Source organism: Staurois parvus, unplaced genomic scaffold (genome assembly GCF_062004578.1).
Source record: "Staurois parvus isolate SC_StPar_1 unplaced genomic scaffold, SC_StPar_1.0 ptg000554l, whole genome shotgun sequence".
Classification (NCBI taxonomy): domain Eukaryota; kingdom Metazoa; phylum Chordata; class Amphibia; order Anura; family Ranidae; genus Staurois; species Staurois parvus.
The window spans coordinates 2,852,209-2,924,297 of NW_028318350.1; the positions used below are offsets into that span (position 1 = coordinate 2,852,209).

Consider the following 72,089-nt stretch of genomic DNA (forward strand, 5'->3'; position numbering starts at 1 on the left):
CTTCAGTTACATTGTATAATACATTGTAGGGTCCACTCGCATTGAGAGCCATCCTTCAGTTACATTGTATAATACATTGTAGGGTCCACTCGCATTGAGAGCCATCCTTCAGTTACATTGTATAATACATCGTAGGGTCCATTTGCATTGAGAGCCATCCTTCAGTTACATTGTATAATACATCGTAGGGTCCATTTGCATTGAGAGCCATCCTTCAGTTACATTGTATAATACATCGTAGGGTCCACTCGCATTGAGAGCCATCCTTCAGTTACATTGTATAATACATCGTAGGGTCCATTCTCATTGAGAGCCAAGGAAAGAGAAAGGACATCCACATAAGACAGTAACTTTACAACATACAACATACATCTTTATATTCCAGTACGGATGCTTCGTGTTTTCCTATGTGAAAGTGTAAAACTGTCCCTGGAAGTACACATCACATATCATTGGTATGTATCAAAGGGAAGTACTAATCTACTGGATACATCTGATTATTTGTCACCTAGCATAACTAAAAACTAATAACTAAAAACTAATAACTAAAAAGTCTCTATGTGAAGAGTTGCTGCAAATATGGATGAGAGCAAAAGGAAGATCACGTATAAAAAATACTATTGGTTTACAGCAAAACTTTCCCTGTAGAAACAGAAGGAGGTAAGTGAACATACATACCATATTTAAAGGGGAACTCCAGGCCATGGTATTTAGAGAATTCTATTTTTGGAAAAAAATGTGAATGGATCACATAATACAAAGGGGTTGAATTACTAAAGGCAAATAGGCTCTTCACTTTACAAGGGAAGTTGCTCTTTGTAAGGGAATTTTCCCTAGATCTTAGTGAATGGGATGAAGCTCTGCTGATTTCTATTATCCAATCATCTCCTAGATCGTAAGCTCGAAAGAGTAGGGCCCTCGATCCCCTCATGTATTGTATTGTTATTGTTCTGTCACATGTTCTGTCCCCCTTTGCAATGTACAGCGCTGAGCCAACTATTGGCGCTTTATAAATACTGTATAATAATAATCATGTGCAAGCAAAATAGCTGGTTTTTGTTTCTTGCATGTGATTGGGTATTCTTTGAAAAGTGAAGCTTCACAGCATTCGCTAAGCTTTGGGGAAAATTCCCTTCCAGAGTGCAAATCCCCTTGCTAAGTGAAAAGCCTTTAGTAAACCGTGTATTTTATTAACCATTCACATTTTTCTACACCAAAATTCCCCAAAAACATACATTCCATATTTAAAGGGGAACTCCAGGCCATGGTATTTAGAGAATTCTACATTTGGAAAAAAATGTGAACGGATCACAGAATACAAAGGGGTTGAATTACTAAAGGCAAATAGGCTCTTCGCTTTACAAGGGAAGTTGCTCTTTGTAAGGGAATTTTCCCTAGATCTTAGTGAATGAGATGAAGCTCGGCTGATTTCTATTATCCAATCATGTGCAAGCAAAAGAGCTGTTTTTTTTTTCTTGCATGCAATTGGGTATTCTTTGAAAAGTGAAGCTTCACAGCATTCGCTAAGCTTTGGGGAAAATTCCCTTGCAGAGTGCAAATTCCCTTGCTAAGTGAAAAGCCTTTAGTAAACCGTGTATTTTATTAACCATTCATATTTTTCTACACCAAAATTCCCCAAAAACATACATTCCGTATTTAAAGGGGAACTCCAGGCCAGGGTATTTAGAGAATTCTATTTTTGGACACAAATGTGAATGGATCACAGAATACAAAGGGGTTGAATTACTAAAGGCAAATAGGCTCTTCACTTTACAAGGGAAGTTGCTCTTTGCAAGGGAATTTTCCCTAGATCTTAGTGAATGAGATGAAGCTCTGCTGATTTCTATTATCCAATCATGTGCAAGCAAAATAGCTGTTTTTTTTTCTTGCATGTGATTGGGTATTCTTTGAAAAGTGAAGCTTCACAGCATTCGCTAAGCTTTTGGGAAGATTCCCTTGTGGAGTGCAAATCCCCTTGCTAAGTGAAAAGCCTTTAGTAAACCGTGTATTTTATTAACCATTCACATCTTTCTACACCAAAATTCCCAGAAAAAATCTCCTCCTGGAGTTTTGCTTTACATTTGGTGTCTCTTTACTTTGCTCCTTTTGCTGTAAACCAATAGAATTTCTATATTTGATCTTCCTTTTAATCTCATACGTGTTTACAGCATCTCTTCACGTAAAAACTTCCTTATGATTGTAAGCTCCTAGGATTAGGCCCTCCTATCCCTCTTGTATTGATCTGTATTGTTGCTGTATTGTCTCCCGTTATATTGTTCAGCGCTGAGCAAACTGTTGGCGCCATAAATCCTGTCTAATAATAATAATATATAAATCCTGTATAATAATAATAAATCCTGTATAATAATATATAAATCCTGTATAATAATAATAAATCCTGTATAATAATAATAATATATAAATCCTGTATAATAATAATAAATCCTGTATAATAATAATAATAATATATAAATCCTGTATAATAATAATAAATCCTGTATAATAATATATAAATCCTGTATAATAATAATAAATCCTGTATAATAATAATAATATATAAATCCTGTATAATAATAATAAATCCTGTATAATAATAATAATAATAATATATAAATCCTGTATAATAATAATAAATCCTGTATAATAATAATAATATATAAATCCTGTATAATAATAATAAATCCTCTATAATAATAATAATAATATATAAATCCTGTATAATAATAATAAATCCTGTATAATAATAATAATATATAAATCCTGTATAATAATAATAAATCCTGTATAATAATAATAATAAATCCTGTATAATAATAATAATAATAATAATAAATCCTGTATAATAATAATAATAATAATAATAAATCCTGTATTATAATAATAATAAATCCGGTATAATAATAATAATAATAATAATAAATCCTGTATAATAATAATAATAATAATAATAATAATAAATCCTGTATTATAATAATAATAAATCCTGTATAATAATAATAATAATAATAATAATAAAAAATCCTGTATAATAATAATAATAATAATAAATCCTGTATAATAATAATAATATATAAATCCTGTATAATAATAATAATAATAATAATAATAATAATGAAAACAGTTTTTAGTTATACTTACCTCCTTCTGTTTCTTCAGGTAAGTGAAGTTTTGCTATAGACAAAATCACTTTTATCTGATCCTCCTTTTACTCTCATGTATGTTTGCAGTGAATTTTCATATAAATCAACTCCAAGGCGTTCTGTGAATAGACAAGGGGAGAGGAGGGGTGGGATAAATGACAGTAAGCCTTCTGAGTATCGTTGGCAGTATAGCTCTGGCTGTACTTTCTGGCATCAATGAAAGAACATTTTTTTACATTACACAACAGCAATCTGTAGCAGCAATGTGGGTTAAATATCATTAGAGGAAATTTTCTTTTTTCCTCACAAAAAAAGCCCCCTCTGCTTGGAGTTCCACTTTAAACTATCATACCTAGTCATTTACTTGTGTCTGCAGCCAGCTTATAGAACTGTTTCTGAACTTTTTGGTTTTGGATTGTATTGTAACTGCAAACTGAGATCCTGTGTAATAATAACAAAATAATAACAATAAAATAATAATAATATGAAAAATAATAATACTTTTATTATACCTCTTTTATAATATACCATCATCGAACCTTCCTTCCTCTGGATCAACTGTGGGTGTAGGATTATAATTTTTTTTTTTCTATGGTTGAACTGGGTGGACTTTTGTCTTTTTTCAGCCAGACTAACTATGTAACGATGTAACCTGTTGGTGGTACTTCAAGGAGAACACATTTTTCTTATTTGATCCGCACCTGATTGGATAATACAGTGAATTTTCCCTCTTTTTTTGAAGTGATCGTTCTCAACTCCTTTAGCAAATCAGCCACCATGGGGTTTATTTACTAAAGCTGGAGAGTGCAAAATGAGGCTCACTTCTGCATAGAAACCAATCAGCTTCCAGGTTTCATTGCCAAAGCCTAATTGAACAAGCGAGATTAGAAGCTGATTGGTTTCTATGCAGAAGTGAGCCTAATTTTGCACTCTCCAGCTTTAGTAAATAAACCCCATGGTGGCTGATTTGCTAAAGGAGTTGAGAACGATCACTTCAAAAAAAGAGGGAAAATTCACTTTATTATCCAATCATGTGCAGATGAAATAAATAAAATCAATAAGCAGAAGTTGGCTTTGCACGTGATTGGATGATTAAAGTGAACCTTCACCCTTTTTTAGAGTGAACGTTCTCAACTCCTTTAGTAAGTCAACCATCTCTGTGGACTCCTCGAAGTACCGCTGACAGGTCCGATAATGATATGGTAGGATAATGAACATTTTAAACTCCTTTTTTTTTTTTCTTTTAGATCAACTTACTAGTCCTGGCCAAGGGCGGACTGACAACTCATGGGGCCCCCGGGCAATAGGGGATCATGGGGCCCCTGTGTCCTTGCCCAAACTCAAAAAAGCCTATGAAAAAGGTACCAGGGGCATCTCATGGGGCCCCCTACTGACCCCGGGCCCTTGGGCAGTGCCCGAGTTTCCAAATGGTCAGTCCGCCCCTGGGTAGGATAATGAACATTTTAAACTCCTTTTATTTTTTTTTACTTTTAGATCAGCTTACTAGTCCTGGCTGAAAATCTCTGCTATGAACGTGATTGTCTGTCTGATCATACGATTCTGCTCAGTCCCCCTTTACCTTAGTTAGTCAGCCCCTTCTGTGGACTCCTCAAAGTACCGCTGACAGGTCCGATAATGATATGGTAGGATAATGAACATTTTAAACTCATTTTTTTTTTCTTTTAGATCAGCTTACTAGTCCTGGCCAAGGGCGGTCTGACAACTCATGGGGCCCCCGGGCCATAGGGGATCATGGGGCCCCTGTGTCCTTCCCAAACTTAAAAAATGGTGAGTCCATTCCTGACAGGTGGACTGACAACTCATGGGGCCCCCGGGCAATAGGGGATCATGGGGCATCTCATGGGGCCCCCTACTGACCCTGGGCCCTCGGGCAGTGCCGAGTTTCCAAATGGTCAGTCCGCCCCTGGTCCTGGCTGACAATCTCTACTATGAACGTGATTGTCTGTCTGATTATATGATTCTGCTCAGTCCCTCTTTACCTTAGTAAGTCGGTCACTTCTGTGGACTCCTGGAAGTAGCGCTGAGAGGTCCGATAATGATATGGTAGGATAATGAACATTTTAAACTCCTTTTTTTTTTTTTAGATCAACTTACTAGTCCTGGCTGACAATCTCTACTATGAACGTGATTGTCTGTCTGATTACCGATTCTGCTGAGTCCCCCTTTACCTTAGTAAGTCGGCCACTTCTGTGGACTCCTCGAAGTACCGCTGACAGGTCCGATAATGATATGGTGGGATAATGAACATTTAAACCCCTTTTATTTTTTTTTACTTTTAGATCAGCTTACTAGTCCTGGCTGACAATCTCTGCTATGAACGTGATTGTCTGATCATACGGTTCTGCTCAGTCCCCCTTTACATTAGTAAGTCGGTCACTTCTGTGGACTCCTCGAAGTACCGCTGACAGGTCTGATAATGATATGGTGGGATAATGAACATTTTAAACTCCTTTTTTTTTTTTCTTTTAGATCAGCTTACTAGTCCTGGCTGACAATCTCTGCAATGAACGTGATTGTCTGTCCGATCGTACGATTCTGCTCAGTCCCTCTTTACCTTGCAGCATGCTGGACTTTAGCAGCAATGAGCTGAAGTTAACATAGGCAGCTGAACCGCAGCATACTGTATAAAGTACACTCCCGTGAGAACTCTCGTACCATGAAAACAGGGCTTTCAGCTTTAAAACACACTTATGCCCTACAGAAACAAATACGGCTGCATTTCTAAGAAGAGCAGACTACAACGTATGTATGTCTGGACCTATGCAGTAGCGTCTAGCACGTCATAAAAGGATGAAAAGCAGACAGATAGAGCAGCCAGTAGTAAAAGGAGTCACTTATTGGTGTTGAATCACTTATATAGTAAAAGTGTTAGTTTGCTGAGTGAAGTTGCTCAGCAGAGTGAGTCGCACGTCTGTGACACACGGGAGCCGTGTCATTAGCAGGTTTCATAAGATCAGATCAATAGCAGCAGCAATAGTATTGGTATTGTTTTAATATCATATCTATAACCCGTCTGTCTTACATCCTAACACTTAATACAGATCTATTCATTTAGGGAAATGGAACAGAGCAAATGACATTTATACTTTAATGCACAAAGCTGCAGATGCTTTATAAAAAAAAAAAAATGGAAATAAAAAAAAAAAAAGAAGAAAGATACACAGAGAGGAATAAGAGAAAGAAAAAAGATAGAAGATAAAAGAGAGGAGGCGGTGAATACATGAGAGCATGAGAGAGCACAAGGAGGGAGCCTGTCACAATGTTCCTCCCCTTCTCGCAGTCCTTACTCATACTAGACTAAAGAACTCCCACCCTCTCATTCACTCACTCACTTGAGGCCAAGCCGTCCTCTCTGTCTGTCTCTTTTTTCACTCTTTTCTCTCTCTCTGTGAGACAGAAGTCAGATCTTCCCTCACTGACAGCCTCAACTATTCACAGCACTTACTGAGGCTAGAGAGAGAAACTGCAAACCAAAACTACACTGACAAACTTTTTTTTCCTCTTCTCCTTTTCTGATTTTTTTTTTTTCTTTTGCTTAACAAAATTATATTTTTTTTCCCCAGAGGAAAGAAAAGTATATATTTACTCCAAGGATACACTTTTTTTTTTTTATTTTTAAGAAGAGGAGAAAAAAAAAAAAAAAAAAAAAAGCAAGGCTCTATAAACTGGTGTCAGGATGTCTGTGCATTTGCTGAAGGGATTTTTGCTGGTACTTTGCTGGATTATAGTGAGAAGTACGCCGACGCCGGGATCTGAGGGGCACACTTCAATCACTGACTGTCCGTCGTGCTCCCTGGCTAGATTCCACAAGGATGCGCCCAGTAGTCAAAGTGACATGGTGGAGGCAGTTAAGAAGCACATTCTGAATATGCTGCATTTAAGGGACAGACCCAACATCACTCAGCCAGTGCCCAAAGCGGCTCTTTTAAATGCCATCAAGAAAGTTCACGTGGGGAAAATAGGAGATGATGGGCAAGTGCAAATAGATGATAGAATCGCGCGGAGAGCAGAAGTCAACGAAATATTGGAACAAACCTCCGAAATCATCACGTTTGCCGAAGCAGGTGAGTGGCGCTCTTAAAAGTTTGTTCCACTTTTTCAGCTGTCGTGGAAGTATAGGTAGAGGCTCCAAGGCAGGTAAAAATTCAAATCGGTGTGTTTTTTTTTTCTTTTTAGGTGATTTAACCTTGTTTGCATGTGCATAAAATATCACTGAACAATGTGTGTGAAGGGGGGGGGGGGGAGGGTACAGGCATTCTCCAAAAAACTCAATGAGAACCTCCGGCTCAGAGTGCTAAATATTACGAAAAGCCCCCCAGGGAATGTCTTTTTTTTTTTTTTTGTTTTTTTTCTTTTCTTTTTTTTCTCCCAGCAAAGCAATCAGCTTGACGTGAAACAGTAACGACCTTCTTTGTAGAAATTGGGCTTCAGCATCGGCTCTAGGGGTTAATGATAATCAAAGGCATGAAAAGTAGTGTGAACAGAAGCAACAAGCAGCCAGTCCTAGGCAGAGAGCGAAAACTGAACCCATCTGGTGCCAAAAAAAATGTGCAGCTGCCATCCCAGGTAGCAACAGCAGTTAGAAAAGCTGTGCACTTGCAGTGCTCCCAGCTGTGAAATGAGACAAGTTCAGCGGCTATCTGTACTCTCATTCCATGGCAGGATATCCCACCGCACTCTTAAAGGGACCCATCCTTTGTGCAAGAAGGGCTCAGCAGAAGGAAAAAAGGTGTGATATCCACTGCGAAAGAACTTTTTTTTTTTTTTTTTCGTACTCCTCCCAAGACAGGCTATTAAAAGGTCTCCAAAAAAAAAAAAAAAAAAAAAATTCCAGCGCTGAAATGCGGTCTAGATTGAGTATGTTTTGACATGAGACTCCTCTCCCATTCATAAGGATGGAAAAAAAAAAAAGTTCAATATGTTCCCCAAAGCTGCTGAAAACACGGCAGAAGCTGTAAGACTGTCAGAACCTCAGGGCTGGCTTTTCACTAAACGGTTTGGTAAAAGCATTTTTTTTTTTTTCTTCTCTCTATCTTGTCCGTCCGCCAGTTACAAAAGAATGCCATTGTTTAGCGCGGCGTATGGAAGGCGAAGTATGTGCGGGAACTATAAGCAATATTGTTTAAAGTGCTGCGGCAATATAAACAATTAAGACAGCACTCAGAGTTTCCAGTCTTAAAAAACCTGTTGACTCAGATGTTCTGTCTGCAGGAAAGCCTTGCAGAGTGTGTGTGTGTGCGTGTGCGTGTGTGTGTGCGTGTGTGCATGCTTTCAGAGCACGCATTCCTGCCAGCTTTTTGCTGCTTTTGAGCACACAGTGAAGCATTGCATTATACCCCCCCCCCCCCCCCGCCTCTGGCTGTGTTATCAATTCAGAGAGCTGGAAGCCAATCAATGTATAAGCAAACCTAACTAACTGCCATTTATTAGATCTAAGACTCCGTTCTTTACCGCTCAAGGAAGGGAAAGGGTCAATGTAGATGTATGTTCAGTTAGTATGTATTATTTTTTTCCCATCTGCTTTGTTATTATGACTTGTATTGGCACAAGACGCACGCTCCCTACACAAGATTATATATAGGTATTATCCTCCTGGTGTTACTACGGCGAAGCCAATACGCAGATGATTACGCCAATTGTTTTTTTTTTCAGAAAACGTTGAATGGCGTCTACATTGTATTTAAAAAAAAATGGAGGAATAGATGAAGCGGTTGCTAAGTAGTAACTGAGGTTAATGCAAAAAAATGGTAACCCGCTATTTAGATGCCCAAGGAGGGCAATTGTTTAAAGACAGCCAGAGGGAGTTTTTATAGGTTAACAGACTGACTGGAGTTTTCACACCCAGGGGCGGACTGACCATTTGGAAACTCGGGCACTGCCCGAGGGTCCTGGGTTAGTAGGGGGCCCCGTGAGATGCCCCTGGTACCTTTTTCATAGGCTTTTTTGAGCTTTGGCAAGGACACAGGGGTCCCGTGATCCCCTATTGAGGGCCCCGGGTCAGTAGGGGGCCCCATGAGACGCCCCTGGTACCTTTTTCATAGGCTTTTTTGAGCTTGGGCAAGGACACAGGGGTCCCGTGATCCCCTATTGAGGGCCCCGGGTCAGTAGGGGGCCCCATGAGATGCCCCTGGTACCTTTTTCATAGGCTTTTTTGAGCTTGGGCAAGGACACAGGGGTCCCGTGATCCCCTATTGAGGGCCCCGGGTCAGTAGGGGGCCCCATGAGATGCCCCGGGTACCTTTTTCATAGGCTTTTTTGAGCTTGGGCAAGGACACAGGGGTCCCGTGATCCCCTATTGAGGGCCCCGGGTCAGTAGGGGGCCCCATGAGATGCCCCTGGTACCTTTTTCATAGGCTTTTTTGAGCTTGGGCAAGGACACAGGGGTCCCGTGATCCCCTATTGAGGGCCCTGGGTCAGTAGGGGGCCCAATGAGATGCCCCTGGTACCTTTTTCATAGGCTTTTTTGAGCTTGGGCAAGGACACAGGGGTCCCGTGATCCCCTATTGAGGGTCCCGAGTCAGTAGAGGGCCCCATGAGATGCCCCTGGTACCTTTTTCATAGGCTTTTTTGAGTTTGGGCAAGGACACAGGGGCCCCATGATCCCCTATTACCCAGGGGCCCCATGATTTGTCAGTCCACCCCTGGTCACACCAGTTCAAATCCGGCTAGAGTGCAGCTGGTTTATGATGTCAGCTTTTCAAGAAGTTCCTCTGTTTTCATTGGGCTCGTATGCAACCCCACAACTACCCTGAAAATGAGACGATCTAATTTGGTGAGCTTAGAGCAGCCAAAAAAGCATTCTTAGCAGTGGTTGGTTGCGTGAGCTGTAGATGTTTCGGGGACGTGATAACAAAAGAAGGAGAAGATGGAGAGCCTAGAAAGTCACTTCAGGACAGGTGGGCTCACGAAGATACAATTTCAGGTTTCATCAGTTGAGGGAGTAGCGCCATGAGCTGCTTTGACATATATTTACTGCTTCATTGATCGTTAATGAACTAGCAAAGTGTTTGGGATCTTACTGTACCAGCCGTGGAGATCAGATATATTTTCGGCAGTAAAAAAAAAAAACGAGGTCTGGAACACATAGAGAAGTCACATCCCCCGCAGTCTGAAGCTGTAACTGGTCCAGACGTTGGCATCAAACACTTTACTAAAATTGGAGCTTGCTAAATTTTGTGCAGCTCTGCATAGAAACCAATCAGCTTCCAGGTTTTATTGTTAAAGCTTAATTGAAATTATCTTTGGATATATCATAGCTCACCATTACACTTCCCCTACACACTCTACTGACTCACAATGCCTCCCCTCTTTGGTCTCATCTGCCTTCAGAATTTCTGTTAAGAGGTTCTAACTGACATTTCGTGAATCTTTCTGATCAGATTTCTATGCAAAATATTGTATTGCTTATATTGGCCAATCTGTCAGTACTGTTACAAAGGTTACTTTGTTGCCAGGATGCATCCTTGGAGTGTTTCATCGGCTGAGTTTATGTAAATTGAAAAACCCAAATAAAGCTTTGTTTAAAAAGCTCAATTGAACAATCTGAAGTAAGAAGCTGATTGGCTCCCATACAGAGCTGCACCAGATTCTGAGTGCCCCAGGTTTAGTAAATCTCCGACCTTAATGTCATAAGACGAACAACGCATGTCTGTGAAAGGTCATCAATAATGTATAAAAAAAAAAAAGTAGGCAGCTAGGAGGTTTCTTAAAAAGTTGCGTATTGGCCACTTGGATCAGGATAAATCTGCCAGCGCTTCTCCTTAGCACACGTTAGTCAGTCAACTTCTTCCATCTGACATCATGCGAGGATGTATTTATTATTCTGGCTGACTGACAACACAGTTATTCAGCTATTGATTTGCATGTAATATTAGCCATTTAACAGATGTCCTGTTATGTTAAAGATGGTAGTGATGGTCTATCATTCCATTTATTAATACATTCCACCACCCTAGCTAATTTCTTACACAGTTATAAAATATAGGTGATCTTTTTATTTTTTTTTTAAAGATATAACCTGACTCCTAGATTGACTTTGTTCTTAACTTTCTATTCTTTAATATGTATTGATGATAATAAAAAATGGTCAAATATGGACCAATGCACTCTGCAAAAAAAAAAAAAGATGGTAGTGATGGTTTATCATTCCATTTATTAATAAATTCCACCACCCTAGCTAATTTCATACACAGTTATAAAATATAGGTGATTTTTTTTTTAAAGATATAACCTGACTCCTAGATTTACTTTGTTCTTAACTTTCTATTCTTTAATATGTATTGATGATAATAAAAAATGGTCAAATATGGACCAATGCACTCTGCAAAAAAAAAAAAAGATGGTAGTGATGGTCTATCATTCCATTTATTAATACATTCCACCACCCTAGCTAATTTCTTACACAGTTATAAAATATAGGTGATCTTTTTATTTTTTTTTTAAAGATATAACCTGACTCCTAGATTGACTTTGTTCTTAACTTTCTATTCTTTAATATGTATTGATGATAATAAAAAATGGTCAAATATGGACCAATGCACTCTGCAAAAAAAAAAAAAGATGGTAGTGATGGTTTATCATTCCATTTATTAATAAATTCCACCACCCTAGCTAATTTCATACACAGTTATAAAATATAGGTGATTTTTTTTTTAAAGATATAACCTGACTCCTAGATTTACTTTGTTCTTAACTTTCTATTCTTTAATATGTATTGATGATAATAAAAAATGGTCAAATATGGACCAATGCACTCTGCAAAAAAAAAAAAAGATGGTAGTGATGGTCTATCATTCCATTTATTAATAAATTCCACCACCCTAGCTAATTTCTTACACAGGTTATATCTTTAAAAAAAAAAAAAAGATCACCTATATTTTATAACTGTGTATGAAATTAGCTAGGGTGGTGGAATTTATTAATAAATGGAATGATAGACCATCACTACCATCTTTTTTTTTTTTTGCAGAGTGCATTGGTCCATATTTGACCATTTTTTATTATCATCAATACATATTAAAGAATAGAAAGTTAAGAACAAAGTAAATCTAGGAGTCAGGTTATATCTTTAAAAAAAAAAAAAAATCACCTATATTTTATAACTGATTCCTAGATTTACTTTGTTCTTAACTTTCTATTCTTTAATATGTATTGATGATAATAAAAAATGGTCAAATATGGACCAATGCAACGTGATGCTCTGTAGAACAGTAGCTTCATTTAAATGGCCACTAGAGGGCACCAGTTACTGCGATCTGAAATGTGCCTGTTGCTTTCTTTGACATTAGTACATAAATGCAAAGTCCCAGCGGTCATTTCTCATTGGTTATTTGCTGTCCTATCCGTTGGCACAGGCTGCGTGCACGCTATATAAAGGCAGCATCTCTGCTTTTCTAAGTATAAGAGGTAGAATAGGCACCACAGAGCCAAATAAAAATATATATTACTGCCCACAAGAAATTACAAACAATGCAGCGTTTCTCTGCTTGCGATTAGAAAAATGTTTAACCCTGATTTAATATGTCTACGAGCTTAGTCATGATTTAGGGGCACTGTTTTATACACAGACAAAAGCTGTTAAGGTAGTTTTCTGCCTGTGATTCTCTCATTGACTGTGATTGCAGTTAACAGCAGACATGGGACATTTTTTTTTTTTCTTGTGTATAAAAAGGCCCTTATTCTCATTCATCTTGGCGGATCTGAGCCTTTCTGCAATCATTTACATCATATTGACAAAGGGCAAACAAGGGCAATATTTCATTAGGAGTTGACTCCGAGAGAGTAGCCTTTATCAGACCTTTTACAACTATTTGACTTAGGCGAGTGACAGAAGACTGAAAAGTCAAAAGGGGACCTTTCCCTTCTGATGGGAACATCCTGAAAAACTTTTATTCATTTTGAAAAATCATTTAACCCTTTGAGGACCGTAAGGTTTTCGAACACCAAAAGAATCAATTTTTTTGTTTTTAAAGTTGGTACACTTCAGTTGCTGTAACTAAGCCATTTCATGAAATAATTGGCAAAAAAGCTAGATCCATTTGTTGATAAGAACTAATATTTTGACTCAAACCAAAAAAAAAAAAGTATTTTAAGTTCTTAATCAGATGATACAGGCAATTACAAACATGGGACAAATTACAAACATGGGGCAAATACGTCCCTTGGTCCTCAAAGGGTTAACTGATCTGGAATGAAAACGTTGTGACCAAAGAATGAAACCCCTTTTTTCTGATTATAGCAGCTCAATTACCAAGTGACTCGACAACCTAATCTGCCCTAAAATCTTCCTGGTAGAAAATATACTGTTGTGTCTCCTTACTCAAGGAATCAGTCGTTTTTCACATAGGCGTTCAAAATCTTTAGAATGTCTTGAAAGGGTTACACTGTACTTGTGTTTGAGTTTTAGAGTATATCACAATTGTTCCATTTGTATTTTTAACAAGTTGGAAACAACTAAATTATCTCCATTTGCTATACTTTATCATCCCCACATTAAACTGCGTCTCTAGGTCAGGGGTGGACTGACAACTTAAGGGGCCCCCGGGCAATAGGGGATCATGGGGCCCCTGTGTCCTTGCACCAAACAAAAAGAAAAAAGCCACCTAATATGACACGTATATCTGTGTCAAAATAATATCTCCGTCTCACTTATAATATAACTGTGGATTTATAAACCCAAGATACATAGTAGAAAAAAATGGCAGTATGACAAGAGCAACACTGCCTGCAAAAAGTGCTTAATTGAAAATCCAAGCAGAGTAATATAACTGCATTCAATAGCTACAAAAATATTTTATTTGATCCCATGGATCATAAAGAGGTTGGACATGGACACGGTGAACAAATCATGATAAAAATTGCCCATACTCAAACCACACCCAAAAAAGCCTATGAAAGGTACCAGGGGCATCTCATGGGACCCCCTACTGACCCCAGGCCCTCAGGCAATGGTCAGTCCGCCCCTGCTTTAGGTTTTTCAGTTTTGGATAAGGTGGGGGAAGGGCTAGACCCCCTGTAAAGTTTTTATTGCTGTCTATGTACCCACTGAAAAGAATTACCCCTTTTTTTTATACTGATGACCATCGGCACAATGAAAGAATGAGAGGGGAAATCCAAGATTATTCCAACAATAAGAGGCAAGGGAATATCTTCCATTGGGGACACCTGTTCTGCTCACTTTGGGTGATTCCTTCTAACTTCCTGTTCCAAAATTTGGACAGACAGACATGCTGTCTGTGTCCAAAAACGGACACAGACAGCAAAAAAAAAAAAAAAATCAGATCTTTCAACCTTTCTTCACTCTATCCAGAAAAAAGTTTTGATAATACACTTTAAGGCCTCCTTCAGATCTCTCGTAGAGGAATTGAGCATTCCTACTAGTGATTTACAATCATTCAATCATGCAATCATGCAATCATTCGGCAGCACAGTGGCTAAATGGTTAGCACTTCCGCCTGGCAGTACTAGCGTCATTGGTTTGAATCCCAACCACGGCACCACCTGCTTGGAGTTTGCATGTTCTCCCTGTGCCTGCGTGGGTGTACTCCAGGTACTCCGGTTTCCTCCTACACTCCAAAGACATGCTAGTAGGTTAATTGGATCCTGTCTAAATTGTCCCTAATATGTGTATGTATGAATGTGAGTTAGGGACCTTAGATTGTACACCCCTTGAGGGTTAGGGACTGATGTGAATGTACAATATATATGTAAAGCGCTGCGTATATTGACGGTGCTATATAAGTAACTCAAATAAATGAAATAAATAAATCGTATCGGCATGTTGCACATAAGACAGCCCGTTCACTTCAATGGCCTGCCCTATGTGTGTCTGTCACCCAAAAGTAGCTCTTGCTCTTTTTTGGGTGACTAGTCTTTTGCATTTTTTTTTAAACCTGTCAGACGACAATCGTGGCAAAATTGCACCGCATTTGAGGCACCCAAACACGCGCAATACATTTTAACGTCATTGGAAATGATGGGCAGAATGAAAGTTCTCCCGATTACAAATCGCCGAGCATAAATGGAGCCCAAGGTAACGCTCATATTGCAAAAGGCCATACGGCCAGTAACACCCGGCATCGCAATTCATCTTCTAAGCAACGTGACCAGATTGGTTGCTAACGATTTCTGCGCTGCGTACGTCTTCATTGCGCCTTTTAATTGCGTTATTAAATAAACTGGATTATACCACATAATTGTTTGATGCTGTTGAGCAGAATAACCACAACACAAAGAACTTTTTAATGTTAGGAATCATTTTATACTTAATACATTTAAACTTTGCATGCTTGTAAAACGCTGCCAAGGAAGAAAATCTATTTAGGCAGCAAATCAAGCTGCAGTGTTAGTTTATTTCTGGATAATTTAACTGTTGGTATTTATCAGTCAGGCGCTGGTATGCCATGCCAAGAGGTCTTTTCACAGAGGTTAGGGGATACGCTGAAAGTTATATAAATATTGTGTAAGTAACATTACTCTCAAAGAGTCACTCATAAAATGCCAGCATTCCAACAAGGATCTCTTATAGAGCTGGTGTTAGCAAAGACTCATTTGGTGTATCTATTATTTTACATACATCACATTGGAATGGCATGTTTCTTTTTTTTTTTTTATAAATATTTATTGGTTTTCAAACAGATATAATTAACAAACATTTTCTTCATTAAATAATCATTATATTCCTCATAATTTATTTAATTCCCACAACCCTAATTCCCTCCTAAGCCCCTCCCCGCCCACACCCATCCTCGTATCCCCCCTCCATCCCACTCTGCCTTTTCTTTTCTAATCCAAGAGAGAGAAAAAAAAAATATATATATATATAGCACTATCCTTTTCTTCCTAAAACTCATTTCTAAAATACATTATTCATTTCAAGAGGTATAAATCAACTATATTTCACTTTCTGTCTAAATTCTTCCCATTTTCCCCACTTTTTATGGTACATCTCCATCCCGTCTATGTGTGTGTAATAAAGTCTTTCCATCTCACATAACTGATTCGTTCTGATCAACCAATCTTCTTCCGTCGGCACCTCCCTTTTTCTCCAAAACTTAGGAATCAAACTTTTGGCTGCACTCAGAAAGTACCAAATCCCTGAATCCTTATATGATCTCACTGTAAACTCAGAGATATGAAGAAGACATAACTCTGGATCCAATCTAATATCGATCTTAGTAATTTTCCTCATTAAATGGATGATTTTCCCCCAAAACACCTGTATCTTTGAACATTCCCACCAAATGTGATATAGTGTACCCACTTCTCCACAACCTCTCCAACATAGTGGAGAGTTCTCCCCATTCATCTTGTGCTCCACAGTCGGTGCAATGTGCCATCTAACTAAACACTTATAATTTAATTCCACTTCTCTCATACTAATATTTTCGTGAATTAATCTAAACATTTTCCTCTGCTGTTCCTCATCGATCTCCCTGCCCATATCTTTTGAATGAATTTTGATGAATGGCATGTTTCTATCCAGCTCATGTGGCTTCAAGAGGTTTTAACTGGCTATGTGAGTATTTGACTTCTTGGACAAAGAGGGGTTCTTATCTCTTCAAATCCAACACGTATACTTACAAATATGCATTATATAGAACTAGCCTTTTGCATTTTTTTTTAAACCTGTCAGGCGACAATCGTGGCAAAATTGCACAGCATTTGAGGTGCCATTATGTCACCCAAACATGCGCAATGCATATAGTATTTGGAACAATTACTGGGAAAACTGCCCAACAACCAGTGATAAGGCAAAATCTATATCCACAGCAAACAAATTCTACTTTTTCCTACATTAGGTCAATGTAAAGAAATACAGTATAATGCTTAGCGGGTAACTATGACTTACTTTGCCCCCCCAACTTGGAAAATGCATCAGTAATTGGCAAAGCCATATTATTCCTACACATTGCAAAGCACTTCATTTTGCTGTAGCGGTTTTCAGTGCTCTCTGGGTTACAGCATCACCATTGATTATTGATGCTTTTACATTTGGTTACTTTTTTATGTAATTTTATTTCACATGTCCTTCAAATCTCTTGCACTATGGTGTCCTTTTATGACACAGAGAATAGCTGAGATTCAGAGGATCGCAGCTATTCTCTGGTCATTCACAGTTTATGAGAACATGTTCAGCCCTTCACTGGAGATCTGTGTTCTCCCTCCAGATTCTCCAGCCCAGAGCTGGAGAATCGGAGGGACCGCAAACTAAGCAGCGATAGGTTACCTCTGCTTAGTAAACTGATCTTTTACTGTAATCTCGTGAGATTATAGTAAAATCAGCCGTTTTCCAGCGTTTGTAGACCGTTCTCCCTTCGTTTGTGGACCGTTCTCCCTTCGTTTGTAGACCGTTCTCCCTTCGTTTGTGGACCGTTCTCCCTTCGTTTGTAGACCGTTCTCCCTTCGTTTGTAGACCGTTCTCCCTTCGTTTGTAGACCGTTCTCCTTTCGTTTGTAGACTGTTCTCCCTTCGTTTGTAGACCGTTGTCCCTTCGTTTGTAGACCATTGTCCCTTCGTTTGTAGACCGTTCTCCCTTCGTTTGTAGACCGTTCTCCCTTCGTTTGTAGACTGTTCTCCCTTCGTTTGCAGACCGTTCTCCCTTCGTTTGTAGACCGCTGTCCCTTCGTTTGTAGACCGTTCTCCAGCTTTTGTAGACCGTTCTCCCTTTGTTTGTAGACCATTCTCCCTTCATTTGTAGACCATTCTCCCTTTGTTTGTAGACCGTTGTCCCTTTGTTTGTAGACCGTTGTCCCTTCGTTTGTAGACCACTCTCCCTTCGTTTGTAGACCGTTCTCCCTTCGTTTGTAGACTGTTCTCCCTTCGTTTGTAGACCGTTCTCCCTTCGTTTGGAGAACTGATCTACATATGCTTCGTAAACGGCATTCACAGGAGAACTGTGTTTTCCGAGAATGCCGGAGAACTGAGCAGCGATCTATTACTGCTGGTTCATAAACGGACACCAAAATCAGCTGCTTAGCTCTACTCCCTTTTTGCCATGTATCTGCTCCAGGTTCTTCTAAGTCAGCTTAGTTGTCTTCCATTTATGTCTAGCTGTTCCCAGCACAACAGAGACAGATATTGTCAGACCAAACTTGCACACATAATTATTCATGGCTGACAGATCAATCCACTGACTCACTCACAGTAGGCTAAGAAGTGCATAGAGATGACAAAAAAAAAAGAACACTATAGAAAAATAATGTGTTTCTACAGCAATTAGAAATCTGTAAATAATTGTTTTGAAAATGAACGCTGCAGCTCTGTTTTGCACGACCTATAAAACATGTCCACCACGATGGATTTAAACATCCCCTGCGTCGGTAAAACTAGACTTGAAACTTGTACTTCTTTTACACTGGATTGTATATGGTAGCCGGATTTCACAATCCAGGTGTGCTGTCTGGAAGTCTGAATTCCCTGTTTATTGGTCTATAATGATACACAAAGTAAAAGTAAGCCAAGTCAGGCTTGATCCCAGCCTAAAGCAGACACTATACAACACATTGCGATCAAAAAGTGCCAAAAATAAATGATATTCAAAACAGGGTCCTTACAATATAAAACCAAAACATCCTGTGGGTGAGATATGGACAGGGGCGGACTGACCATTTGGAAACTTGAGCACTGCCCGAGGGCCTGGTGTCAGTAGGGGGGCCCCATGAGATGCCCCTGGTACCTTTTTCATAGGCTTTTTTGAGTTTGGTCAAGGACACAGGGGCCCCATGATCCCCTATTGCCCGGGGGCCCCATGAGTTGTCAGTCTGCCCCTGGATATGGAGCATCATGGCTTATGGACCTAGATAGTGCCTTGAATACAGTGTAAACCTTGGGGAGCTCTACAGGAGGGCCGTCTCCCACCAGATATTATATGATATGAAAGCGAGTTTGTTTCGGATTATTGGTAAGGGTTTGCATTCCTTACTGCAATTAGAAGTGTCACAGCGTTGGTTTGTTTTGGAGCACTGAAGAGTGATTCACATACACAGTGTCCTTCACTGTTTGGATTCACGATTTTTCACTTTTTGCACTAATTACCTATTTTATTTGGTTATCCACTTGAGTGTTGTCACGAATTCTGATGTGTTTAAAAGATAATACACTATGTGATATGTCTTCTTTTTTTTGAGGGTATATCATCGTGGAAAGCATTGGAAGTATTTGAAGGACTATATCATTTTTGGACACTATTATCACTTAAGAAGAAGATATATTATATATTCATTTAATGTGTGGACTGATAGGATTTTGGTTTTATATTGTAAGGACACTGTTTTGAATATTATTTATTTTTGGCACTTTTTTTATCACAATTGTACATCTTCAAGGGTGAAGGTGTTTATGGTGCTGCGGGGGTAAATTTCTAGTTTAAGGAAGTGGTATTTTATATATATATATATATATATATATATATATATATATATATACTGTATAATAATATATATACCAGGGGTGGACTGACCATTTGGAAACTGGGGCACTGCCCGAGGGCCCGGGGTCAGTAGGGGGCCCCATGAGATGCCCCTGGTACCTTTTTCATAGGCTTTTTTTAGTTTGGGCAAGGACACAGGGGCCCCATGATCCCCTATTGCCCGGGGGGGCCCAATGAGATGCCCCTGGTACCTTTTTCATAGGCTTTTTTTAGTTTGGGCAAGGACACAGGGGCCCCATGATCCCCTATTGACCGGGGGGGCCCAATGAGATGCCCCTGGTACCTTTTTCATAGGCTTTTTTGAGTTTGGGGAAGGACACAGGGGCCCCATGATCCCCTATTGCCCGGGGGGCCCAATGAGATGCCCCTGGTACCTTTTTCATAGGCTTTTTTGAGTTTAGGAAAGGACACAGGGGCCCCATGATCCCCTATTGCCCGGGGGGGCCCAATGAGATGCCCCTGGTACCTTTTTCATAGGCTTTTGTGAGTTTGGGCAAGGACACAGGGGCCCCATGATCCCCTATTGCCTGGGGGGGCCCAATGAGATGCCCCTGGTACCTTTTTCATAGGCTTTTTTGAGTTTGGGCAAGGACACAGGAGCCCCATGATCCCCTATTGCCCGGGGGGCCCAATGAGATGCCCCTGGTACCTTTTTCATAGGCTTTTTTGAGTTTGGGAAAGGACACAGGGGCCCTATGATCCCCTATTGCCCGGGGGCCCCATGAGTTGTCAGTCCGCCCCTGATATATACTATACAACACATCACAGACTCACAACAACACATTACAGTCTCAAAATGCATCCATTGTTATGCATTTACCTAAAATATTTTGCTGTTGCACAAATCTACTTAAAGTGACCCTGTCACTATAATAAACTCCTCCAAACAAGGAATAGCTGTACAATTCGGTCTCCTGGGTCCCCTATAGCTGGTACTGCCTCCTTGCTACTACTGTGTTCTGTAAGGATGTGGAGGTCGGCAGGAGGAACAATATCAACACTGATCTGGAACAAGTATGCAGATAAGGACTTCTGACTTTTGTCCTGTGTTCTTGATCTGCACACGTGTTCCAGGTGGGAGGCATTTGAGTACATTTACCTTTCTGTGGTTTTATATTGACTATTATAGAGGAATAAAAGTACAAGTTTAGTTTGGAATGCTAGAAAGGTAAGTACCTTTGGGTTTTTGCAGCATATTTGGATTTAGTGCAGTGGGATAGACAAGAGGGTATTTTATTTATTTCAGGTACTTATATAGCGCCATCAATTTACGCAGCACTTTACATATATATTGTACATTCATATCAGTCCCTAACCCTCAAGGGGGGTACAATCTAAGGTCCCTAACTCACATTCATACATACACATACTAGGGCCAATTTAGACAGGATCCAATTAACCTACCAGCATGTCTTTGGAGTGTGGGAGGAAACCAGAGTACCCTGGGGAAACCCATGCAGGCACAGGGGGAACATGCAAACTTCAGGCAGGTGGTGCCGTGGTTGGGTGTTATTTCACTATTAGTCTACTTTAAGGATAGTGTACCCAGACATTTGTGTACTGCTTCTTACATCTGTTTATTTAGCATTTCTGACAGAAATCAAACACGGTATTTGAATTTTTAATTTGATTTTTTTGGATCAATCTGGATTTTTTTTCTTAATATTGCATTTCAGCATTATTGCATTTCTTTCCTTTTTTTCTCTTTAACAATTTGAATGCGTCTGAAAGGTATTCCAAACTGACTTCAGACTGAACTCACACTGATCTCAAACGTATGCAGTTTTTTTTGCCTTGGACTTGTTTCTGATTATGTAGCATATGTACTCCAGCTCTTAAAGTGAACCATAACCCTTCCCTGCCACTTTCAGCCTTTTCGTTCATAGAGGCCTCCTATCTCAAAATCAGAACTTTTTTTTAACTTTTTAAAATGATCTTTTTCAGGGAATTTTCCTGGAACTTGTTCGGTTCTCGCCTAGGTGAGAATGACTTGTCACCCATAGTTTCCTAGAATAGCCACTTTATGCATCCCAGGAGATAGCGAGGCATGCTACTGAGCATGTGCATGACACTTCATCAGGTTGCTGGCTGTATCTTCCTGGTACTTGCAGCCTGCCCCCTGATGATGCATATGCACCTTGTTGCATCATCAGGGGGCAGGCTGCAAGTACCAGTACATAAACCTGGAAGAGACAGCTGGCCTCCTAATGATGTCACAAATCAAGATGGCAGTATAAGATCTGGTGTGCAGTAGAGGTGCATCAGACCCCTATAGAACACTGTTGGATCGCTGGCCATGCGAATAGGTTTTTTGTGGATTACCAAGTGAAAAAGATAAGGTGGTGGGAGGGAAATGGGGGTGGAGTTTAGTGAGGTTCTTCTTTAAGCTTAGTACACATGAACAGGGGCGGACTGAAAACTCATGGGGCCCCCAGGCAATAGGGGATCATGGGGCCCCTGTGTCCTTGCCCAAACTCAAAAAAGCCTATGAAAAAGATACCAGGGGCATCTCATGGGGCCCCCTACTGACCCCGGACCCTCGGGCAGTGCCCAAGTTTCCAAATGGTCAGTCCGCCCCTGGGTGTGACAACTCCAGTCAGTCTGTTAACCTATAAAAACTCCCTCTGGTTGCCTTTAAACAGTTGCCCTCCTTGGGCATCTAAATAGCGGGTTACCATTTTTTTGCATTAACCTCAGTTACTACTTAGCAACCGCTTCATCTATTCCTCCATTTTTTTTAATACAATGTAGACGGCATTCAACGTTTTCTGAAAAAAAAAAAAAAAATTGGCGTAATCATCTGCGTATTGGCTTCGCCGTTGTAACACCAGGAGGATAATACCTATATATAATCACCAGGGGCATCTCATGGGGCCCCCTACTGACCCCGGGCCCTCAGGCAGTGCCCGAGTTTCCAAATGGTCAGTCCGCCCCTGCACATGAAGACCAGCATTTAAACCTTCTTTAGGGAATGCCACTGACAAAAATTAGGACTTAGTGGAAAGACACTTTCTCGGTCAACATTAACAAATTTTAATCCTGATGCTTCTAAGCTTTAGTAAATAGATGGGAAGGTATATATATATATTCTTAACATTTCTTCAGTTACTTCCTGGTTTCTGGCCTAGGCCACAACGATGCCATACACTCAAGGAACGTTTATGTTTTTTTTCATCTGGAGAAGGGGAGGAGGGGCTTTCTGTGCTAAACACACCCTCCTACCTGCATGCCTGAACTAAGGACAGATGGATTCCAGGAAGTAAAGAAGTAAATGTCACATGAATCATCTGCCTGTACTCAAGATTGCCACAGCTAGTGTGTGTGTGTGGGGGGGTGCTTTTTAAATTGATTGCTCAACAAAATAAAGCATGGAGACATGGATGAATGGGTGACTTTTCTGTGAATATTAACAATGGAACGAATAGTATGTTCAGCTTGTCGTTCTCGGATACAGTTTAGTTCTGCTTTCAGCTATATTCTAGATATATTTACAGCTACATATAGGCTGCAGCCTGCAATCAATCAGAAGTAGCGAGAATTATGTTTTGTTTAGTGACCAGGGGTGGACTAACCATTTGGAAACTCGGGCACTGCCCGAGGGTCCTGGGTCAGTAGGGGGCCCCATGAGATGCCCCTGGTACCCTTTTCATAGGCTTTTTTGAGTTTGGGCAAGGACACAGGGGCCCCATGATCCCCTATTGGCCGGGGGCCCCATGAGTTGTCAGTCCGCCCCTGTTAGTGACCATCTGTACTGATCTGTGCTGTACATTATAAATGTTGTACATTGAGCGTTCAGACTTGTGTGTACAACGGTGGCACCTACTCATAGCATTGATATATAAATATTCAGGGGGTCAGTAGATGTTTACTTTGTGATCAGTTGTCCTAGGCAAAGAGCCACTAAACTACCTGAGAATTATGTCTGCTGTGTTGGCTGCTGTAACCTGCACTACTGCCTGCACTGTCTGGGGTAAAAGCAACGCCTTCCCACAGCACAGCTGTGAATGCAACAGAAGAATTCCCCGCAGCTATGTTGCCACACACTGTACCTACTGTAGCACTGCAGCTACTTACCTCCTTCTAATATGCACAGCAAAGCCACTAGGGACCTTTAAAGTCTATGTCAAGGCAAATGTTCTTTTTGTTCTGGATAGATTAGAGAAGAGTTAGAACCCCTGCCAGGTTTTTACTGTTATCCAGGACTTCATTTGGGAGATTTTCCTTCACTTTCTGTTCTGCTGATGAAGACAGGAAGTAAGGGAAAATCTGTAACAGGGACACAGACAGAAATACAAATATGTAAGGGCCAGGGGCGGACTGACAACTCATGGGGCCCCCGGGCAATAGGGGATCATGGGGCCCCTGTGTCCTTGCCCAAACTCAAAAAAGCCTATGAAAAAGGTACCAGGGGCATCTCATGGGGCCCCCTACTGACCCCGGGCCCTCGGGCAGTGCCCGAGTTTTCAAATGGTCAGTCTGCCCCTGGTAAGGGGTTCTAGGTTTCCCCTGTTCTACTAAAAAATGTCTTTTCATTTCTGTCTGTGTCTCTCTGGGTAAATGTTGTCAGTAGAACAAAAAGTGGGGGACTATCTTTGATGGAGCCCCACATAGTAATAAAAATCCAATTGTTTTTTTTAAAGCGGCTGTAAAGGCTTTTTTTTTCTAAAATAATAAACAAGTTATACTCACCTGCTCTGTGCAGTGGTATTCACAGAGAGGCTCAATCCCCATCATCTGGGGTCCCCCATTGGTGCTCTGGGCTCCTCCTCTTTTTTGTGAGCCACCATAGCAAGCCACTTGCTAAGATGGCGCACGTATGGGCTCCTGAGCTGAGCTGTGTGTGTCTATAAACACACATCGTGGCTTGGCCCCCCCACCCCCCCCCCACTCCCTCCTCACAGGATATGATGGAGAGCAGCAGGAGCCTTCTGCCTTTGAGTCCTGTGAGGAGAGAAAGCAGTGCCGCTGCAGATGGGACAGAGCTGGATCCAGATAGGACTCGTGTAAGTACAAGGGGGGGGGGGGGGGGGTGAGGGGTCAATACCACCACTGAGACATTTTTTTAGGGGAGACCTTTACAAACACTTTAACTTCTCTGCTATATTCAAAAATATAAGCAAATCTTTTGGCTTGACATATTCTTTACTTATCAAGGGAGTTGATTTACTAAAACTGGAGAGTGCAAAATCTGGTGCAGCTGTGCATGGCAGCCAATCAGCTTCTAACTTCAGCTTGTCCAATTAAGTTTTGACAATAAAACCTGGAAGCTGATTGGTTTCTATGCTCTACAGCAGGGGTCCTCAAACTTTTTAAACAGGGGGCCAGTTCACTGTCCCTCAGACCGTTGGAGGGCCGGACTATAGTTTAAAAAAAAAAAAAAACTATGAACAAATGCGGACATAGTACATGAGATGATCAGAGACTGCGGACATAGTACAGGAGATGACCAGAGACTGCAGACACAGTACAGGAGGTGACCAGAGACTGCAGACATAGTACAGGAGGTGACCAGAGACTGCGGACGCAGTACAGGGGATGACCAGAGACTGCGGACATAGTACAGGAGATGACCAGAGACTGCGGACACAGTACAGGAGATGACCAGAGACTGCGGACATAGTACAGGAGATGACCAGAGACTGCGGACACAGCACAGGAGATGACCAGAGACTGCGGACATAGTACAGGAGATGACCAGAGACTGCGGACATAGTACAGGAGATGACCAGAGACTGCGGACACAGCACAGGAGATGACCAGAGACTGCGGACACAGTACAGGAGATGACCAGAGACTGCGGACACAGTACAGGAGATGACCAGAGACTGCGGACAGTACAGGGGATGACCAGAGACTGCGGACACAGTACAGGGATGACCAGAGACTGCGGACACAGTACAGGGATGACCAGAGACTGCAGACAGTACAGGGGATGACCAGAGACTGCGGACACAGTACAGGGATGACCAGAGACTGCGGACACAGTACAGGGATGACCAGAGACTGCGGACACAGTACAGGAGATGACCAGAGACTGCGGCCACAGTACAGGAGATGACCAGAGACTGCAGACATAGTACAGGGATGACCAGAGACTGCACACACTGTACAGGAGATGACCAGAGACTGCGGACACAGTACAGGAGATGACCAGAGACTGCGGACACAGTACAGGAGATGACCAGAGACTGGGGACACAGTACAGGAGATGACCAGAGACTGCGGACACAGTACAGGAGGTGACCAGAGACTGCAGACATAGTACAGGAGATGACCAGAGACTGCGGACACAGTACAGGAGATGACCAGAGACTGCGGACATACAACGGCGGCGGGAATACTGGGCCGGCCGCTCCATAAGACGACAAATCATAAGCGAAATCTTCTGCACTCAAGAACCCAGGCGGGTGGCGAATAGATGGAACCAGACCTGGAAAGATCGACCACCAATGCATGTAGAGTTGTGCAGCTCCAAACAAGGCTGGGGAAGCCCGACCAATACTGCAAATCGAAACAAAAATGAGAAGTGCACAGACCTTGCGCATTACCTCAGTAACCAAAGTTTATTAATTGTAAAATAATACTCACAAACAGCGAATAAAATCAGGCATATAGGTCATCAAAGGAACCTGAAAAGTAGAAAGCCAGCGCGGATCCTATCGTGGGGGTAGATACTCAGTACAGCTGACGTGTTTCGAAGGGCATCCCTTCTTCATCAGAGCTCATAAGACGCACAGACATTTCTCCCCAAGTGTGTCTTATGGAGCGAAATAGTGCCCCATCACTGGTATCAGTGGGGGGAGGAATAGTGCCCCATCATTGGTGTCAGTGGGGGGAGGAATAGTGCCCCATCATTGGTGTCAGTGGGAGGAATAGCGCCCCATCATTGGTGTCAGTGGGAGGAATAGTGCCCCATCATTAGTGTCAGTGGGAGGAATAGTGCCCCATCATTAGTGTCAGTGGGGGGAGGAATAGTGCCCCATTATTGGTGTCAGTGGGAAGAAGCGTGCCCCATCACTGGTGTCAGTGGGAAGAATCGTGCCCCATCATTGGTGTCAGTGGGAGGAATAGTGCCCCGACATTGGTGTCAGTGGGATGAATAGTGCCCCATCATTAGTGTCAGTGGGGGGAGGAATAGTGCCCCATCATTAGTGTCAGTGGGGGGAGGAATAGTGCCCCATTGTTGGTGTCAGTGTGGGGGGGAATAGTGCCCCGTCATTGGTGTCAGTGGGGGAAGGGGATAGTGTCCAAACATTGGTGTCAGTGGGAAGAATAGTGTCCCATCATTGGTGTCAGTGGGAAGAATAGTGTCCCATCATTGGTGTCAGTGGGAAGAATAGTGTCCCATCTTTGGTGTCAGTGGGAAGAATAGTACGTCATTGATGTCAGTGCGGGGGAATAGTGCCCCGTCATTGGTGTCAGTGGGAGGAATAGTACCCCCTCATTGGTGTCAGTGGGAGGAATAGTACCCCATCATTGGTGTCAGTGGGGGGAAGGAATAGTGTTCCATTGTTGGTGTCAGTGGGGGGGGGGAGAATAGTGACCCATCGTTGGTGTCAGTGGGGGGAAAGAATAGTGCCCCATCATTGGTGTGAATCCCCACCAGAGTCTGAATCCCAATTGAAGGAAGACCCTATAGAATTACTGACACATTTCAAAGGGAGATCCCCTCTTCCTCAGAGCCACTGAGGAAGAGGGGATCTCCCTTCGAAATGTGTCAGCCATTCTATAGGGTCTTTCTTCAAATGATATTTGCACATGACTCTGGTATGATTGTCCAGCATTGGATAATACATGCTTATGAAATTGTGACATTTGTGAGTATACATCTGTTTTATCCATCCATAAAATTTTCATCGCAGAGGTAATGCGCAAGGCTGGTGCGCTTTGTTTTGTTGTTTATTGCAGTAGACAGTGTGCATTTGGGACTGCTCACCAACATGACTGTCCAATCAGGGTAAGCGACTGTGTTCATGTAGCCACTACAGCAGCGGTAATGCGCAAGGCTGGTGCTCTTTGTTTTCTTGTTTATTGCAGTACTGTTTTAGGCTTTCCCAGCCTTTCTTAAGAGCTGCACAGCTTTGATCTATTGGTGGATATGTTGTTGTGGAAGATGGTCAGTCCACTAATTCCTCATCCTCGTCTCTGAGCGCAGGAGGTGACTGCACACCAGGGGCGGACTGACCATTTGGAAACTCGGGCACTGCCCGAGGGCCGGGGTCAGTAGGGGGCCCCATGAGATGCCCCTGGTACCTTTTTCATAGGCTTTTTTGAGCTTGGGCAAGGACACAGGGGCCCCATGATCCCCTATTGGGGGCCCGGGGTCAGTAGGGGGCCCCATGAGATGCCCCTGGTATCTTTTTAATAGGATTTTTGAGTTTGGGCAAGGACACAGGGGCCCCATGATCCCCTATTGCCCGGGGGCCCCATGAGTTGTCAGTCCGCCCCTGCTGCACACTGTCTACATTTGGGGCTGCTCACCTTCACCCACATGGCTGTCAAATTGGGATGAGCCGTTTTGTCCTCAAAGCTGCTGCACCCCAGTAGACATGAATGGGCTGCCTGCAGCTGAAGCCACATAAACAACACATTCATTCACAGGGTATGTGTCGGCATAATTCTGAATAAGGCCTCACATTTATCATGTAACAAAAATCTACTAAAATCAAAAATGTGCTTTCCAATTCAAGACCAAGCAACAGAATCGTTTCAAAGAAGGCACCATAATCCACACATTCTCACATTGAATTGGCTTCCCAGTTGCTCCGTTTAGCTTCTGGGAGTAGAGAATACACCCAGCGCTTTCTAGGTTCTTGGGAATATGGGAGTCACACCTTCACCCCTTTTCCATATGTAAGCACTTGGCCAGTAATTGGCCATTAAGGCACCCAGCCCGGTCATATAGAGTAAGGGAATGTGTTCCCAGCCCTAAGTAGGCTCCAAGTCCTGACCTAGAGCCTGCCCAGGGCTAAATCCTTCCCCACCCAGCAACCAAACAGAGCTGTAGAGGAGCAAAAAAAAGTTTTTTCAGCTGGGGAAGTTGGCATTAAAGTTAACTTGTTGCTCTGCCCTGCATGCTTTAGCTTTCAGAGTAGAAAGTGTAGCAGTACATCAACTTTAAAACTCTACAAGTAAAAGCCACATCACATTTTATGTGCTTTAGTTATCAGTATACAACATGTTTTGGCAGACAAAAACATGGGGCTGGCTGGGCTGTAGGAACAAATTCAAAGGCTATAAAACATTATGCTAACTAGTCATCACCTAAACGACTTATATCACTTACTGCACTGATCATTTTACCATCTTCTATATTTAAACAGTAAAAACAAATATTTCTTAAAATTTCACCTTCTCTTAATAAAGTATTACTTGTTATAAAAAGAAACACTTCATTTGCTCATGATCAAATAACCCAGCAGAACCTATTACTCATTTCACCCTCTGCCAAGAACATGGAGTCTTTATCAAGGGAACGCCCCCACATCATGATGTTCACGATCAGCACAATTATGCCAACAAGTATATGCATAAGAGAAAACATCCCAAAAAATGCTGTTCCCTGATTACATCCATTCCTCAGCATATCTACCAGCAGTGTTCTATAATTAACACGTACACAGCATGTTAAATTAGAAACATAAATGACAGCGACAAAGCTTCCTCTAAATTTCTTATAAATCTAGCTTATGCAATCCACAGAGACTCATAAACCAATATAGGGAGCAATAGGGAGCAGGCAATAACATGCTGCTGTGGACTTAGGACATAAGTACAGAGAGATAGATAGATAGATAATAGATAGATAATAGATAGATAGATAATAGATAGATAATAGATAGATAGATAGATAGATAGATAGATAGATAGATAGATAGATAGATAATAGATAGATAGATAGATAATAGATAGATAATAGATAGATAGATAATAGATAGATAGATAGATAATAGATAGATAGATAGATAGATAGATAGATAGATAGATAGATAGATAGATAGATAGATAATAGATAGATAGATAATAGATAGATAATAGATAGATAGATAATAGATAGATAGATAGATAGATAGATAATAGATAGATAGATAATAGATAGATAGATAGATAGATAGATAGATAGATAGATAGATAGATAGATAGATTATAGATAGATAGATAGATAGATAGATAGATAGATAGATAGATTATAGATAGATAGATAGATAGATAGATAGATAGATAGATAATAGATAGATAGATAGATAGATAGATAGATAGATAGATAATAGATAGATAGATAGATAGATAGATAGATAGATATATAGATAGATAGATAGATAGATAGATTATAGATAGATAGATGATAGATAGATAGATAGATAGATAGATAGATAGATTATAGACAGATAATAGATAGATAGATAGATAGATAGATAGATAGATAATAGATAGATAGATAGATAGATAATAGATAGATAGATAAATAATAGATAGATAGATAGATAGATAGATAGATAGATAGATAATAGATAGATAGATAATAGATAGATAATAGATAGATAGATAGATAGATAGATAGATAGATAGATAGATAGATAGATAGATTATAGATAGATAGATAGATAGATTATAGATAGATAGATAGATAGATAGATAATAGATAGATAGATAGATATATAGATAGATAATAGATAGATAGATAATAGATAGATAGATAGATAGATAGATAGATAGATAGATAGATAGATTATAGATAGATAGATGATAGATAGATAGATAGATAGATTATAGACAGATAATAGATAGATAGATAGATAGATAGATAGATAGATAGATAGATTATAGACAGATAGATAGATAGATAGATAGATAGATAGATAGATAATAGATAGATAGATTATAGACAGATAGATAGATAGATAGATAGATAGATAATAGATAGATAGATAGATAATAGATAGATAGATAGATAGATAGATAGATAATAGACAGATAGAAAGATAGATAGATAGATAGATTATAGATAGATAATAGATAGATAGATAGATAGATAGATAATAGATAGATAGATGATAGATAGATGATAGATAGATAGATAATAGATAGATAATAGATAGATAATAGATAGATTATAGATAGATAGATAGATAGATAGATAGATAGATAGATAGATAATAGATAGATTATAGATAGACATTTGCTTACTATAGCTACCTACTAAATCACGTTTCCTAAACAACATACAAATCCCAACTCAAGACACGTTTTTTTTTTTATTTCACTGGGATAGTAGAGATAGAACCCGTGTTCAATTTCTGTTGTTGTATGCTTACTTATTGGAGAGATATCCCAACACTTACGGTCCCAGTTACAGGACGATAGAGGCACAAAAAGAAATATCTCTTCAATGGGATTTTGAGCATGACAAACACTTCTTTAGTAAAGTGGGGAAAGGTTAGTATACCCTTTAAATTTGTTAATGTTCCCCATTCCTTCCTGTCACAATGACCCAACTGCCATCATTTTTGTTGTGATGCCTGAGAGATAAAAGTTGACTGGAATCTTCTCAATGGAGACAGTCAAGTTTCATGGAATTACATGCACATGACACAATTAACATGCAGTGTTTAACAAGAATTCTTACTGACCTGTGAGTCTCTGTGTTGTGTAGATGCGCTAAAGTGCTTCAATCAGAGGGAAGTCATCATGAGGCCATATTTAGAAAGAATTAGAAGTGGTTATTGGACTATGTTTAATTGTTTAAATAATGGATCAGGAGTAAAGAACCTTGTAAATGAAACAGCTTTTACAAAAATCTCTTTCATGTAAAGATATCTTGGAACCATATAGATATAATCTAAAGTAAAAGATTAAAACACATTATATATAATAATATAAAAACTCTTCAAAATTGTCATATTCCAACCTCAGTTACCTGCATATTATTATTATTATTATACAGTATTTATAAAGCGCCAATAGTTCGCTCAGCGCTGTACATTAAAAAGGGGGACAGAACATGTGACAGAACAATACCAATACAATGCAAAACATGAGGGGATCGAGGGCCCTGCTCCTTGGAGCTTACAATCTAGGAGGGAGGGGATGGTGGCACAGGAGGAGATAGCTGTGGGGGATGGAGTGGTAGGAAGAGTGGAAGAGGTCGGCAAGTTAGCAGGGGGTGGGGTAGGCTTCCCTGAAGAGATGGGTTTTCAGGGTGCGCCTAAAGGAGAGGAGAGTAGGTGATAATCTGATGGGTTGGGGCAGGGAATTCCAGAGGATGGGTGACACCCTGGAGAAGTCCTGGAGGCGGGCATGGGAGGAGGAGACCAGGGAACTAGAGAGAAGGAGGTCTTGTGAGGAGCGGAGTGTGCGTGTTGGGTGGTACTTGGATATTAGGTCAGTGATGTAGTTCGGGGGCAGTATGGTGGACAGCTTTGTACATCAGCGTTAGGATTTTGAATTTGATCCGTTGCGCAATCGGAAGCCAGTGGAGGGATTGGCAGAGGGGGGTGGAGGACACTGAGTGGAGGCCAGTGGAGGGATTGGCAGAGGGGGGTGGCGGAGACGGAGCGGTTGGAAAGGTGAATGATATCTTTAGGTGCCCTCTGTGTCCTGCTGGGCCTGTGGTAGATGCCCTTTTTCCACTTTATAAGTTCTATATATAGTAGCTCCAAGGTAAATATGGTGAAAATCTTCTGGTACTTGTGTAAAAATTTAGCCATTGTTTCTATTGTTTTGTTTTAGATGGAATTTTATGATTTGTAAAGTAGAATTATAGGCAACATTTTTGGATAGAACAAGGAAGGGTTATGAACACCTGTCAAATGTTTTTTCCACCATCTGTGTCCCATTGTGGAGATTTCCCTTCACTTCCTACCTCATAGCCAGGAAGTGAGAGGAAATCCCTGCAAATTAAGGGAATCCCTTGGGAACCCCCAGGTCACCAGAACTAGTGTCCCCATTGGAAAATTCCACCTGTATTACTTTTCTGGGGAAAATCCAAAATCTGAGATTTTATTTTACTTTCACTGATAATGGTAAACTGGACAAATAGAGAGGGTGAATCTCCTTAACGGGGGCACAGACAGCAATAAAAACTGACAAGCATTCTAATCCCTCTCCACTCTATCCAACACTAAAAAAAATGTTTTGCCTTTAGATATGTTAGTGATAATGTATATAAATATTTGAAGCCTAAATATTGTATTAATTATTTTTTATCATTGTATTATGCAGGGCCCTCAAAGAAAGTGCTTCACTTTGAAATTTCCAAAGAAGGCAGTGATTTATTGATAATTCGAGATGCAGAACTTTGGCTATTTTTGAAACTGTCTAAAGCCAACCGAAGCCGGGCTAGATTAACAATACGTCTCTACCAGCAGCAGAGGGTTCAGAAGGAACACAGAGGAACCGAGTCAAGTAAAAATGAAGTTCTGATTGCTGAGAAAGTGGTGGACACAAAGAAAAGTGGCTGGCACACATTCCCTATATCTGGGAGCATCCAACGTTTACTGAATCATGGCAAGTCATCTATGGACATTCGAGTGGTTTGTGATCAGTGCCAAGAGTCAGGGGCAACGCCTGTCCTTCTCGGGAAAAGAAAGAGAAAAGATGATGAGGAGAGAGAATCAGGTACAAATGGAGGTGAGGAAGAAAAAGAACAGTCACATAGGCCCTTCCTAATGATTGTTGCTCAGCAGACAGATGAGCACCCACACAGAAGAAGGAAACGTGGCCTAGAATGTGATGGTAAAGTAAGCAATTGCTGCAAAAAGCAATTTTATGTTAGTTTCAAAGATATAGGATGGAGTGACTGGATCATAGCCCCGGGTGGCTACCATGCCAACTACTGTGAGGGAGACTGCCCTAACCACATTGCTGGGACTTCTGGTGCCTCCCTTTCATTTCATTCCACAGTAATCCACCAGTATCGAATTAAAGGCCACAGCCCCTTCAACAACATTAAATCCTGCTGTGTTCCATCTAAGTTGAGAGCTATGTCCATGCTCTATTATGACGATGGACAAAATATAATTAAGAAGGATATCCAGAACATGATTGTGGAAGAGTGCGGTTGCTCGTAAACTGAACATTTGGTATGGCACCAATCACAAAACGATTGCAATCGGCTTGCAAGTAGAAATGATCAACGGGAGATGAACTTGAGAAAGAAGAGCATGTTCTGCACCTGCTGCAGTTAGTATATGAAAAGGACGCTTCTAGCTCTTATAGCTGTGAGCTTGGATACTATATAAAGAGGCACAAGAATACACCTGTTTATCTATATATACAACACATTCCTGTTTGTGTAAATGTATAGGCATTTATACAGGTTGTATAAATAGATATTCAGAAATAGATCTATAGCACCATGTTAGTTCAATCCTTTATTTAACTTTAACAACTGTACTGTGCAGGTGACTCAATTTCCTTCTTTGCACTATTACTGCATACTAAAAAAGGAAAAAAAAAAAAGAAAACGCATACAAAGTTAATTTTCATCAAGGTGCTTAAGATCTTAGAACTATGCAACTTATGGGGTTTGAAAACTGTTTACCCAAAAACAAAGAAAAAAAAGACTTTTCAGTGGAAGTAACATGTTTAATATTTTTGTTCTTTCATGAGAGATACTTGAAAGGAACATGTTGGTTCAGGTACTGGAACCATACATTTCTATATTTTGTAAAAAAAAAAAAAAAAAAAGTTTCTTTTTTATTTGCACTACAACAGTATTTGACCTGTCTAATATCCTTATTTAACAAGTATTTTTTTCGAGAGAGGTTTTAAGAGCTGCACTTAACATGAGATATATGAGAACTGCTACAGCACACTTCAAAATAGCTATTTTTATGACTATTTTCAATATTTTTCTACCTTAAATGAGACACTTACACCAAAGACATGTGTGTAAAGATTTAAGTCTGCCTGTGGTTGGTAATTACTGAGCAAATGGGAAGGAAGAATTTAAAGGATTGAGTGTAAATGAAAATGTATCAAAGCCAAAATTGTATACTTTATCTACATCCATTTTGGGTAATTATGCTGCTTCCAGGCAGCCTTTGTTTCCTTTAAAAAAGGCACTTCAGCAACTTATCTCTATTGCATATTTCTTCTTTGGTTAACCATTCCACTAATTGGATAACCATTTTAGTATGCTGACATATGTTCTTGAATTTCAGAATTGTGAATATGCACAAAATGACATTGTTTTGACGATAATGCAAGCTTCATACTGTGTGGCATACAGCTAGGAACATTCTGGCAAGCATGGTATACCATGAGTAACTGGAGCACATTCATGACATCTGTGCACATGTAATTGTACAAATGGTATTGCAATTTGGCTTTTTTAGATGTTACCTTTATTTTTTTCACTTGAACTGCACTAGAAAATAACAAAACCACTTTTTTGAACAATTACTAATGTTGCAGATTTAAAAATGTCTCCCTCTATGTCAGTTCTCACATAACTGCTGCCATAATATATACCCATGGTAAAAATCTTGCCTTGGCTACTGATTTTTGGTAGCTATAAACTATTTATCTTTTTTTTTTTTTACAGGGAACACATTTGAAGTAAATAAAGAGTAAACAACATTTATATCAGATAGAAGAAATTGAAAACATATCATTTTGCTGCATTTTAGAAATTATTTCAGCAACGATACAATAAGGTCTTCTGCTGAAATATGTATATGTGTAATAAGGTGCAAAATATCCTTTTTTTGTGCAGTTATATTAAAATACATGCTTATAACTATTTTTTAATTTATTCCACAGTATTTAGCTTGCATTGTAAGGCAAATGTTTTATTCATATATTTGCATTTTATACTGATACATTTCTGACTTGTTTGCAGTTTGCAAAAAAAAAAAAAAGAAAAAAAAAGAAAAAAAAAAAGTATAAAAAATAAAAAGGTAAAAAGAAATGCAAAGTAGAACATAGTGTAACAAATACACTGTTGTATATAAATCTTTTCAAGTGACAAATTTGTAAAAATGTCATACAAAGTTACAGAGTTACATATAGAGACGCATCAGTAGAAAAAACAGTTAAAAAATATAATGCATAAATAAATTCCTTTACTTTTGACTAGCATTTCATAAATTTGTCAAACATTTCAGCGCTTTAAAAAGTTTAATATTTTTGCTTGAAACTGCAAAAAATCTCAAAATGACTCTTTAGTCAACAATTTTAGTGACAATACTTTAGAAAATTCAATGATCGAGTTTTTAAACATATAAAGTATATTCTTCCGTTGGGATTACCAGTTGAAAAGTAAAGTTGTAGAATTAAAAAAAGGATACAAGTCTTTCTGTACATGTACCGAAGAACCAAAAAAAGCAAATATACATCCTTTACTTTTGACTAGCATTTCATAAATTTGTCAAACATTTCAGCGCTTTAAAAAGTTTAATATTTTTGCTTGAAACTGCAGAAAATCTCAAAATGGCTCTTTGTTCAACAATTTTAGCGACAATACTTTAGAAAATTCAATGATCAAGTTTTTAAACATATAAAGTATATTCTTCCTTTGGGATTACCAGTTGAAAAGTAAAATGGTAGAATTAAAAAAAGGATACAAGTCTTTCTGAAGAACCAAAAAAAGCAAATTTACATCCTTTACTTTTGACTAGCATTTCATAAATTTGTCAAACATTTCAGCGCTTTAAAAAGTTTACTATTTTTGCTTGAAACTGCAGAAAATCTCAAAATGACTCTTTAATCAACAATTTTAGCGACAATACTTTAGAAAATTCAGTGATCAAGTTTTTAAACATATAAAGTATATTCTTCCGTTGGGATTACCAGTTGAAAAGTAAGGTTGTAGAATTAAAAAAAGGATACAAGTCTTTCTGTACATGTACTGAAGAACCAAAAAATGCAAATATACATCTGGCATGAGAGCCAAGAAGAATAGACAGGCATCCTACTATATTCCAACATCAACAGACATACATATAAAGTATTCATTCTATAGTTTTACTTATGAGTCAGTGTTTACAGGTTTCAAAGCACACTATAACATAAAAAACTGCCACAGCTTTTACATTCATATAGTATGGTGATCACAAAATAGTTGAACTTTAATATGTGACTTTGGCTTAAGGCCCCACAGTGTCAGATCATAGACGCATCAAATCGCACAGCACCCTCTTCACCGCTGACAAATTATTTTTCTTCAGATTACATCTACAGTGATGTCACAAGTGATGTCTAATATGGAAACCCCAGGGGTGGACTGACCATTTAGAAACTCGGGCACTGCCCGAGGGCCCGGGGTCAGTAGGGGGCCCCATGAGATGCCCCTGGTACCTTTTTCATAGGCTTTTTTGAGTATGGGCAAGGACACAGGGGCCCCATGATCCCCTATTGCCCGGGGGCCCCATGAGTTGTCAGTCCGCCCCTGGTCCTGAGAGTGGAGACTAATAGTGACTTCCTCCTCATGATACAACTACTTCATGCTAAGTGAATATCCCTAAATCTTAAAACAACCCTTCCTTGTTTAATGTGCTATATTTTAACCAGGGGCGGACTGACCATTTGGAAACTCGGGCACTGCCCGAGGGCCCGGGGTCAGTAGGGGGCCCCATGAGATGCCCCGGTGCCTTTTTCATAGGCTTTTTTGAGTTTGGGCAAGGACACAAGGGCCCCATGATCTCCTAATGCTCGGGGGCCCCATGAGTTGTCAGTCCGCCCCTGGGCAACCCATTCATGCCAACATATGTTGCCACTTTTATGAGCTCCAATATACTTTGTATGGACATAATCTTTCATGGCACTGTAAACAACATTAAGATTGATGTCCGCCCGTTTACAAAGGGGTGTGGTGACTCATTTTGGTACACAGAAGGGATCATAACCTGGAGTCTGTTTCTAAAAATGTAAAATGCCTTTAGCTTTATCACACAGTTATGGTGTCCTTTTATGACACAGAGAATAGCTGCGATTCAACGGATCTCAGCTATTCTCTGGTCATTCACAGTTTATGACACTCAGCAGATCATGTTCAGCCCTTCACTGGAGATCTGTGTTCTCCCTCCAGATTCTCCAGCCCAGAGCTGGAGAATCGGAGGGACCGAAAACTAAGCAGAGATAATTTACCTCTGTTTAGTAAACTGATCTTTTACTGTAATCTCGCGAGATTATAGTAAAATCAGCCGTTTTCCAGCGTTTGTAGACCGTTCTCCCTTCGTTTGTAGACCGTTCTCCCTTCGTTTGTAGACCGTTTTCCAGCATTTGGAGATCGTTCTCCCTTCGTTTGTAGACCGTTCTCCCTTCGTTTGTAGACCATTCTCCCTTCGTTTGTAGACCGTTCTCCCTTCGTTTGTAGACCGTTTTCCAGCGTTTGGAGATCGTTCTCCCTTCGTTTGTAGACCGTTCTCCCTTCGTTTGTAGACCGTTCTCCCTTCGTTTGTAGACCGTTCTCCCTTCGTTTGTAGACCGTTTTCCAGCGTTTGGAGATCGTTCTCCCTTCGTTAGTAGACCGTTCTCCCTTCGTTTGTAGACCGTTCTCCCTTCGTTTGTAGACCGTTCTCCCTTCGTTTGTAGACCGTTTTCCAGCGTTTGGAGATCGTTCTCCCTTCGTTTGTAGACCGTTCTCCCTTCGTTTGTAGACCGTTCTCCCTTCGTTTGTAGACCGTTCTCCCTTCGTTTGTAGACCGTTTTCCAGCGTTTGGAGATCGTTCTCCCTTCGTTAGTAGACCGTTCTCCCTTCGTTTGTAGACCGTTCTCCCTTCGTTTGTAGACCGTTCTCCCTTCGTTTGTAGACCGTTTTCCAGCGTTTGGAGATCGTTCTCCCTTCGTTTGGAGAACTGCTTCATAAACTGCATTCACAGGAGAACTGTGTTTTCCGAGAATGCCGGAGAACTGAGCAGCGATCTATTACCCCTGGTTCATAAACGGACACCTAAATTGCTTATTGTGCCATATTCTTCAAGTTCAGCCTGACTTATGTAGTTTTGGGTGATGGGTAGTTTCTGAACATAAAGCTAAAATCAAATGTGTGATTTTGATCGGCTAAAAAAAATTGAATTAACCGATTAACTAAAATTAACCTGTGATTTCTCCAGCCAAACCACCACACGGAAGAATTTCTGTCAATATCTTTGTTTCCTGCACATAGTTTGATTTTGGAGCAAATACAGATTTCCGTTATTAAAAGCAAAGATCACTATATTGGTAAATCAACTCCCAGAGCCACTGTAAAGCTTTCAGTGAGCAGAAAATACACTACCCTAGTAACAAGTTATGAAGAAAGACAAACTTAAGTTAAGAAAAGTGATCATGAATATAGAAAATAGATTAACTTGATAACATAAGACGGATTTAATAATGTATGTGGCTATCCCAGGAAATAGAAAATCTGCATAAGATGAGAGAAAAGTGGCACAGCAATCAAGGCTGACCATAGCCGACCAGCACAGAAGACAATTTACTCTAATGAAATCTGCATGTTCACAAATAGCAATATAAATTGCTACCATATTTAACCGTTTTCACAGGCCATGCTACATAGAAGACAACCATCCTTTTAGGTGGCTGTGCTGGAAAAAAAAAATAATTACTGATAAACGCTACCACATTTTTCTGAACTATAGCTTTCCGTATATTTTATAAAGCTTTTCATCATTAGAATTTGGTAAAATGATGTTTATGTCAGTTTCCTCCATACTTCTTAGATGTATTTTCTCCAGAAGCTCTTTGTGGTCGCTAACCTATGTTTGACTTTAAAATCAAATACGTGACCTATGAATGCAATGCGAGTAAATGGTAAAATACCAAAAAACAAAAAAAGTCCAAAAAGTAAACTACAAACAATAAAGAAATGAGATGAGAGAAAAAAAAAACTTTTACAAACAAATGGATTACTTTTAAAAAGACTGAAAAAAACAACTGCGGATCACCTTTCTCCAGCAGAATGTTTATAAATCATGTCACCTCTAGAAAATAGAGTTTAAATCAGTTTTACAGCAGTTAACATAAAATGCTTTAACTTAGCTAAAATGCATAACATATCATACATACCTACATTTGAAACAAGTACAGTTTAATTGTAAAAATAAAGGTATTTAAATATTTTATTTCCAAACTCAACTTACACAATTTTTCAGAACTTCAAAAATTAGAAAAAAATTGACCGAATTGACTTCCAGTGTCAACGAATGGTCAACTTACAAAAAAATATTTATTCTTTTAACATACTTTATTGAAAAAAATATTTATTTTGTAAAATAAAGAGAAAAACATGGTAATTCCCTAATTATTTCTTACATGTTAAGTCTAGCGACCAATTCATTCTGAAAAAAAATGTTTTCTTTGCATTCCACTTTCACTTTTTTAATTGCTTTAACCTTTGTCCATTCTGCTTTATGTAATTAAAGTTGTTAATTTATATGAGAATATTTTCAACTATGTCAATGGTTTCTTAATATTTATTGTGTAAAAGGACTGGTATTTTTTTTTTTTTTATTTACGGTTTGTTGAAAGAGATATTTGCATTTGTTTATAGTAGATATTATTTATTTTGACAGCATTCCATTCAGTATGATTTACATGTGGACGGTATGCTAGTTGTACAATTTAGTGGGAAATACTCAACAGCTCCTTGTAGATTTTAGAATTTTTTAAAGATCTGTTTGGATAGTCTTTTTTCCATCCTTTTTAAAAAACAAAGTTTTTCAAAGGTTCGCCGTAAGCGCAGGTGGTTGTTTTGGTAAACCCTGACACTGTTGTTAAAAAGGATGATAAAAATAAAAATCTAAGGAAGACTCCTATACTGAGACATGTTTATGTACATGCAAGATGTTTGGGGTAAGATATTGTTTTATCTTGATCTTTTGTATTCTTGCCCTTTGAAAAAGAACAAAATGAAACAACGTAAGTGAGCAAAATAAAGGGAGTTTACTGAGAAAAATACGTTGGTCACTGTGTGTTTTTATTATTCTGGGGTCTTCATGGGATGGGATAAAATGGAAAGGAAATGCTATAAATAAGTACACTTTGCTATTTCTATATTGTTTTCTAAGGAGGGACTGCCTATGATGAAAGCCAATTACTTTGTCACAGCCCTTGAACACTTTTTGAGTTGCTTGCATTTAATTACATTCACATTTCAAACAAAAAATAGAGACAATATGGATGCAGCTAAACAAAGGAATTGGGAATGATTTACTTAAATTTTTTTCTCCATACCTATATTTAATTCTGTCTGGTTAAAGGTAATATAAGAATAGAATTGCCCCCTTGAGTGGTATTGAGTATTTGAAGTGAACACAAGCTTGCATGAAATGAGGGCTTAAATAATTCCCATTTTGCTTATTTTACATGTGTTTTAGCCATTTGCTATGCTATATGCAGCAGCATTTTTTGATACATGACATACTGTACATACACTGCATAAAGGGAAACTCTGAGGGTACAAATATGGCAGTTGTTACTGCTGATTTTTAAAGGTGTGGATTCTGTGGTTGCTACCTTGATGCTGACTTAACAGTTTAATGAGTCATGGACCTTGACCAAGTATAAGGCTCGTTCACATATGGGCATTTTTCACCATGAGCAGCCGCGCTGTTTTCGTATGAGATCGTATGAGGAAACGTCTCCCCATACTATGTGTCGGGGGGAGTCGGCAGGCGAGGCTACGGCTATGGCAGTGTTTCTCTACTCCAGTCCTCATGGACCCCCAACAGGTCATGTTTTCAGGATTTCCATTATTTTGCACAGGTGATTTGATCAGTTTCACTGCCTTAGTAATTACCACAGCTGTTTCATCTGAGGGAAATCCTGAAAACATGACCTGTTGGGGGTCCATGAGGACTGGAGTTGAGAAACACTGGGCTATGGGAACATGTTACACGTTCCACCCTAAAAACGAGTGGAGCATGTAACATGTTCCGAAGGTGGACTTATCCTTTAACCCCCCTGGCGGTATTCCCGAGTGTAGCTCAGGATTAACTTTCAGTACCAGAAGCAATAACCCTGAGCTACACTCGGGATTACCCTGCAGCATTGCTCAGGGATTCCCTCCAGCACTTACCTTGTCCTGCGCTTCCGCGATGTGTCCCCTGCAGCGTCCCCGGCCATGTCCTTTGGTTGATGAAGGCATCCGTCTTCCGGGTTCCGTCCCCTGCGAGCGTTGGGATGTACGGGGGACGGAACTGGAGGGAAATTCAAAAATGTGAAAAGTGACATTCACTAAATACACTAAAATCTGATAGTATTCCATTCCTGTTTCAAACCATTTCACATACATTTTGTCCCGAGTGCTTTGTCCTGCGCCCTGCCTGCATTTAGCTCGGGGTAAAATTTGAGTACCAAGAGCGGTAACCCCGAGCTACACTCGGGCTTACCATGCAGCGTTGCTCAGGGAGTCCCTGCAGCACTTACCTTGTCCTTCGCTCCCACGATGTGTCCCCTGCAGCGTCCCCGGCCATCTCCTCCGGCCGATGCCGGCATCCGGCTTCTGTGTTCCGATCCCTGTGACGTCGGGACGTACGGCGGAAAATTTGAAATTTTTAAAAAATGTCATTTTTTAAAAATGATTATTACATAGTAAAACATTGCTGTTTCAATGCACTTCACATATATTTTGTCCCGAGTGCTTTGTCCGGCGCCCTGCCTGCATTTTGACTGCTCTTTCTGCCTGGAAACTTAGAAAAGTCCATGGCATCCAAAAAGCATCCCTTTAGGTCAAAAGCGGTTTTAGATCAGCTAGAGAACAGCGATAGTAAATCAGAACCACTTGCAGAATTGAGTGATAATGATTGGTGGGGGAAATTCCTCATCAGACACTGAAAACGAGTTTGCAACTGAGCTCAGTGTTGTGCGAACTTGGCGCTCTATTTCACATTTCAGTGTTTTTGGTTTGATTATATTATTGAAATAAATTTATTATTATTATATTATTATTTTTATGAGTATTTATTATATTATAATTTATGATTTTGCGTTTCAAATTTTCTCATACCCGGGATGTTTACTAGACTCTTGTTCGGACAGATTTCAGGGAGTTATTCCTAAAAATTACAGTCTACAATAAAAAAACAGCATTTCCATGCAAAAAATTTACCGCTTTGAGTACAGAAATAGTGACATAAGCAGACTGCTAGGGAGGTTAAGACTTTACTGAGTGAGTAGTTTTTCCAAGCTAGTAACTCACTAGGTAGCAAAGTCTAAATTCAGGATACAAGCCCTGGAGCATGCACCTTTAAAAACAAGTCAGCAATAGTTGGTTTACAAAAACCATCATGTAACAGGTTTATGTTAAAGGACAAAAGAAGACACAATGGGGTTGATGTACTAAAACAGGAAAGTGCACATCTGGTGCAGCTCTTTAGAGAAACCAATCAGCTTCCAGTTTTTTTTGTCAAAGCTTATTTGAACAAGCCGAAGCTAGAAAAAGATTGGCTACCATGCATGGCTGCACCAGATATTTCATTCTCCAGTTTTAGTAAATCAATCACAATCAATCCTAACCCCAGACACTACTAAACTACTCGTTCACTCCCTTATCATCTCACGTCGGGACTACTGCAACTCCCTCCTCACCGGCCTCCCTCATCACAGACTATCCCCGCTTTAGTCTATTCTGAACTCAGTGGCCAGACTCATCCACCTTACCAACCGCTCCGCTTCTGCCACCCCCCTCTGTCATTCCCTCCACTGGCCTCCACTCAGTGTCCTCCACCCCCCTCTGTCACTCCCTCCACTGGCTCCCCATTGCCCAACGCATTAAATTCAAACTACTAACACAGACATACAAAGCCATTCATAATGCTGCCCCAAACTACCTCACCGACCTGATACCCAAATACCACCCAACCCGTAATCTTCGCTCCTCACAAGACCTCCTACTTTCTAGCTCCCTGGTCTCCTCCTCCCACGCCCGACTGTAGGACTTCTCCAGGACTTCCCCCATCATCTGGAACTCACTACCCCAATCCATCAGACTGTCACCTACCCTCCTCACCTTCAGGCGCACCCTGAAAACCCATCTCTTCAGGGAAGCCTACCCCACCCTCACCTAACAGCTGATCTCCTCCACTCCTCCCACCACTCCATCCCCCACAGCTATCTCCTCCTGTACCTCTACCCCCTCCCTCCTAGATTGTAAGCTCGAAAGAGCAGGGCCTTGAATCCCTCGTGTTCTGTTTTGTTACTGTCTTGTCTCATGTTCTGTCCCCCACTATGATGTACAGCGCTGAGCAAACCTTTTAGCGCCATATAAATACTGTATAATAATAATAATAATAATATTTAACAATAAAGCTCATGTTTAATTGTATTTTTTTTGATTGACTACAGAATTAAATAATGCTGCTGCAGAGTATTAACCCTATTGAGATGCTACTATTATTATTATTATTATACAGTATTTATAAAGCGCCAATAGTTCGCTCAGCGCTGTACATTACAGAGGGGGACAGAACATGTGACAGAACAATACCAATACAATGCAAAACATGAGGGGATCGAGGGCCCTGCTCTTTGGAGCTTACAATCTCGGAACTAGGTCTTCCCTGCAATGTAGTCCCTGACAGCTATAATTGAAGAAATTCTGTCTAATGAGCAACATGGAGGCTGCTACAGCTCACCTCTCTTTCTAAATGCTAATTGCCTGACTACCATGCTGGACCTCTGGTTTCAATACTTTGAGACACAGAGGTGTTTTCAGGAGGAGGTCAGCAATGAAAGTACAGATTGCCAAAGTTGGGGGATAGCACTTACTAAATACTTATACATATCACTGGGTCTTCAGAATTCCTTGTCTACATGCCCGGGTATTCCCTGATCTTGCGCTATTATAGTATGCAAATTGAAACTTTAGTCAAAGGGGCATGAGGCATGACCAACGTATCTTACAAAGGTGCACATATGTAGATGATCTGCTCTACCCATGAGTTTGAAATTGGCATAGTTTTATAACAGCTATGCCAAAACAAAGAAGACACTAGCACTATGATGTTGAAAAAATGAACAGTGCTATAGCCAATTTTTTCCTAACAAAGGCAACAGCTGCTGCTTTAGATTTCTGACAGGTTACCTTTAAAATTCCATTTCCAAAATTCCAAAAATCTCGTAGCCTGCCTGACGGTATTCCCGAGTGTAGCTCGGGGTAAAGTTTCAGTACCAGAAGCGGTAACCCCCCCCGAGCTACACTCGGGCTTACCATGCGGCGCTGCTCCGGCATCTGTTCTTCACTTATCTTGTCCTGCAATCCTGCGATGTCCCTCCTGCAGTGTCCCCGGCAATGTCCTCCGGCGGATGCCGGCATCTGTCATCTGGGTTCCGTCCCCTGTGAGCGTCGGGACGTACGGGGGATGGAACAGCGGGAAATTTGAAAATGACAAAAAGTGACATTCACTAAATACACTAAAATCACATAGTATAACATTCCTGTATCAAACCATTTCACATACATTTTGTCCCGAGTGCTTTGTCCGGCGCCCTGCCTACATTTTTACTGTTCTTTCTGCCTGGAAACTGAGAAACGTCCATGGCGTCCAAAAAGAGTCCCTTTAGGTCAGACGCGGTTTTAGACCGGCTAGAGAACAGCGATAGTAAATCAGAACCACTTGCAGAATTGAGTGATAATGATTCGTGGGGGAAATTCCTCATCAGACACTGAAAACGATTTTGCGACTTTGCTCAGCGATGTGCGAACTTGGCGCTATATTTCAAATTTCCGTGTTTATGGTTTGATTATATTATTGAATTACATTTATTATTATTATATTATTATTTTTTATGATTATTTATTCAATTATAATTTATGATTTCGTGTTTCAAATTTTATCATCCCCGGGATGTTTACTAGACTCTTGTTCGGACAGATTTCAGTGAGTTATTCCTAAAAATGACAGGCCTACAATAAAAAAAATACATATTTCCATGCAAAAAAATGTACCGCTTTGAGCACAGAAATATGGACATATTCAGACCGTTAGGGAGGTTAAGAAAAGGTTGTAATGAATTAACATTGCAGGTATTAGTTAAAAGTTGTTTAAAATTAGCAATTGTTCTGTGTAGCTCTGTACTTGTTTCTACAACTAACAATCTAATTAATGAAAGAATTCTAGACGTTCAGGCAACTTTGAACAAACAATTAGGCTATAAGTGTTTTTTAACTACTCTTTGTTTAACAGTGTCATCCAAGTGCTTTACTGATGACCATTACCTAGATTTCCAAAAGCATTTGGAAAAGTAAAGTTTACTGCTGAAATTTGTAATAATAGTGTTTGACCTTCACTTAGAATAACAAAGCGCCAGAATACAAGTAGAGAGTTGTATTTAAACTAACTAACCTCAATGGGTCTTCACAAAAAACTCAAACCATGAGCACCCATCTCTGCCAATAAAAGGCTTATGGGTACAATAAATTAGGAAACAGAATTCTTAGAAATTGAAAGACAAATGTGTACCTTAATTAAAGGGCTTTAAATAAAAAAAAACTGGTGAGACCCCTTAAAACCGGGGCTATTAAATATGGTAGAGAAGGGATTCGCAAATGCCAAACTCATACAAACCAACAACAAGCATTTATTATTATAAACAACTAACCAATGTTTTATTATATTTATCAGCTGTTTGCAAATCAAGGATAGAAATAGCATTTAAAGGCTACGAATACCAATAATCGGACCCAACAATTTTTCAGTAATATATAATGCATTAAAGCGTAACACAATTGTTGTTCCAATAGTTTCCTGTAAAAGTACATAAAGGGATGGTTTAAAAAAATGTTAGCAGGCACCCAAAGTTACACATATCTGCATATCTGTTATGGCCAAATGCTGGTATGGGAGCTTGTCTGTTCCTTCCCCCTTTTCTATTGGCCATCAATATGATAGGCTGCCTGTTAGTCAATAGGAATATGCAGAAGGGGGTGGGAAAACTACAACACAACCAATAAGTACCAGAATTTTGCCCCTCAAGCATTTGGCTGTAGTGGAGGGAAATAAGAGCTGCTAGCAGGTATAAAAGATGGCACCTTTAATCACTTTAGAAGTGTAGTGTAAGTGTGGGCAAATAGTTAAATATATATTTAAAGCACATATTTGTGAAGTGTCTTAATTGCTGAAATGAATTGTAGCTCTGTTCAGCTAGTTTTCTAATTCAAGCACCACTCTCAGACAATATACAATGTCCTGTCCTGTACTTCCCTCCATGGCAGCTAAAGTAATACCATTTGGTCAAGACTGTGACGGGGTAGTAAAAGAACAACTTTCATATGCCTGTTACCCAAAGATGGCTGCCCAGAATCCCTGTTTACATTTTCCACATGATTATGTCTTCTTTGCAAAATGAGTCTTCTACTTATTCACTAAGCCAAGTGAAACTGCGAGGTGAACATGCTTAAAGTGATTGTAATTTTTATAATATACAAATTTCAAATAGCAGCCCTGATCCTCTTTTTTTGGGTCCCCTGCTGGAGGTCATGGATCCTCCTCCCAGCCGAGTGCCCCCAACAGCAAACCTCTTTCTATGGGGGCACTTGAGCATGATCACTCCCTAGCCACACTCCTGTTTATGGACATTGTCCATTCACATACATAGTGTGGCTTGGCCTCGTCCCCCTCATTGACTCCTCATTGGCTCACTGGCTGTGAGCCTATGGCTCCTGCTCCTGTGTGAGCCAATGAGGCGAGAGAGACCTGGGAGAGCTGTGGCTTTCATGCACATTGTTGGGTCGAGAGGCCATATCTTACAAATGGCTAAAACTGAATAGCAAGACCCCCCTCACTTCCTGATGGACTTCAGTGGGGTTTACCATCGCAAACTTTGAATAAGATGTGCGAACAAAACCCAGGCTGATTCACTTATCTCTCAGGCAGGCATCTCTCATGTTAGGACAGCCAACTTATTTGAATGAGATCCCTAATGCACTAAAAACGTGCATGTACGTTTTTTGAAAGGCAGTGCACTACAGTGTACTATAGTGTGTACCATGCTTTCTGGTGCAATAAAGCACATATGTGTTGGCAAGGTGAGCTAAATGAATGAATAAATGATTACTGCAGCATCCCAACAAGCAACTTGCATGTTTTCATATATTACAATGTGAACCCGACCTAATTGTCCAGTATTCTGGTGCATTGATAAAAAGTGTCAGAATCCAGATTTGAACCTGGAACCTCAGTTGTGTCTGGCTGTGCTTCATCGCACTATGCCACCTGTGAAGCTGGACTGCTCCCTCCTGATATCCTTGGACAACCTTGCTTCTTGTCCTGCTTCTGGTTCCCTTGAACCCTTTGCTCCTCTCACAAGCTTCCTAATTTAAGCCATGTCTCTGCACTTCCTGTTTGTCAAATTATTGTGGTCCTGTCCGGCCAATATCTTGCTTCTTTCACTCCTGCTGCCGTCCGTATCTTCACAATCCTTTTTTGCTGACCTCTGACTTGTTTCTTGACTACATTTTCTTTTGCTCCCAACCTGCAACCCCCTTTTACTGACCTTTGGTTTGTTTACTGATTATGATTCTGCTTGATCTCTACCTTCTCCATCTGCCACCGGACCCCAGCTTGCTCACCTCCTGGTGGGGCTATCCTGAGGTCTGCGACCTGGCACTAGCACACAGCAAAACCCATCTCCATTATCAGGAGTTCTGGTGAAGACTGGTTAGTGCTGGTGACCTAGCATCATCTTCCAGGGTGACCTGCCCGTGTACTTATCTTGCTGATAGATGTGAACTTCTCTACTGCTATAGCTACTGGTCTCCGAGCCTGACCCCTGACTGTAACAAAAAGCTTTACACATTTTGTGTTGATTCTGTGTTTTTATTATGGAGTATATTTCTTTAAAACAGCCTGTACCAATCTGCAGCACTCCAGCTGCAGGTTGTGGTTTGAGGAGGGGCAGCTGCCTCTGGCTCAATGTTGTTTTTTGGGCAGGGGGCACTGTGGGAAAAACTGTAGTGTTCCCTCCCTGTGGCCAGGGCCAGAGAGTGGCCATAGAGGTAGCAGATCTGCCATTAGTACAAACATCTTCTTGGGACTAAAGTTCTGTATCCTCTCGTCATGTGACCCAGAAGCAGCCATACTCATAAAGTAGGTTTGAAGTAAGTGGGGAAATGGGGGGTGTGCCTAGCCACAACCAGAGACCTCTTCCCTACAGTTGGTCTGACCTCTTTTGAGTCCTCATCCCGCCAGGTGACCAAATATGCTTAAAGATCCCCTAACTCTCTCCTGAACCCCTGTCCCCCACAGTTTAGGGGTTCCTATCCAGAGCCTGTCCTATCCAGTGCCTTTCAGCCCCCCAGCCCCATCCAGAACCCATGGGGCATTTCAAAACCCCTTATATTTTTCCTACCACTGACATCAATGTATGGGCTTCTTTCCTCCCGTGCACATACATTTCTACTGGCTTCTGCATTGTTAAGTGCCAAAGCTATTTCTGTAAGAATGGCTAGGGGTTCATTCTCTATGGTAGGGTTTTGCAAACTGCAGCCGCCTCTAGTTTCCTGAAATTTCAACCAGAAACAGTGTAATTTAATGAAAGATTCTCTTTAAAGTGAAGTTGGCTGTGCCCACACTGGACAAAATAACAGGTTAACTTTCTAGGAAAGGCTTTAAGCAGGCTGCATCTACCTTACTCATTTCTCCCCTTACCAGTAATTCCTTTGTAGTTTTTTTACGTGAACTCCCTTGAATGTCCCCATGTGACAATGCTTAAGCCTGGCAATTAGCTAGATACTAAGTGCTGCACTAAAGAAAGGACATGTGAGTGTCACATGTTCCTCCATACCCAGCAGTATTAGTTATTTTTTGGGGACTGTCTGGTGACTGTAGTAACAGTGTAATGAGGAAAAGACAGGGGCGGACTGACCATTTGGAAACTCGGGCACCGCCCGAGGGCCCGGGGTCTGTAGGGGGCCCCATGAGATGCCCCTGGTACCTTTTTCATAGGCTTTTTTGAGTTTGGGCAAGGACACAGGGGCCCCATGATCCCCTATTGCCCGGGGACCCCATGAGTTGTCAGTCCGCCCCTGGGAAAAGAGCACTCATTTTTTATGGTCTTATCGTTAAAGTGAGCATGTATCATTGCCTCGTATGTAAGTACAACAACTTGAACTTAGAACACTGTGGTTTGCAGCCTTATATGTGTTTCACTCCAAATCTCATGCTGATATCCAGTTCAGAGTGTACTGTTCTTTACGGATCCCAGATCATATACTGCAGCCCCAGCAATAATGGATTTCTATTCCCTACCTCCTTAGGCCAACTCTCTTGTGCTTCACCCAATCACCTGGCTATTATAGTACATCATAACAATCAGGGGCGGACTGACAACTCATGGGGCCCCTGGGCAATAGGGGATCATGGGGCCCCTGTGTCCTAGCCCAAAATCAAAAAAGCCTATGAAAAAGGTACTAGGGGCATCTCATGGGGCCCCCTACTGACCCCGGGCCCTTGGGCAGTGGGCCCTTTGGCAGCCCCAAATGTAGACAGTGTGCAGCAGGGGCGGACTGACAACTCATGGGGCCCCCGGGCAATAGGGGATCATGGGACCCCTGTGTCCTTGCCCAAACTCAAAAATCCTATTAAAAAGATACCAGGGGCATCTCATGGGGCCCCCTACTGACCCCGGGCCCCCAATAGGGGATCATGGGGCCCCTGTGTCCTTGCCCAAAATCAAAAAACCCTATGAAAAAGGTACTAGGGGCATCTCATGGGGCCCCCTACTGACCCCGGGCCCTTGGGCAGTGCCCGAGTTTCCATATGGTCATAACAATATCAGAAGTCATAGACACATAAGGCATATAAAGGCTGAGGGCAGAGAGGATACAGTAGACAGTGTTCCCACTTTGAATCAGAATATATAGAACTAAAAACAGGAAGAACAGGGCAAACTGTCACACTACTCTACTGACATTTTAGTTCTAGGTGAACGGACTCAGGAGGTGGATGGCTACGTGCCACCAATGGCAGGCCTGCCGCCTATATTATCTATGCAGAAATATGGCCCTGGTTCCAGTTTGAACATGTGAAAAGTCCTAGCGGCTATAAAGCATATCTCCCAAGTTTATGAGATGAGAAAAAGGGATATTGCTTAGCGCAAATCATATAAGTAAAGGAGAAACCCCTGCTATGCTTAGTTACGTGGCCAGCAAAGAATTAACACAAAAAATAGTTAATCCCCCAATTGCCTTTTTTTCCATTTTTTTTGGTTTTTCAAAATAAAAATTCAGCAATTTAAATGCTGAATGAAAGGTTTAGTCTAGTGTGTCACTGCTGTTAGGTAATTAGTACATTTTCTATAAAGGTACTATATATGCACTGGACCAAAAAGAGGGACAGCTGAAACGGAATGTGGGACAAAAACATTTAGTTTCAAAAGAGGAATATCCCTTCAAATAAAGCTTGAGGTTCGAGGCAAATCATATGGGTTTGATATTCGTGGTTCTAATTAATTTTTGTGTAGATTCACCCGGAATTGTCTTTAAACCATAATGCACTGCATGGTTTTTAAACTACTAATAATACTAATACCACTATTAATAATAAAAAATTATATTCATAATAAAAATTATTATTATATAGCATTTTTTCCCCTGGAGACTTAAAGTACTTATCACATTGGTGTTAGGATTGTTGAACAGTAGGAATTGTCAGGTGTTGCCACAAGTCTGGATGAACCAATATGTCTTGAGTCCAGGGGCCTACTGACCATTTGGAAACGTGGGCACTGCCCGAGGGCCTGGGGTCCAGTAGGGAGCCCCATGAGATGCCCCTGGTACCTTTTTCATAGGCTTTTTTGAGTTTGGGCAAGGACACATGGGCCCCATGATCCCCATGAGTTGTCAGTCCGCCCCTGCTTGAGTCTGTTTCTAAAAACATCCAGAGATGGTTCTTTCAGGCCAGTGGATAACAGTGAGTTCCGTATAGTGGGCACTGCATGACAGAATGCACAAAATCCAAAAGATTGGGCACAATTTTTCTTTCCCTAAGGAGTAGAGTAAGTTTGTGAGGGTATCAGTAACCAGAAGTTTAATCAGATAGGCGTGGCCCAAGTTCTTCAGGCCTTTATAAGTAAGATGGATGATTTTAAATGGCATCCTCTATTTCAGGTGATGTGGCAGTGAATGTTTGTGGGTGAGTAGCCTGGCTGCTGCAATCTGAACCAGCTGTAAACAATGAAGGTCGTTCTAAGAGATAAATGATACAGAAACATGGATTGATTTTGGCATCTTCTCTAATGAAATCAGATTTTTGGTTGTCCTAATATTCCTGACATGGTGGCAGGAGGATCGGATTGTTGTGTAATCGATATGACAGTGTCCAGGATCATGCCTAGACTGTGTACATGGTTTTAGAACATAGGATTTGTATTTCTAATGTTTACACCAGCTGAACATGTTCACCACCATGGCATTCAGTTTGTCTGGTTCCGTCTGTTTGGGTTCAGTTTTAGCCACTTAAAGTTCATCTACTCTTGTACATCAATAAAACACCCGTTGATTTTGGTCACGTGGTGAACAGTGTCTGGTCTGAAGGACAGGTAGTGTTGTGTGTCATCGGCATAACAATGGCAGCTAAGACCATGGTGTTGGATGATGATTCCCAGTGGGATCATGTATACCTCAAATATCATGCTGACAGAATGGAGCCCTGTGGCATCCTGTAATGTAACAGAAGTGAAGAGGATGAGTGTATTCATGCTGTGACCCTTTGTGATCTACCTAACAATAGGCATTTGAACCAGCTGAACATTGTACCCTTCAGACTGCATAGTAGCTTTAAGTGATCCAGTAAGATGTTATGCTCAAATGCAGCAGAAAGATTAACCTCCCTGGCGGTATGATTATGTCAGGAATTTTGTACCAAAAGCGGTACCTTTTTTTTGCATGGAAATTTGGTGTTATGTATTGTAGGCCTGCAATTCTTAGTAATTACTTAATAAATACTCATAAAAAATAATAATATAATAATAATAAATTTAATTCAATAATATAATCAAACCGAAAACACTGAAATGTGAAATATAGCGCCAAGTTCGCACATTGCTGAGCAAAGTCGCAAAATCGTTTTTAGTGTCTGATGACGAATTTCCCCCACGAATCATTATCACTCAATTCTGCAAGTGGTTCTGATTTACTATCGCTGTTCTCTAGCCGGTCTAAAGCTGCTTTTGACCTAAAGGGACGCTTTTTGGACGCCATGGACTTTTCTAAGTTTCCAGGCAGAAAGAACAGTAAAAATGCAGGCAGGGCGCCAGGACAAAGCAGTAGGGACAAAATGTATGTGAAATGGTTTGATACAGGAATGTTTTGCTATGAAATAATCGTTTTAAAAAAAATGTCATTTTTTTACATTTTCAAATTTGCCGCCGGGACCGGCGACCGTACGTCCCGACGTCACAGGGACCGGAACACGGAAGCTGGATGCCGGCATCGGCCGGAGGAGATGGCCGGGGTTGCTGCAGGGGACTCATCGCGGGAGCGAAGGACAAGGTAAGTGCTGGAGGGACCCCCTGAGCAACGCTGCATGGTATTCCCGAGTGTAGCTCGGGGTTACCGCTTTTGGTACTGAAACTTTACCCCGAGCTACACTCTTTATGAAGTGTTCTAATCTGAAGACAGAAGGCTGTGCTAGAGAAAAATAAAAATCTGGGTTTCACTTTTAAAAAATAGCAGTGAATCTCTAGTAGTTGAAAAGGCAGTTTTATAGACATGTTCCTATGTTCTGGGGAGAAGGTCCAGAGTTGAAATCTAAGACATATGGCCTTGTTTTCTTGGTGCTCAAAGATTGCAAAAATTTAATTAACTGGTAATATAGCAAATCATATAAAATTACAGCTGCAAAACAAAAAAATATGCCTGTACAAATCTCTGCACACTAATATTAATACTTTAAATAACTAGAAAAGCTACAATTTCTGGGGAAATTGTGTGAAGTGTTCTTGCCTCCACCAGTAGTCTACAACTGGAGTGGGCGGAGTAACTGGGTGGAGTGGGTGGAGTAACTGGGGGGAGTGGCTTGTCTCTCTGCTGCCTGCTCACACACCTGGGTTCCTATGGCAACTCACTTTACAGCATGGGCAGAGAAGAGCGGTTAAAAACAACCTGCTCCAACTTGCTCACTTCACTGGCGGTTGCCATCTTCAAATGTTTGTAGTTTAAAAACTATACATTCTACAATGAAGAGCTTAATATTGTGAGAATCACAAGACCCAGACCTACATTTTGATGCATAGTATGTCTCTAAAATATGAAAAATGAAGGCACAGTCGCAGTTTAGAAATTGCCCTTCAAATTTGAGGTGGCTAGAGTGGAGTTTCAATGAATGTCAATGGGCGGCTTGAGTTGCAAACAAATGGTCATATTGTGAAAACTATCAGCACTATGGCTTAGCCGTGGACATTGTTAGTGGCAGCGGGGATAGCTGAACGTTTTGATATAAGATTTGTGTAGGTGGGCTTGAAAATGAGGGAGTGATGGCAGTTTACAAACCATGTCCTGATTTTTCAGCTCACACTCTAGCTTTTGTCAGCTCCCACTCTAGTTTTGAACATTCCGCCATTCATTCCTATGGGACCAATTTCACTACAAAAACGGCGATATTTCGTGAACCATTTAGTGAAACGTTCCACAAAGTAATAGCAATCCGATCGGGAACAGTCCGCACGTTTCCGTATATTACTGTCTATGTAGTGTAAAAACTGTGGGAGGAGTTAGGGGGGTAAATTTGGCTATAATAATAAGAATATATATGTGAGAGAACAGGAAGTGGTCGCCATGCAGGAACACTTAATAAAACAATTCCATAGCTAAATATGAGCTGTCAGTGCATGATGTTGCTTTGAATGTCTGTGAAAACTGTTATTTAAAAGATTTGTGTATTTGTAACTCTTGCATGATGAAGGTAAAACAAATCCTAATGCCTGAAGCCAGTTTTGCAACATTGGCAAGTATTAATAAAACTGTATATATCATCACAAAAACTTAGTGTGTCCAAGTGAATTATACCTTGTTTTTTTTTTAGGTCAAATTGAGCTTTCATTTTGTGGCAAATAATAATGGGTATATATTTTTTTATTATCAAAGGAAAACTGGCCCAAAATAGTAACACAATATAATTTGTTTTAAATGTATCTGTATATTTATTCCTGTTACCATGACATACCAGAAAAGAACAACCCAAAGCAAATTCTTCTTCTTCTGTGATTCCACATATGTGTATGTTATTCATTGTTTGTACCTATAGCAGGACCAAGAACAATAGAACTCATTCCACCTTTTTTTTAATCCAAATTAAAAAAAAAACTAATTATGCTACTTAAATCCCTGACCTTTTTCCCCAACCTTTGACCTTGGCACTGATCTTTGACCCTAACCCTGTCAATGACCTAGATCAAACCCTGATTTAGCTATTTTATATGTTATTTTTCACACACCTTTTTTATATTTACAGACTTCCGCTCTATCAAGGAGAAACAAATACAATCTATCTTGTTCTTCATCCAAGAGGAGAGTATAGTGTACAGTACCACAGCTGATCACTTTGATAGCCAATCAAAAGCTATCATTGTGATGATGTGATTGAGAACAGGTCCTCCTGGCTCCTGATCATTAATACGAGACCTGGAGTTGTCAGTGAAAGCTCAATCTCTGTGCTGGGAGTGCTCTATGCAGTGACTCCCAACACAAACACTTGTACAGTGGGGATCGAAAGTTTGGGCACCCCTGCTAAAAATTTGTATTAATGTGCATAAAGAAGCCAAGGAAAGATGGAAAAATCTCCAAAAGGCATCAAATTACAGATTAGACATTCTTATAATATGTCAACAAAAGTTAGATTTTATTTCCATCATTTACACTTTCAAAATCACAGAAAACAAAAAAATGGCGTCTGCAAAAGTTTGGGCCCCCTGCAGAGTTAATATCTTGTACTGCCCCCTTTGGCAAGTATCACAGCTTGTAAACGCTTTTTGTAGCCAGCCAAGAGTCTTTCAATTCTTGTTTAAGGTATCTTTGCCCATTCTTCCTTACAAAAGTCTTCCAGTTCTTTGAGATTTCTGGGCTGTCTGTCACGCACTGCTCTTTTAAGGTCTATCCATAGATTTTCAGTGATGTTGAGGTCAGGAGATTGTGAAGGCCATGGCAAAACCTTCAGTTTACGCCTCTTGATGTAATCCCCCGTGGATTTCAAGGTGTGTTTAGGATCATTATCCATTTGTAGAAGCCATCCTCTCTTTAACTTCAGCTTTTTCACAGATGGCATCAAGTTACCATCCAAAATTTGCTGAAATTTTATTGAATCCATTTTTCCTTCTACTCGTGAGATGTTCCCTGTGCCACTGGCTGCAACACAACCACATTTGCAAAGTTCAAACGATGATTTTTGTGGTGAGGACGTAGAAGAGGTTTTCTTCTGATGACTCTTCCATGAAGACCATATTTGTACAAGTATCTCTTTATAGTGGAATAGTGTACCACAACTCCAGTGTCTGCCAGATCTTTCTGGAGGGATCGTGCAGTCAAACGTGGGTTTTGAATTGTTTTTCTCACAATCCTGCGAGCTGTTCTGTCTGATATTTTTCTTGGTCTTCCAGATCTTGCTTTAACTTCCACTGTTTCTGATGACTGCCATTTCTTAATGACATTCCGAACAGAGGATATTGACATCTGAAAACGCTTTGCTATCTTCTTATAGCCTTCTCCAGCTTTGTGAGCGTCAACTATTTTCAGTTTCAGTTTTCTAGACAACTGCTTAGAAGAAGCCATGGTGCTGATTGTTGGGGCAAGGTCAGATGAGTCGGGGCATTTTAAACCTTTGAGATTGACATCACCTGGTCTTCCCAGACGATGATTGAGAACAATCCATGACACTGGCAGGTCTCAGCTTGGCAAAGGGGGCAGTGCATGCTATAAATTCTGCAGGGTGCCCAAACTTTTGCAAACACCATTTTTTTGTTTTCTGTTATTTTGAAAGTGTAAATGATGGAAATAAAATCTAACTTTTGTTGACATATTATAAGAATAATTGAATAACAATATGAATAGGTCCCCACCTTCTAATCTTCCCACCCTATATTTAGTGGCAATCAGATTTTTCAACAATAAATCTCCAAAAAATACAAATATACAATCAAGATGTGTGATAAATAAAATAAATTATCTAAATAAAATCATTCCCACAAATATATTGAAATTAATATCCAGTGTCATTCAAAGTCCAAACTTTAAATAAATAAAACAATATCCAAACTCCAACTTGATATTCCTTTAGAGATGTTTGAGCCTTCCCTCTGGCTCCCAAAGGTTGGGAAATACCTCAAAAAAAGAAAACTCACAATAGTGCATTAACTTAATAACAATATTCCATATCATTCTAAATTTAGTGCCAAAAAAAAAAAAAATTGTGCAAAACCAAAAAACAAAATAAACCAACACTGTGCAAAAATCAGTGATGTGCTCCACTCTGTGCTCAACACAACTCCAGTGATGTATCACCTCTACTATAATCGGCAGGTGTACCCTTACCAGAAATCATAGGAAACAACGCCTTATGTGTCAGTAGAAGGTATCATCAGAAACGCTTCCTCTCCTCTCCTCTACTCCTGAAGCTTTCCGCTTAGATTACCTTCCCCTCATGGTCCCACATGAGCCTTGTACCGATCTCATACAGATTCCTCCAAACCATATATGGGTAAAAAGCAATAATAGTGTGACACCGTATGGTAACTTCAACAGTACCTTTTAATCAATCTGCTTACATCAAAAATCATAAAAACGAGCGTGGTAGGTGTTTTCCCTATTCAGGGGATTACCAGACAGCTCCCAGGTGGATTGCTTTGCAGTTTCCCAGACCTAAGATGGCCGCCGTACCACTCCCGGTTCCTGCTCTGCGTCCAACGTCACTTCCTTTGACGCGTTTCGTCACATCCGGGGCTTAGTCATAAAGGATACCTTTATGACTAAGTCCCGGATGTGACGAAACGCGTCAAAGGAAGTGACGTCGAACGCAGAGCAGAAACCGGAAGTGGTACGGCGGCCATCTTAGGTCTTGGAAACCGCAGAGTAATCCACCTGGAAGCTGCCTGATAACCCCTTGAACAGGGAACACTTCTACCACGCTTGTTTTTTATGTGTTTGATGTAAGCGGATTGATTAAAAGGTATTGTTCCATTTACCATACAGTGTCACACTATTATATCATTGCTTTTCACCTATATACGTTTTGGAGGAATCTGTATGAGATCTGGGCAAGGCTCATGTGGGACCATGATGGGAAGGTAATCAAAGTGGAAAGTTTCAGGAGTAGAGTAGAGGAGAAGAAGCGTTTCTGGTGATACCTTCTATTGATATACAAGGCGATTTTTCCTATGATTTCTGGGAAGGGTATATGTGCTGATTTCAGTAGAGGTGACACATCACTGGAGTTGTGTTTGGCACAGAGTGAAGCACATCACTGATTTTGCACAGTGTTGGTTTATTTTGTTTTTGCACATTTTCTTGCACTAAATATAGAGTGATATGGAATATTGTCATTGAGATAATGCACTATTGTGAGTTTGTTTGTTTTTTTAGGCATTTTCCAACCTTTGGGAGCCAGAGGAAGGGCTCAACATCTTTAAGGAATTATCAAGTTGGAGTTTGGACATTGCTTTATTTATTTATAAATTTTGGACTTTAATGACACTGGGTATTAATTTCGCTATATTTGCGGAAAGGACTTTATTTATTTCATTTATTTATTTTATTTCAATTTGTTTGTATATTTGTATATTTTGCAGATTTATTCCTTAAAGATTTGTTTGCCACTAAATATAGGGTGGGGATATTATAAGGTGGGGACTCATTCATATTGTTATATAATTATTTACACTTTCAAGGGTGAAAGTTTCTTTATGAATATTGGGATAGCTTAGTAGATTTATTGGGTACCGTATTTCACATTTATAGATGCTTGTTAATTGCTGTGCTTTTAGCCTGTATCTCCTTCCTGTTCTAATGAAAATGTATATGATGCAAGTAGCTGAGAGTTTGCTTTTGTCTAGATATAGGAGCTATGGGAGAACTTGTGCATGTACTACTGTATGGTTATGTCTTTCTATGATGCATATTTTAATAAATATCTGAAACTTGAAAAGTTAGCTGTCTAGAGTGTTGCCTATTATTTATTTAGGATGGGAAGTGTGGGCCTCATGGTCTCTCTGGCTGGTCTCTGAGCTGCCAGCACATCTCTGGGTGTCAAGCAAATGGTAGCCCAAAAATGCCCAAGGCCTACCTTCTCTAGCCTGCACAGCCCTCTCTCCCTGTAGAGTCCAGGCTCTTCTCAAGCTGCCCAGGCTGTTGAGCCCATCCCACAGTTTTTAGGAGGTTTGCTTTAATCGCAGCTTACAGTCCACACTGTCCTTCCACCCAGGCTCCCAGCAGCAGCTCTCTCTTGCCCCAGCCTGCATTACCCAGGCTCTCCTTTCTATTCTATTTTTAAGTGGGTAAGGCTACAGTGTGGCCATCCAACTACGTTTTAGCTCCCTCCTGGCTTGTGATTAAATAGTTAAAGGAGAGAAAAGTTGTGATGGCGATGTTAGTGCCTGATCCACACAGTTCCCATACCGTAAAGGGGCCATTAGCCAGGTCTACAGTACATAACTTTTGAGAAACCTATTTGTGAGAACTTATACCTGAGCTCCCAGGTCTGTACACCTGCTTTGGCGATTAAGAGGGGTTTCTTCTTTCTTTGTTGATTTAGTCTATTTAGGAAGTATGGAAAATCAGAAGGTGCGAAAACAGAAAAGATGAACAGAGACACCTAAAAGTCAGACTCCTACTTAATAATTTAATAGACTCATTTGGGTGTTTAATGTACCTTGAGCCATGGTAAAGCTGTTAAATCCCAAAGGTAACGTAAAAACTACTTATTGAACTTAAAAATAACTAAGAAACCTCTAGGTAGCAGGGGAACAGTTATCACTGGTGAATAAACTAGTATTAATTCTGCAGGACTCTGGGTAGAAGAACACAACAGAAACAACTCAATAGATTTTAATTCATTGTTAAAATGATTAATATAAATCTGGATGGCTCATATAACATCTGCAAAAGCCAGTTTAACAACACGTTTCATAGATGTACACCATCTGATAAGTATACTGTAGTATGTAAATGAATATTAGTGCACTCTGCACGTGAGTTACACAGTTTACTGCAAGTCCACCCCTCCTTGGACACTGCATCCTGAGACACAGTTCTCCACAGTCTTTTGTGTGTCTTTTAGAGTATTTTTTGTACAATAATAGAATCAGGGATTCTCTGAGCTAACTGTGTACTTTTATGACGTGAACTGCAAGCAAATGCTATTCCTCAGACAGCCAAACTTTAGGATCCATTGGATAAATGTCAGGAGCATGTAAACACTCCTGCCCCAAGACAGCTGCTCATCTCATTCCAGCATCCTGATTTAGGTAATGATACATTCTCCATGTCTGTGTCAGGGACCACCACGACGCATGAGTCTGCACATGTGTAGGTGTCCGACAAGACATGCAGGCAGGCGGGCACTAGGACCCAGGCGCGCCTGTCACCTATGGTGGCGCTGGGCAGGCACTAGGACCCAGGCGCGCACCCGGGCGGGCTACTTAAACCTGCTCTGCACAGACACAAGTTGCCTGATGGTCTTCTCCCTGTTCCTGTGTTCCTGCTCTTCCTGTATGCTGATTGCCTTGTTGCTGACCCTGCCTGGACCTGATACCGCTGTCTGCTCCTGCCCTGACCTTTGGCTTACCCTGACCATCCTCTGCCTGCTTCTTTTGTCTGACCTGCTTTTACCGAACCCGGCTTGTGACCCGATTACTCTTTGTCTACCGATCTGTACTGTCTGCCTCGCTGTTACCTACCCGGTCGGCCTGACCACATCAAACCTCTTCACATCTGGCTCCTACCTGCTACACGCCATTGGCGGTTGCCTTTACCACGGTTGGTGTCACTCAGGCGTCGCGACCTGGTCCTGGTCTGCTTCAAGTCCATCCCCACCATCAGGGGCTCTGGTGAACCAGCAGACCTGGGCTTAGACTCCGCGCCCTGGGGGACTCCGGCCAGTGGGCCACTAGAGGTCGCCATCAGTGTTCGTGACAGTCTGTCTGTCCCCTTGCTAGGTGATTGATATTGCCAGTCTCTGGGTGGAGGCCAAACATGATTTAAGCCAGCCAAACCTACAGTCTCATGCTTGTGATATTTCGTTTGTAACACGTGCTCCAAACTCCCTGTTTGTCATCCCTATTCCAGAGCCTGCTAATTTGGATTCCCACGTTGACAATTTTGGATCGGATATCAACTACTTTCTGAATTTTGCGTGCCTTTTGACTGCGGATTTATCCCTGACTACTCTGAACCTTGCTTGCCTTGTTTGCTGTACTCAGTTCGTGCCTGCCCTAGCGTGATAGCCAGGCACTATAGCAAATCTTGGGGGCAAACAAGTACCGGTAGGACTGCTTGCCTTATGGGAAAGGTGAGTGCTATGGGTGAACAACACAGAAGACAGCTATACTGTCTGGCCACCTGCATGGGGGGTAAGCATGACATTAAGTAGAACAAAGTATACTGCAACCGTTATTTGTGTCCATTGAAAATATATCTGTTGTGTTTTATTTTTTTTATTTTTTTTATTACTTGATTGGCTACATATTTTATTTGTTTATAGATTACATGGTGTTTTAAAGCTCAATGAACATTATTTGAAAAGAGAAAAAAATAAACTTAAAGTATGTTTAAAGGAAAAACTTTTTTCTGATTTGTGAGTGGTGAGGGGTTAAAACCACTGTCTAGTTTTCATGGCTGTCTCCCCACTCTTTAACATTGCCCTGATTACCAATGTCACTGGGAATGAAACTAAGGGTAAATTAAAGTTTTTTAGTTGCTCTCAGAACAAGAATAGAGGAGAAAGGGACACTTGTTCCTGTGCCAACTGTCTAAAAGGGGATTTTCATCACATTGGAAAGATACCCTCTCATTTACAGTTGAGTCTACAGACCTGCTGGCTTGTTTCAAACAGCAAGAAATCTAATGGGTATCTTGGGTGACGTGACATCTTTGATCAAATATGATCATGAGCATGAGATCACTGTCCTTAGTGACATTTAGCAGCTGGCCAAGAAGATTTAATTTGCATAGAGAGTCATGTGGAAGAGTATTATGGTGTGTGGGCTGTCTTGTTTTTGTTTGTATCGGCACATTGTCAGGCCCTTGATCATCATAATTGAAAAATGATCAACATTGTTGGATGACATGATTGAACATGGATTTTCACAGTGGGACATTTTGTTAAAATAAAGGACTTTGTCATGGTGTGAGTCTATTTAAATGAATTTTCCTTCATTTGGTGAATGAGTAAACAGGGGTACTGTGAAGAATTATTCTGCAGTGTATGCAAACGTTTTGCCATCCTGAACCTGTTTTGCATTATTGTTTCTAACGTTTTTCATAAATTGTAATAGACTGTTACTATCTGCCTGATCATTCTGTTGATTAACCTTTCTGTTAAACTATATATTTTCTCCAGATACTGTACATTCATGTTTATTAAAGAGTCAAATGGTGAGGTGTGAATGCAGATTGTTATGAGTGTTTCTCCTATATTAAACATGTGTTTTCATGAAAAAAATAACTGAATTCTATTTTCTAAACGTGTAAGGAACAACTTCAGAGGTCAATAAATAGCTGCACAGTTGCATCTGGCAGGCAATCACTAGTTACATCAAATCGGTATAAAATGTGAAACAGAATATCTGGCAAAGCACTGTAAAACGTTAAATTAGTAAAATGTCTCAAAGATCAGCTAATAAGCACAACATTGCTTTATATGAAAAATAAAGATAAATACAAAACATTACTTTATATGGAAAAGAAGCTAGCATTCTTATAAATGTGGGGCAATATGCAAAAATGCAATAAAACCTATGGAATCACAGTTTGATCCTTTTCCCAGCACAGCTGAGCCTCTGTACAGAAACATTGTAGGATTTTGATGCCAGCTATCCAATTGCCCTTGGGGATAAGAAAATATTTTTTATTCCTCTAGTAGAGCAATTTGGGACATGTTTTATATGGGACTATTGGTCAGATATGGATGATGTGTATTTTCTTCAACCTAACTTTGCATTTAATGTCATTCTGAAATCAAACTCCATGGACCATGGGATTGTACCTATAGGTTCATGGCCATCAGCTACTTTCATTCAAGCTTTGGTTTCAATGACTGGCAGTTGACTAAATCACAGCTGCTGTAGCTTAACCTCTGATAAACAAAGCTCCTGAATTCTATCAGAAACCTATATCTCACACCAGAGGGTTTTTCTTCCTGGTCCCTTTATCTGGAATGGATCATTTTCCCATAGGTAGGGGTAATGGTAAAACTCTAAATAAAACATGAAACACATCAGAGCCCATATTCTTTATTGACATTCTGAATCCAATTGCCCTTGGGGATTAGAAAATATTTTTTATTCCTCTAGTAGAGCAATTTGGGACATGCTTTATATGGGACTATTGGTCAGATATGGATGATGTGTATTTTCTTCAACCTAACTTTGCATTTAATGTCATTCTGAAATCAAACTCTATGGACCATGGGATTGTACCTATAGGTTCATGGCCATCAGCTATTTTCATTCAAGCTTTGGTTTCTGTTAGGGATCCGGGTATGACCAGAAATGTGTGGACTGACACAGGGAAGTAGCAGGCTTCAGGAACACAGGCGTAGTCAGGCGTAAGGTACTATCAGGTGCCGCCTGACAGTGTCTCTAGCAGCCCACAGCATGGATTTCCCCAGGGCGCGGGGTCTAAGTCCCAGCCTGCTATTCACCAGGGCCCCTGATGGTGGGGATGGACTTGGTGCAGACTGGAACCAGGTCGCGACCCCTGAGTGCGTCTGGCTGTGGTAGAGAGTACTGGCAGGGGAGTGCAGGAACGGAGTGTGATGGGAAGAGGCAGGCTGACATACTAAAGGTGATCCGTGCGGGATGGATGGATCTTCGGGTGAAGTAAGCATAGTCAGACAGGCCGGGTCGGTATCGTGCAGGCAGCGTGGTACAGGAGGAGCAAGCAGAGAATGGTCGGGGTCACAAGCCAGGTTCAGCAGGTAACGGGCAGCGGGGTACCGAGGATCAGGCAGAGGGATGGTCAGGCAAGCCAGGGGTTCAACAGGAGACGGTCAGCAGAGGTCAGGATGAAAAGCAGGGTCAGCAGCGAGGCAGGAACACAGGATACCAGGTACAGGGGCTCATGGGAAACATACACCAAGGCCCTGATCACAGGCCTGGTCATTCCTTAAATAAAACTCCTGCAATCAGCCCCAGGTGTTGGCTGACTACAGGAGTGAGCTTCTGGCTGCTGAGAGCACCCACTGGTCAGCCCTGGTACTGCAGCCCACACGGCAGGTGAGTCCCACCACCAGTGCTGAGTCTATTCCTGACAGTTTCAAATTTCAATGACTGGCAGTTGACTAAATCACAGCTGCTGTAGCTTAACCTCTGATAAACAAAGCTCCTGAATTCTATCAGAAATCCATATCTCACACCAGAGGGTTTTTCTTCCTGGTCCGTTTATCTGGAATGGATCATTTTCCCATAGGTAGGGGTAATGGTTAAACTCTAAATGAAACATGAAACACATCAGAGCCCATATTCTTTGACATTCTGAATAAAGATTTTTTTTTTTAGAAGTGATGCCGTGAGCATTTTTTTGTTACATTGATGTGGTGGTTGTGGAGCAGCTGGACTTGTATTTATGTCCTGTCTTGCTAATGAGGGTAGGCCGACCTGTAAAGATTTCGGTTGTCTATGTACAACAAACGTTGGTACTTGGCAAAGATGACTTAGACTGCTAGTAGTCTGAGACAAGGTGAGGAACAGTAGACATTCCTTTATTCTACTGCTGATGGACTTGCTGCTCTTAGCACTATCTTCACTAACAGCACTAACATTTTTAGATGGTGTGTTAACACATTTTTATTAGTTCTAAATGGCTTTTGCATTCCCATTCAAGCCTATGGGGATGCAAAACATACTTAAAGAAGGTCATATGCAAGTCAAAAAAAGCTTAACTTCACGTCAAATTCCCCCTTTATTATATCAGAAGTGTCTCACCTGATGTCAAAATCATGCCATGAACACCAGTCATAGGCCAGTTGACACAGGCCCTTATTGTGGATGAAATTTAAATTATAAGTGGCAACTCCCCCACTACATTTCCTTCTGCATGATGTTGCCTATGTTATAAATGGACAGTTGATCTTCAAAATTAACAGCAATACCAATTAAAGAGAGAGTTAGTTTAAACCAAGAAAGGTCATCGTATTGACTAAAACTCTAAAACTTGGTGTATGACCAAAACTGTTAGAAGGAAGTCCCTTGTGTGGATAGAAGAGGCATTAGTGCAAAAATGTTACAATAAAATACAGGCAATATGCTATTGTTGCATTCTGTTACTAACAATTTTGCATTGCACTTGTGAGGAAATCATTGAAGACTATATTCTGCACTGAACAGAGTTACTCTACCGGACACAGTTTAAAACCCTTTGAGGACCAAGGGACGTATTTGTCCCATGTTTGTAATTGCGTGTATCATCTGATTAAGAACTTAAAACTCTTTTTTTTTTTTTGGTTTGAGTCAAAATATTAATTCTTATCAACAAACAACAAATGGATCTAGCTTTTTGCCAATTATTTCATAAAATGGCTTAGTTACAGCAACTGAAGTGTACGAACTTTAAAAACAAAAAAATTGATTCTTTTGGCGTTCCAAAACCTTACGGTCCTCAAAGGGTTAAGGAATAAATCATTCCTAAATCTCCTAATTACGTGCCTGTGCTTTGCAATCCTAACTGTTTCCTGCTTGCACTTGGATGTGACGTAATATGGCATGAACCCTATGTGTGTTTCTACTGTGACAGTGCGTAGTTAGAAGAAATTGCAAAAACTTAGAATTACTTTCACATGTTAATTAGCAAAGTCTGTGATGAATGATAATGATGGCACTGAGTGAGAGCATGGCAGTCTCCAGTGCCCAACAATTATTGTTATCAGTATGGGCATGAAGTAGCAATTACAGAAAGTGTCCAGGACCACTGCTTTTACACTATAGGGAACACTCTCCTCCTTCAACACTTTAAAAGGTGAGTTATTTCTAGTGACAAAAACCAATCTGACCATTTGCGGACAGGGGAAGATAGACACAGGGATGAGAAAAAGGTGAGGAGAGCAACATGACAAAAGCCTCTCGCAGTTGCCCGAAATAAAAGCGGTCTAGCTCATAGAGACTACATTGGGTGAAAAGGCTTGACCTGGATCAAGTCCTGGTTTATGTGAATTGGTTTGTTCATTGCTGCATGCATAAAAGACAGCATTATTTGAGCTAATTGCAGCAGCAGTTCAATTCTCAGCCATTAGCATTGTATCAATTGAGAGTGCAAAGAGACATTATTAAAAATACAATGTTCTGTAGACTCACCAACAAGTAGTATGGTGGGAACAATGTTTCTTTGGAATACAGCCCCAAAAGAAACCTAAAAATTAAGTAATGTATTGACACTTACAGGATGACGGGAGAGCAGCCACAACCAACATAAAAAAACAGAAATTGTAACAGCAAATTAAAGTACTTAGAGAAATACGTACCAGTAGGGACGTAAGATACATCATCGTACCCCATGTACCCCATCGTATGCTAACTTGTACCTGGGGGGTGGGGGGGTGGGAGTGATGGCTATTCTCGGTTGAGGAAGCATCTGTGTAGGTTGGTCTTACATATTGATCTTTGACGGAGATACATAATATACTGATCTTCTGCGCAGCATATGAGTGACTGTTACAAGAATTTTTTAATTTTTTTAATATGAGAACTTTTAATTTGTACTTCACAATGACATGTCCAGTCTTCCATTTTTGGACCTATATATACTGTACAGAAGGATATGGATAATAAAATTGTTACAATTGTTACCTGACTTTTTGGGAAAACTACTGCTAGTAATGCCCTACTGCATGCACAAAGTGCACATCCTCAGCATGTAATTAAGGGCATTCTGGTTGAACAATATTCTTGGATCCAAAGTAATTGTTCTAATCCAGAAGCATTTGATGAGGAGGCTATTAAACTTAGACAAAGATTTCTCAACAGGGGTATTAAAAAGTCATGGAAGCGCGCTTACCAATGGGCAAAAGTCAGCCCAAGGGATCTTCTTTTCTACCAGGGTAAGACTGAGACTGCTCCACATAACACAAGATTTATTACCACATTCAACAATCAGTTGGAGGAAATAAGAAAAATAATGAAGAAACATTTGCACATTGCCCATGATGAGATACTTAGTGAGTTTGTGGATGAGGTCCCCAGAGTCACCTTTCGAAAGAGTAGATCTTTTAAAAAATATGGTGCTCAAAAGCCACTATGGGAGAGGCTGTGGGGGGAACCCATGTGTGGGACTCCCGCATGGCACTTTCCAATGTGGAAACTATGGCTTTTGCAGATTTGTGGAGAAATGTTCAGAATGCATTTTGCCAAATGGCAAATGCAAAAAAGTAGACACTTTGGGGTTTATTTACTAAAGCTGGAGAGTGCAAAATCAGACTCACTTCTGCATAGAAACCAATCAGCTTCCAGGTTTCATTGCCAAAGCTTCATTGAACAAGCTGAGGTTAGAAGCTGATTGGTTTCTATGCAGAAGGGAGTCTGATTTTGGACTCTCCAGCTTTAGTAAATAAACCCCTTTGTGTCCTGCCAGACTATTGGGATTGTCTATCTATTAAGATGCCCATGTAATTCCTTCTATATAGGTAAAACTAAAAGAAGGTTTTGGGAACGCATTCGTAACCATGTTAACGATGTTCGTGGATGGGATCTTGTTAGTCCAGTGCTGCAGGGTAACCCCAAAGGCATGTGCTTTATAGCTTTAGAGAGAATTGTTTTAATTGTTTTGGCTCTGTTAGGACCATTGGGTCCCAGGTAACTGAGGAGATGCGGATATATTGGATTCTGTATTGTGGTGCTATATGGTTTTGTGGGCTTGTACCTTTTATGGTACAAGTGGCTTTCCCCCTAGTGATGACCAACTTTCGGAGTACTGCGGGTGTTACAATATGGCACCCGCGGTATTTCTGGGATTTCCCAGATATGATGTCACCAGAAGCGACTCCGGTGGGGCCTTTCACTGAAAGAGATGAGGAGCGTCGCGCCACTGTTCCCGCAGAGGACAGGGGGCTGGGGCGGGACCAGATGTAGGGCCATATATACATAGAGTAGACCCTGTGGAGGGCATGTACACCTGATGGTTTATGGAATCTCTGATACACACAAGCGGGTGCTGGTAAGTTTGACTGGGCTATGGATCTTACATCTTGTATATCTGAGTTTACTGTTATGGGTTTGCACTTTTTCCTTGGTTAATGATATATGCGTTTTTCTAATAACTATCTAGATGGAGATGCTCATGTGGCAATCTGCAGTGTACTTTTTGTGCAATTATATTTTTATTTACTTTTCTTCCCTTCACTTATGCACTGTTATCATCTTTCTCTCTGTTTTTCTTTCAATCTCTATTTTGATGCAGGCTATACATATTGCGTCATGGCTAATCACTAGAGATGAGCGAAGAAATGAAAAATTCGATTCGGCTGATTCGGCGAATTCCAGTGTGAAATTCGATTCGATGCGAATTTCTCCGCTACGAAGATGACTTATTTAAAGGGTTTCTAGGCTTCAGAGAGCCTTTAAATTAGTGCAGAACACTGTACCTTTAATTTAAATGCCCTTGGAGATGAGGAAGGAGAAGGAGAAGGAGAAGGATGAGAAGAAGGAGAAGGAGAAGGATGAGAAGAAGGAGAAGGAGAAGGGTGAGAAGAAGGAGAAGGATGAGAAGAAGGAGAAGGATGAGAAGAAGGAGAAGGAGAAGGATGAGAAGAAGGAGAAGGAGAAGGATGAGAAGAAGGAGAAGGAGAAGGATGAGAAGAAGGAGAAGGATGAGAAGAAGGAGAAGGATGAGAAGGAGAAGGATGAGAAGGAGAAGGATGAGAAGAAGAAGGCTGAGAATAAGGAGAAGGATGAGAAGAAGGAGAAGGAGAAGGATGAGAAGAAGGAGAAGGATGAGAAGAAGGAGAAGGAGAAGGATGAGAAGAAAGAGAAGGATGAGAAGGAGAAGGATGAGAAGAAGAAGGATGAGAAGAAGAAGGATGAGAAGAAGGAAAAGGATGAGAAGAAGAAGGATGAGAAGAAGGAGAAGGATGAGAAGAAGGAGAATGATGAGAAGAAGGAGAAGGATGATAAGAAGGAGAAGGAAGAGAAGAAGGAGAAGGAGAAGGATGAGAAGAAGGAGAAGGATGAGAAGAAGGAGAAGGATGAGAAGAAGGAGAAGGATGAGAAGAAGGAGAAGGATGAGAAGAAGGAGAAGGAGAAGGATGAGAAGAAGGAGAAGGATGAGAAGAAGAAGGATGAGAAGAAGGATGAGAAGAAGGAGGAGAAGGATGAGAAGAAGAAGGATGAGAAGAAGGAGAAGGATGAGAAGAAGGAGAAGGAAGAGAAGAAGGAGAAGGAGAAGGATGAGAAGGAGAAGGATGAGAAGAAGGAGAAGGATGAGAAGAAGGAGAAGGATGAGAAGAAGGAGAAGGAGAAGGATGAGAAGAAGAAGGATGAGAAGAAGGATGAGAAGGATGAGAAGAAGGAGAAGGATGAGAAGAAGGAGAATGATGAGAAGAAGGAGAAGAAGGAGAAGGATGAGAAGAAGGAGAAGGATGAGAAGAAGGAGAAGGATGAGAAGAAGGAGAAGGATGAGAAGAAGGAGAAGGATGAGAAGAAGGAGAAGGATGAGAAGAAGGAGAAGGAGAAGGATGAGAAGAAGGAGAAGGAGAAGGATGAGAAGAAGGAGAAGGAGAAGGATGAGAAGAAGGAGAAGGATGAGAAGGAGAAGGATGAGAAGGAGAAGGATGAGAAGAAGAAGGCTGAGAATAAGGAGAAGGATGAGAAGAAGGAGAAGGAGAAGGATGAGAAGAAGGAGAAGGATGAGAAGAAGGAGAAGGAGAAGGATGAGAAGAAAGAGAAGGATGAGAAGGAGAAGGATGAGAAGAAGAAGGATGAGAAGAAGAAGGATGAGAAGAAGGAAAAGGATGAGAAGAAGAAGGATGAGAAGAAGGAGAAGGATGAGAAGAAGGAGAATGATGAGAAGAAGGAGAAGGATGATAAGAAGGAGAAGGAAGAGAAGAAGGAGAAGGAGAAGGATGAGAAGAAGGAGAAGGATGAGAAGAAGGAGAAGGATGAGAAGAAGGAGAAGGATGAGAAGAAGGAGAAGGATGAGAAGAAGGAGAAGGAGAAGGATGAGAAGAAGGAGAAGGATGAGAAGAAGAAGGATGAGAAGAAGGATGAGAAGAAGGAGGAGAAGGATGAGAAGAAGAAGGATGAGAAGAAGGAGAAGGATGAGAAGAAGGAGAAGGAAGAGAAGAAGGAGAAGGAGAAGGATGAGAAGGAGAAGGATGAGAAGAAGGAGAAGGATGAGAAGAAGGAGAAGGATGAGAAGAAGGAGAAGGAGAAGGATGAGAAGAAGGAGAAGGATGAGAAGAAGAAGGATGAGAAGAAGGATGAGAAGGATGAGAAGAAGGAGAAGGATGAGAAGAAGGAGAATGATGAGAAGAAGGAGAAGAAGGAGAAGGATGAGAAGAAGGAGAAGGATGAGAAGAAGGAGAAGGATGAGAAGAAGGAGAAGGATGAGAAGAAGGAGAAGGAGAAGGATGAGAAGAAAAAGGATGAGGAGAAGGAGAAGGATGAGAAGAAGGAGAAGGATGAGAAGGAGAAGGAGAAGGATGAGAAGAAGGAGAAGGAGAAGGATGAGAAGAAGGAGAAGGATGAGAAGAAGGAGAAGGATGAGAAGGAGAAGGAGAAGGATGAGAAGGAGAAGGATGAGAAGAAGGAGAAGGAGAAGGATGAGAAGAAGGAGAAGGAGAAGGATGAGAAGAAGGAGAAGGATGAGAAGAAGGATGAGCAGAAGGAGAAGGATGAGAAGAAGGAGAAGGATGAGAAGAAGGAGAAGGATGAGAAGAAGGATGAGAAGAAGGATGAGAAGAAGGAGAAGGATGAGAAGAAGGACAGTTCTGTGACAGTTTCTGTCTATTTCTGACAGTTCTGGGACATTCACTCCATACAGCGGTTTCAACCGCTGTATGGAGGGAATGTCATAGAACTGTCAGAAATAGACTATTAATGACAGTTCTGGGACTGTCCTTCCATGCAGCGGTTGAAACATTGTATGTATTTGTTTCCATAAATGGATCCATTTATGGAAACAAATACATACAATGTTTCAACCGCTGCATGGAAGGACAGTCCCAGAACTGTCATTAATAGTCTATTTCTGACAGTTCCATGACATTCCCTCCATACAGCGGTTAAAACAGCTGTATGCAGTGAATGTCCCAGAACTGTCATAAATAGTCTATTTCTGATAGATCTGGGACATTCACTCCATACAGCTGTTTTAACCGCTGTATGGAGGGAATGTCATGGAACTGTCAGAAATAGACTATTAATGACAGTTCTGGGACTGTCCTTCCATGCAGCGGTTGAAACATTGTATGTATTTGTTTCCATAAATGGATCCATTTATGGAAACAAATACATACAATGTTTCAACCGCTGCATTGAAGGACAGTCCCAGAACTGTCATTAATAGTCTATTTCTGACAGTTCCATGACATTCCCTCCATACAGCGGTTAAAACAGCTGTATGCAGTGAATGTCCCAGAACTGTCATAAATAGTCTATTTCTGATAGATCTGGGACATTCACTCCATACAGCTGTTTTAACCGCTGTATGGAGGGAATGTCATGGAACTGTCAGAAATAGACTATTAATGACAGTTCTGGGACTGTCCTTCCATGCAGCGGTTGAAACATTGTATGTATTTGTTTCCATAAATGGATCCATTTATGGAAACAAATACATACAATGTTTCAACCGCTGCATTGAAGGACAGTCCCAGAACTGTCATTAATAGTCTATTTCTGACAGTTCCATGACATTCCCTCCATACAGCGGTTAAAACAGCTGTATGCAGTGAATGTCCCAGAACTGTCATAAATAGTCTATTTCTGATAGATCTGGGACATTCACTCCATACAGCTGTTTTAACCGCTGTATGGAGGGAATGTCATGGAACTGTCAGAAATAGACTATTAATGACAGTTGTGGGACTGTCCTTCCATACAGCGGTTGAAACATTGTATGTATTTGTTTCCATAAATGGATCCATTTATGGAAACAAATACATACAATGTTTCAACCGCTGCATTGAAGGACAGTCCCAGAACTGTCATTAATAGTCTATTTCTGACAGTTCCATGACATTCCCTCCATACAGCGGTTAAAACAGCTGTATGCAGTGAATGTCCCAGAACTGTCATAAATAGTCTATTTCTGATAGATCTGGGACATTCACTCCATACAGCTGTTTTAACCGCTGTATGGAGGGAATGTCATGGAACTGTCAGAAATAGACTATTAATGACAGTTCTGGGACTGTCCTTCCATG

At 40.7% G+C, this 72,089-nt stretch overlaps 1 protein-coding gene across 1 annotated transcript; it reads left to right on the forward strand.

Moving 5' to 3' along the window:
- Positions 1-6,506: 6,506 nt before the first annotated feature.
- Positions 6,507-40,492, forward strand: INHBA (inhibin subunit beta A). The gene is made up of 2 exons (XM_089691209.1): positions 6,507-7,225; positions 32,812-40,492. Exons 1-2 carry the CDS (start codon positions 6,838-6,840, stop codon positions 33,657-33,659), a joined length of 1,236 nt encoding a protein of 411 aa, XP_089547335.1. The 5' UTR covers positions 6,507-6,837; the 3' UTR covers positions 33,660-40,492.
- Positions 40,493-72,089: the final 31,597 nt, after the last annotated feature.

What these genes read in the sequence shown, in the direction of transcription:
- INHBA (XM_089691209.1), top strand. Translation starts at nt 6,838, where the DNA reads ATGTCTGTGCATTTGCTGAAGGGATTTTTGCTGGTACTTTGCTGGATT. An exon ending in CATCACGTTTGCCGAAGCAG is followed by an intron (nt 7,226 to 32,811) that starts GTGAGTGGCGCT and finishes TGTATTATGCAG; the next exon opens with GGCCCTCAAAGAAAGTGCTT.